This window comes from Gastrolobium bilobum, unplaced genomic scaffold (genome assembly GCF_033153095.1).
Source record: "Gastrolobium bilobum isolate Gb01-03AN ecotype WA unplaced genomic scaffold, APGP_CSIRO_Gbil_v1 utg23253, whole genome shotgun sequence".
Lineage (NCBI taxonomy): Eukaryota > Viridiplantae > Streptophyta > Magnoliopsida > Fabales > Fabaceae > Gastrolobium > Gastrolobium bilobum.
In genome coordinates, this window is record NW_026896935.1 from 202,128 (window position 1) to 269,085 (window position 66,958).

Genomic DNA, 66,958 nt, shown 5'->3' on the forward strand with positions numbered 1-66,958 from the left:
TCCCAGAGAGGTAGAGGGAGAATGAATTTTGGAAGAGGAGGAAGAACAAATACTTCAAGACTATGTACTCATTGTGGAAGATCTAATCACACAATAGAAACCTGTTTTGAGAAACATGGTTACCCACCTGGTTTCAAAACCAGATTTCCAAGAAAAGCTAATATGGCTTCTCATGATGATAATGATCCTTTCAGTTTTGAACCAGAGAATGAAACTGCAGAATTTGATGCTAACCAGTTTCAATTTACAAAAGAACAATATCAAAGTCTCCTTGGCTTGTTACAGAATCCAAAGCAAGAAGACATACATAAGTCTAATTTGGTTCAGGTTAATACAACTTCTTTAACTCCAGGTAATCCTCATCCACAATGGATCCTTGATACTGGTGCAACCGATCATATAGGTCACCAAAATTTTCTATTATCTTCCCTTCGAAATATTAAACCTGTTTCAGTCACACTACCTAATGGTACTCAGGTATTAGCCACTCAAATTGGCAGTGCTTACATTTCTCCCTTCCTCACATTGCACAATGTTCTTTTTGTTCCTAACTTTCATGTAAATCTTATATCTGTTGCCAAGTTAATCCATGATTCAAGTTGTCATGTGATTTTTCATTCACAAAGTTGTTCTATCTTGCAGAACAGTACCTTGAGGATGATTGGTTCAGCTAAATTGGATAGAGGACTCTACATTCTCAACTTCAATAAAAACTCGAATAAATATTGTTGTTCTGCTACTAATTCTGGCTCATCCAAGTTATGGCATCTTCGACTTGGCCATTGTTCTCAATCTGTTTTGTATAAAATGTCTACTGTTTTTCCTTTCATATCTTGTAAAACTGATTCTGAACCTTGTGACATATGTCACTATTCTAAACAAAAGAAATTGCCTTTTCCTTCTAGCAATTCAGAATCTTTACATCCTTTCAATATGATGCATGCTGATATATGGAGTCCATATGCAACCCAATCTATTCATGGACATCGTTATTTTCTAACATTGGTAGATGACTACTCACGTTTCACATGGGTAATACCAATGAAAGCCAAATCAGAAACAAGACAACACATACAAAACTTTGTGTCCCTTGTCCAAACACAATTCCACATCACCATTAAAATTTTTAGAACAGATAATGGCACTGAGTTTGCCATGACAGAATTTTTTAAAACTAAAGGGATACAACACCAAACTTCTTGTGTAGAATGTCCCCAACAAAATGGGATAGTTGAACGAAAACATCAACATATATTGAATGTTGCTAGAGCTCTCTTCTTTCAATCTAAAATTCCTAAGTCATATTGGACCTATTGCATCATTCATGCTGTACACATTATAAACAGATTGACCACTTCATCCTTACACCATAAAACACCTTATGAACTCTTATACAACACACCTCCCTCTTTTGATCATTTAAAGGTCTTTGGTACACTATGTTTCATTTCCACCCTTTTCACAGCATCGAACAAAATTTGACAATCGAGCTAAGAAATGTGTTTTCCTTGGTTACAAAGAAGGTACAAAAGGATACATTGTTCTTGACTTAAACACAAACGAAATCCTTACTTCCAGAAATGTTATTTTCTATGAAAATAATTTTCCATTCTCTCAAACCAACATTGATTTCAATCCTTCAGTTTCAGTAATGCCCTTATCAAATACTGATCTCAGCATTGACTCTATGCTGCCCACATATAATGAACCAACTGTTCCCCCTACTACTGCCTTAATTCCTTCAAATACAACTATTTCATCTACACCAAACCTTCGTAGATCAACCAGAATCAGAGCAGCACCTCAATATCTAGAAGAGTTTCATTACACTCTATCTAGTTTAGCTGACACCAAAGAATCTTCAGGTATGTCACCTTCTCCTTCTTATCCTTTATCCGATTTCCTATCCTACAATAACTGTTCTAAGCCTTATACTGTTTTCTGCAATAATCTTTTGATTGATACTGAGCCAAAGAACTATAAACAAGCTGTTGTTGTTCCTTGCTGGCAAAAGGCCATGGAAGCTGAATTACAAGCTTTAGACAGAAATCACACATGGGAGTTGGCTGAATTGCCTATGCATAAACAACCCATTGGTTGCAAATGGGTGTACAAAATTAAAAGAAAACCAGATGGTTCTGTTGATCGTTATAAAGCACGCTTGGTTGCAAAGGGTTACACTCAATGTGAAGGTGTTGACTATTTTCAAACCTTTTCACCGGTGGCCAAGATGACCACTGTTCGATTGCTCCTTGCTTTGGCAGTTGCTAGGAATTGGCATTTGGAACAACTTGATGTTGATAATGCTTTTCTTCATGGTGAACTACATGAAGAGGTTTTCATGAAGCTTCCTCCTGGTCTCTCTTGTAGCTCACCCACCATGGTTTGTCAACTCAAGAAATCTCTTTATGGATTAAAACAAGCTAGTAGGCAATGGAATGCCAAACTCACTAGTGCTCTCCAAGGTCTCGGTTATATTCAATCCATGGCTGACTACTCTCTGTTCACAAAGAAAATTGCCACTTCCTTTACATCCTTACTGGTGTATGTTGATGACCTTGTGCTGACTGGTGATAGCATGGACGAGATTATTCATGTCAAATCTTCCTTACATAATCAGTTTCGTATCAAAGACTTGGGCCAATTGAGATTTTTTCTTGGCTTGGAAGTAAGTCGATCTAAACATGGTCTAATATTAAATCAGCGCAAGTACACTTTGGAATTACTTGCTGATTCAGGTAATCTTGCTGCTAAACCAGCTTCGACTCCTCTCACTCCTTCGCACAAGCTCAGTCGTGATCAAGGGGATCTCTATTCTGACCCAGAAGGATATCGCAGGCTAGTTGGCAGATTGTTATATCTCACTACCACTAGACCTGACATCACTCACTCAGTACAACAGCTTACTCAATTTATGGCTTCACCTACCCAAGCCCATTACATAGTTGCTTGTCATGTTTTACGCTATCTCAAGACTTCTCCCAGCAAAGGTCTATTTTTTCCTGCAGATAATTCTCTTTCTCCTTCTGGTTTTGCTGACAGTGATTGGGCTTCTTGTCCAGACACTCGAAAATCCATCACCGGATTTTGCATCTTTCTTGGTTCATCTCTCATTTCCTGGCGATCGAAGAAGCAGAGCACGGTTTCACGTTCTTCCTCTGAAGCTGAATATCGTGCCCTTGCTGCCCTCACATGTGAACTTCAATGGCTGGCTTATCTATTTAATGATCTTCATATTCCCTTGCTTCACCCAATCCCAGTTTACTGTGACAATCAATCTGCAATACACCTTGCACAGAATCCCACCTTTCATGAAAGAAAACACATTGACATTGATTGTCACATAACAAGGGAGAAAATTACAAGTGGTCTTCTCAAACTACTGCCCATCGCCACTGCACATCAGCTTGCTGATGTTCTAACCAAGTCTTTACACCCAGCACCTTTCAGGGAGAATGTTTCCAAGTTGGGACTCATTGACATCCTACTCCCAACTTGAAGGGGGGTATTAGTGTATAGAGTCCACATCGGTTAATTAACTATAGCAGTTAATTTTATTTAGTTAGTTAACTATAGCAGTTAGTTAATTCCATGCTTAGTTAGTCTGTTATTACAGTTTAGTCTTGATACTGATATATACGTCAGTTACATTGTATTTTGAGATCACTTGATTCAATTCAATTTACTATGAGAATTTTCTTTTACAGCAAAAGCTTTCTGTTTCCTTTTGTAATAAAAATTACAAAAAAAAAAGCATAAGAAAATAATCACTTTTAATTCTTGTTTGTCTTCATGATATATTATTTCATTGTGTAATTTATATATTTGCGGTGTTAATGTGATCAATTATTTTGTCATAAAAATTACAAAAAATATATAATTAAATTTTAAACTTTGTTTTAATTCACGCAATGATTTATACTATTGATGTATGATCTTTCATCCTTAAGTATTATACATATTATATGGATATACGTATACCAATATTATCTTATATCCTGCACAATGTGAAATTATTTTCTAAATAAAAATATTTTATCCCAAGATTTTAAAAATAAAAATTATCTATCCAATAGATATTTTTTTAAATATTGTAGCAACGATTTACAATATTGATTGTATGGTTCATCATACTCAAGTATTGTAAGTTTCGTACGAATTTACGTGTAGCTATTGTGCTATCTTAAATTCTGAGCAATGATCGATTTCTTTTTAAAAATTAATAATTTTTCTCAAAATCATTTTCTTTTAAATTAAAATCAACCAATACAAAAATATTTTCTATAAAATGACGTAGCTTTGAGTTCCCTATTGTACAAAGGGATACGTCGAAACGAGACCCTTTCTGTCAAACACAAAAATAAATTTTCAAAAAATATTTTCATTTTCAATAATCATTCTTATTTAATTCTTTCGGATGAAATAAATATTTAAAATTTTATCAATAATTTGCATAATTAATATAAGGTAACTATTTTTTAAACAGACGGTGTAGGGTGCTAATACTTTCCCTACTCGTAATCGACTCTCGAATCCATGTTTTATTTCAAAGACCAATTTTCTTCAATAAAAGAATTTTTGCAATGTTTTCTCAAATAAATCTTCGTAGTGACTCTATTGTTTTTAATCTTTTTTTTCGCCGTCACGTTGTGATTAAGTTGTGACAAGTATAAAAAAAAATCTAGTAAAATTAGATTGATTTATCACATTAATACATATTAAACAAGTATAATTTTCCAACAAATTCTTGTCATGCGTTGAATAAGTAAACTGAGAAGAGATAAAACTTAGGACTTGAAATTTCTCATTTTGCATGAGAAGTTGGAGCTTTCTTAGTGAGAGAAAAAGAAGTGGAGCTCATCTTGAGAGTAGTAGCAGAATAGACTTCTCATGTTATATGAGAAAAAAGTTTTCCCCTAAAACTTATTATTATAAATAGAAGCCAACATTTAAAAATAAAAAATACGTCAACTTGACTTGAACCCAGATAACTCTAGGATTATGTAAGTCGGGTCATATCAACCCATGTTTTGACTTAGTCAGCTGATTTTATTAGTAACCATACCTATCGTTTTGGTGGGTTGAGCCAGGTTGGTTCAGGGATTGTAAACCATGTAGACAAAAAGCAAGAAAAAGTGGGGACCTAGCCAATTAAGCTGTAATTATTGTTTCTTAATATCTCTACAAATAATTAAAAAATTATAACCTGCTCTGTAAGGGATTTGTAGTTTGTACCAATCATCAATCGTAGTTTATACCAGAATTTTAAAATAAAAAGTCTAAACACCTACAACCATTGATAAATTATTAAACTATATAATAAGTGTCAGAGGAACTGTGGAAGTGTTAATTTAATTGCTGTACAAATTTAAGGGCTTAACTTCTCTTGATAGGAGAGAAGTTATCTTATGTTATGAGACGAATTAAGTGGATATCTCATGTTATGAGACGAATTAAGTGGAGCCCATCAATTTTTTTTAAAAGAAAAAAAAAGATAAGCATATTTTTTTTATGTGAGTGTAATATGAGAGATGAATCTTATATAACATAAGAGTGTAATTCCTCTAAATTTAAATATAATTTTAATGGCATAACAAATTGAGAATCAAGAAATGTTTTATATATTACAAAATTCAGATGTCAAATTTGTTGAATCAGAATACACATATTTAATCAAATTATGGTAGTTCAGTTGACGCATAAAAGCTAAACAGGTGGGGTGAGATCATGTGTTTGATCCTCTGTACCATTTTTGAGAGGAATTTAAAGCTTTAATCATAGACCCGGCCCGAACAGAATTATCTTCCTTAAAGAATACATGTCATTTATCAAAAAAAAATCGCATATTTAATTACGATGTTCAGATTGTTCATAAATGTCCGTATCGCATATAATCCATAAACGAGGTTGTTAAGTTTATAATAGAATTGGGTAAGCCGTAGTTTAAGTTGGGATTTGGGGGAGTAGAGATTCGAAGACTTAACTCGGATACACCACATGGGCTATAGAACATTAATGGGAGTGAGATCATAGAGTCAATTAAGCACAATAATGGGCTATAAGCACATGATTAAGCATATAACTCTACTCCACTGACATCAATTCCACACGCAAATAAGTTGTATAAAAAAATCTTATGATAACATAATAAAAATACATTTGGTAATGGATCGAACACATGTCTTCATCTCCACCTACTCAGTTCTCTGAGAGTAATTGAGCTACCATAATTTAATAATGGATCCAATATTTAATGTGCCTCTACCGGATAATATATCTATATCAGGCTACAATATTTATTTATACACTTGGAAGGTGCTATATATTGAGAAATAGATGCGTTAATTTACAATCACTAATTACAATTAAAGTTAAGCAGTTTGACAGCACAAAGAAATGGCTGGGACGAAGACTCTTTTGGATGCTTGTTTGCTACATAACAAAATTCATTTGAATCGGTTTCAAGGACGCCACACTCTTAGTCTGAGCCATTCCATTCAGGAACAGAGATTGGTGTATTCATGGAGTTGGAGTGGTAAGATGAAATTCAGAGTGAGGAAGAAGGGGAAGCAAATTGCACCAACCATGGCAACTCTCATTGAGGGTGATGAGTTGGCCATCTCTGAAAAATCCACTACCATGAAGCTGAAAGCACTTGTTACCGTGAGAAACAATAATAAGGCATTTCCAAATGAAATGGTGAACAACCTCCTCAGCATTTTCAGGCCTCAAAACCACACCAAAGGTGTTGTTCTGCAGCTTGTTAGCACTGAACTTGATCCCAGTAAGTGTCTCTATCTAATTCATCCATTTTATTTTTGTTTGTTACGAATCTTGAGATCACCGCCCCAAAAACTAGCTCAAAGGATGAAAATGTTCAAAACTTTATAAACCTTACATTAGTTGTATAGCTGTATAGGCAAGTGAGACTCGTAAGATTGTCAATTCATCGAATTACCTCAAAATGTTATAATTCGAAAAAAAATCTCTTTGAAAATATGCAATGGTATAACTGCGTACAAATATTGTCTTCGTCCCAGGTGGGGTTTAATGGGAGTGGTGGATCAAATTACTACATATTGTTTCAGCTTAATGTTTATTGTTCAACTTGTTGTGTTGTTAATATAAAATGAAAGGGAGCATGGAAGCAAAGTTGAGCAAGGAAACGGTGTTGGAGTTGTCCAAAGACCATGAAGTTGAAGCTGAGGGGAGAATCAGCACCTATAAAACTGAATTCTTCGTGGACTCAGATTTTGGGGTTCCTGGGGCTGTTACCGTCGTTAATGGCTATGACAGTGAGTTCTTCTTGGAAAGCATAAGCATTGTGCAAAATGTTCATTTTGCTTGCAAGTCTTGGGTTCAACCAAATAAGCGTGATCCACAGAAGAGAATTTTCTTCATTAACAAGGTAACATACAGGGCCGAAGAAAAACACCGTACACAAGGGGAGGGATCAATTTCTTCTTGAAATTTTTATGTTTATTTCTATCTTCACATGCATTGAATAGGTAGGATTCAATAATTATTCATGAAGAAAGAGATAAATATAAAAACTTTGCATGATCAGTTCATGTAAAATTTTAACATGAGTCTAGTAGGAACTAGATGATCCGAAGAATTTTTAATATAATAAATTTCGATTTACTCTGCTCAAATTAATTGAATATTTATTGGAAAAGTTTTTAAATAAATTCAGCCTATGACTATGTTAACCTTGGTGAATTGAATTGTCTAGAAGTGTTTGGTGCAGCAAAACATAATGGGATTAGGTGAAATTAAGATGGTGAATTATCTCTTATTTTATATTGGTGTTGATAGACAACTATGCTAATGAATAATAATAGACTAAAGCATCACATGCAGCACGCTAATTGTGTTTTTTTTTTATAATGTGTGTGAGATTAAGCTGGTGAATTATCTCTTATTTTATATTGGCGTTGATAGGCAATTATACTAAAGATTAATGATAGACAACTTTTAAATTTTAATCATTTTAAAAGTACATAATTATAAAGAATCAACTCAAGCTAAAAATTTAAATTTTTATTGCAAGGTATATATATATATATATATTATTTTTTAATATGCCTCCTCGAATCCTTTTTGGATTAAAACCTCAATAGTATGAAAATATTTTTAATAATCCTGCCCCAATGTACTTCTTTCATTGAGAGATTGGCACTTATATATATATATATATATATATATATATATATATATAATTACTCTCTTCTCTCTCCTCTCTCCTGATTAGTTATCACATTTTTATTGGTTTGGACCAATTAAATTTGATGCTCCTGGAGCACCAAAACTCTTCTCCAATAATACATATGTCTATATTTTTTATTTTTTTATTTTTTTCTATTTTTTTTCAATTTTTTTGTATCTTTTATTTGAGTTCATCTACCCGACCTTAATTAATTTAAGATAAAGTTGTTGTTGATGTTGATGTTGAAGAGAATGAGTTACAAGGATCAAACTTTAGATTTCTTTAATTATATAAGCTAGATATCATGTGAAGAATATTCAATGCAAAAGATAAAGTTGTTAGGTGAAGAAATATATATATAATTTTATATTTTTCGTAATAATGATATATTATAAAATTTACAATGTAAAAACTATAAAATTATCTAAACAAAAATTCAAGTAATAACACGATATTTATCTTTTTCTATGCAATAAACATTGGAAAATTGTCTTCCTGTCTCTTAAGTCAACAAATGAACGCGAAGATACATTTACATCCTTGTCACCTAATTATTTAAAGTCCAAGTATAGATAATATATCAGACACAGCTTCAAAGTTCCCCTGAATTAATTGTGGAAATTGAACAAAAGCCCATCTTATAACCGTGATGGAAAATGCTAGGTGAGTATTCTATATGAAATTTTTTACATATATAAACTATGGTGTATACTGTACACAACAGGCCTATCTAGCATGTGAGACACCAATTGGGCTGAAAGAACTGAGAGAAAGAGAGCTGAAGCACCTGAGAGGTGATGGCAGTGGACACAGGATATCTTCTGACAGAATCTATGACTACGATGCATACAATGATTTGGGTGATCCAGACAAAGGAGATGAGTTTGCAAGACCAACATTGGGTGGCCAACACAACCCTCATCCCACACGTTGTCGCACTGGACGTCCACCTACCAGAACTGGTCACTTTCATTTATCACTTTACTTATTACCTTTTGTTGTTTTCTCTAGGCCATGCACATTAAGATTGTGCATGAAAACTATTTTGTTATCCCACGTTGTTTTTGAAAAGAAATATTTTTTTTTTATTTCTATATCTTAGAATAATTTCTGAGAAAAAAAATGTGTTTGATAGCATGTTAGGAAATTCAAATATTAGTGATAAGTAATGAGTTATATATTGGTTGCATTAAGTAATAGAGGACAAGATGTCTTTGAATGTAAGTGGTTTAATATCTAAGAATGAACGTAAAACTTCTTATTTTTACATAACTATAAGTTGATACCGTTTTTGCCATCTGTACATGCAAACATGGACAGATACGAAGATGGAGTCACGGCCGAGTGGATCAGAGGCAATATACGTGCCTAGAGATGAAGAACTGGATGACATAAAGAGAGAAACTATTGATCAAGGAAAATTGATGGCAATGCTTCGTAATGTTGCGCCTGCTATAATAGATAACATCATGGGCAGTGAAAGGGTTTCAAACATTGATTACTTTTTTAAAGAGCCAGGGCTCTCTGAAGCTAAGTGTCAGCCTGGTCTAGGTGCAATTCTAGCCCAGTTACCACTGACACGGATTCTACTCAATTTGGGAGGTGCCATAGAACAGATAGAAGAATTTTTTAAATTTGATCCTCCGAAGATATTTTCAAGTAAGTGAAATCATAGTGTGACTATTACCAAATGAATTTTCTCCATGTTGAAGGGGGTGTGTGTGGTTTCATTTTAGAGAAACAAATTATTCAAATGAAGTGGAATGGTTTTCAGGAGAAAAATCACATTTCTTACTAGATGATGAATTTGGACGTGAAGTGCTTGCTGGGTCAAACCCTCTCAGCATTGAAAGGCTAAAGGTATATCCTTCACTTGTTTCATTTTGGTAATATGTAAAAAATAAATAAATAAAAAACACAGCTTTCTGTTCTTTCATTTTGTCAATTTTCCAATAGGTTTTCCCACCTGTGAGCAAACTGGATCCCTCTATATATGGGTCAGTAGAGTCAGCACTGAAAGAAGAACACATTATAGGCCACATTGAAGGGATGTCTATCCAACAGGTACAAAAAAAATTGGTCATCTTTCCTTAGGCTAAGTTCCGTGGAAGTGACAATTCATAAAATGTTGTCTGCTTTGAAATTTTAGGCATTAGAAGAGAACAAGTTGTTCATGCTGGACTATCACGATGTTTACCTTCCTTTCCTGGATCGGATTAATGCCCTTAAGGAGCGCAAAGCTTATGCAACCACCACAATTTTCTTCCTCACCAAAATGGGAACTTTGAAGCCCATTGCTATCCAGCTTGCTCTCCCAACAGGTGATCCAAATACTGCTTCCAAACGGGTTCTCACCCCTCCAGGAGACACCACCTCCAAATGGCTATGGCAACTTGGCAAAGCTCATGTTTGCTCTAATGATTCTGGCATTCATACACTTGTGCACCACTGGTATGAAATTTTATTTCCCTGTGAATATTAGTATTTTAGAAAATAAGTGATGCCATTACTCCATCCAAACATGTACCAAATATCTTTCATAATGTGTACAAATTACACAGGAGATTAGAAATCTTGTTATATATAAAGATTAGTAATTTATATGATGACATTGGCCTTTGATAATCAAACAGGTTACGAATTCATGCATGCATGGAACCATTAATAATTGCTGCTCATCGTCAATTGAGTGTGATGCATCCTATATTCAAGCTCCTGCATCCGCATATGCGATACACACTCAAGACAAATGCTATAGCCCGTGAGACACTCATCAATGCCGAAGGTACCATTGAGACAGACTACACTCCTGGGAAATACTGCATGCAAATTAGTTGTGCTGCCTATAAAGACTGGTGGCGATTTGACCTGGAAGGCCTTCCTGCTGATCTTATAAGAAGGTGAATAATATTGTGTCCATTGTGAATAATATTTTCTATCTTGCATTGCAATTCTATGTAGGACTTATTGTGCTGGCCTCATGAATCTTAAATAGACAATAGTAATTGGAGAACTAAAGACTATCCTAATCTGTTTCAATATCTTGCACATACATTATATCATGTAATAATGAACCTAATGTCATCTTGGTTCTTACATAGAGTAAAATTAGACAAACTTTATGCAGCTTTCTTTATTTAACATTATCCTCTGCAAAGTACCAAGACATGGATGATAAGATCTAATATTTCATTTTTTACAGAGGTTTAGCAGTTCCGGATGCAACCCAACCGCATGGCATTAGACTACTCATTGAAGACTATCCTTATGCAGCTGATGGACTCCTCATATGGTCCAGCATAGAGAAGTTGGTCCAGACCTATGTGAACCATTACTACAAAGGTTCAAATGCTATTTCTTCTGACAATGAACTCCAATCCTGGTACAAAGAAGTCATCAATCTCGGACACCCTGATCATAAAAATGCTAGCTGGTGGCCTAAACTTGCCACCCCTGAGGATCTCATCTCCATGCTTACCACTATTATCTGGACTGTATCTGCACAACATGCTGTCTTGAACTTTGGTCAATACCCCTATGGTGGGTATGTTCCAATCCGTCCACCATTAATGCGAAAACTGATTCCCAAGGAGGAGGATCCTGACTACTCAGATTTTGTCATGGATCCACAGAGATACTTCTTATCATCACTGCCAAGCTTATTTCAGGCAACAAGGTTCATGGCTGTGATCAACATAGGTTCTTCACACTCGCCTGATGAGGAATACATAGGAGACAGAAATGACATCTCTTCTTGGTACGGTGACCCAGAGATCATTGATGCATTCAGCCAATTTTCTATGGAGCTAAAAAATATTGAGATGGAGATTGAGAGAAGAAACGCTGATCCAAAACTTAGGAACAGATGTGGCTTTGGAGTTTTACCATATGAACTGCTTATACCAAGCTCAGGACGTGGGGCCACAGGACGAGGGGTTCCAAACAGTGTGACAGCCTAATAGTTGAATGTATGGACAGACCGGTAACTGAATCTATCTATGTTTTACTATTCCTCAGCCTAGGTGGATTAACATGGATTCAAGATTCGGTCCCCAATAAACACAAAAAATAAAATAAAATAAAAAACAAGGAACACTGCAGGCATGAAATCATTTGTACGTGTGTACCTAGTAGCATTAAGATTTGATTGTTATAAGTCAAATTCCTCCTCATTGGCGCTTTGCTGTCTCAGGAATAACACGATAGTTTGCAGCCACAGCTAGTCTTTCTGTCTCATGGCAAAAATGCCACTGTCAATTTCCACCTCTTAGAGCTCACGGGTTTGAATCTGAAAAATAATTTCTTTGTAAATATTACTGAGGTAAGACTGCATGTATAAAAATTGCTCTGATCCCTACGTTTGCTAATCGGATTTTAATGGGAAGTGGTTGATTATAATTCATATGACAAGAATTCTTCATCCCAAAGAACTAGTTAAACAACTAAATAATAGCATTAACAAGATCTCATTTGATCATATAATGACAAGATGACTCTAATGCATCAAATAAGGAATCTTGGCTACTCCCAACTCAGAATGTATATCAGGGTATCATATTAAAGATGCCCTAAGGGGAGAGGTTAATCATACTTCTCTCTCCAAGAGTAAACAAGAAAGAAAACCCATGAGAGGCCCAAGAGGGTGTCCCCAACTGTATGCCTGAGCCAATCCCAGGCGAAGAAGGCCTGAAAGTCCCTGTCCTTGACGAAGGAAACCATCAAGAGAAGGAAACCAATTGTGACAAGGAGCAACCCGGAGAAGGAATCGGAGTCTTGATGAGAAGCTGGTCGCGTGGGGTGGATCCAAGAAGCTTCGTCTCTGTTCGGACACCGTGCCCAAAAGTGGAAGCCTCCTTCATGTAGAACATCATTAGGGCCCCACTGCTCATGGCGATCACAGAGTGGAAGACGCAAATCACCAAGAATGCCGACGATGATCCCATTGTTTCGCATTTCACGGCCCTCACCTCACACCATTTGGGAAGAACAAAGGTGATTTATTTATTTATTTTTTTAAGGCAAAATTCGATGTTTGGAATGCTCTGACATGAGGAAGAGACAGAGTTTCTAAGTTAAGGATATGGTGGGACTAGAGCCGGCAAAACAAGCTCGGCTCGGCGGGTCAACTCGCTCAACCCGCCAAACGGGACTGGACGGGTTGAGTTTTTCAACCCATCTTAAAAGCGGGGCGGGCTCATTTTTTGGCGGGTTGATGGCGGACACAGACGAGCCGAGGTGGGTTAGTGTAAAATAGGTTCGGGCTGGCGGGCCAACCCGCCCAACCCGCCAAACGGGGCGAGGCGGGCTGAGTTTTTCAGTCCACTTTCAAAAGCGGGGTGGGGCGGGGTGGCTCATTTTTTGGCGGGTTGATGGCGGGGTGAGACGGAGCGGGACGAGCCGCCCACTCTGCCACCTCTAGGTGGGACCATGACAAGTAATATTTGTCCGAGGATCGGGGCACGCGTCTAATAAAGACAACCTGGGGTATTCTTATTTGTCTGGGACTGGGAGCATTAAAATAGCATGGAGATGATAAATTATATTAACAAAATTAAAAATAAAATAAAAAAATGAGCAAGGCTCTTTATCTTTAGCACTTACAACCCAAGATACAATAACGGAGAAGAAAAAAAAGATTTCGAGGGATTTCTGGGCACTTCGCTGGTTCCAATAAATAGTAGAAATTTAAAATTTAACCAATTTCTACTAGACACCCAGCATATGTAAAATGTGTAGCAACCCTTTGCCAAAACAAAAATCAGGTGTTGGAAGAGATGTAACACTTGTACACTTCCTGCGCAGGGCACAATAACCAAACCCTGTTGACAAATTGAAATGTAAAAAAATCTAGGGAGAAAGGGACGAGCAACAAACATATGCCTTCTTATAAAACTTAATATGAAAGCCAATAGAGGAATTAATAATTATCACACTTCCAATAGTTTTATTTATCTCAGACTCAAAAAATACATCAAAGCATCTATAATGTGAGTGTAGCAAAAGTTGCATTTTTCCGCCCGAAAATCTTAAATAAAAGCCAAAGAAATGGTATGCGGAAACATCTGGCAACAAAAAAGATAAATAAAGCCAACACAAAACCATAAGTTTCACTGTTGAAAGCATACAATATTTCCTGTGATTTTCTACTCCCTCAGGCATAAAACATGACCCCCAACCCTGATACTCAGAGCCAGCATATAAAAATCCAGTGTATCCAGAAACAACTCAAACTTGGTTCTCATGTAAGATACCGTATATATCAGGTTGCGGTTCAGGGAGAACAAACATCCTGTTCAAAGATCCAGCTGAAATATTATGGGTGACAGAGTTCAACCAATAGCTTTTTCACATGATTCTTCTGTACAGATGCATCTTTTGTAATTTCCACTTTGCTCGTGCATGGCATGTTCTTCTCTTAGTCACATCTTTTTAAGCTTTTCTCCTACTGATCCCAGTAGTTTCTTAGCTGAGACATATGCAAGAGAAGCTCATCTCTGCCTAGTCCAGTGACACTGCTGGTCATAATCCATGGGGGATGTTGCTTGTAGTTTTGTCTGATTAACTCTTGAAAATCCCTTATGTTCTCATCAGGCCGTTTACCCTTTGCCACCTTCATTTTATCGCATTTTGTGAAAACAAAAGTGATTGGTATCTGTAATTCACAAAAGTTTGATGGAATTTAGACTTGTTTCAGTACCTTAACAACATTACTTTAGGGACTCAATATAAAAAAGTATCATACATTATTACGTCCAAGCCAATTTGCACAATCCAAGTCAATCTTTTGAGGTGGAACACTTGCATCAATGAGAAGCAAGATGGCCACCAGAGTACTTCTGTTCAAAAAGTACCCTTTCGTGAATGAGGACCAATCCATTTTAGCAGCTTCAGGTGCTTTAGCAAAACTGCATAAAAACTCAAAAGTCAAAACATATGAGAAACAGCCTTTCATATGATGGGTTAACAATAACACCACCAATCACTAACCCTCAATTCTTTCCAATCCGAAAATGCGGGGGGGGGGGGGGGGGCGGGGGGGGGGGGGGGGGGGGGAGAATACAGGGAAGAACAGCATTGAAGAAAACAGATACAAATCCTGACAATTGGGCCATACAAGTAAACATAAACTGTTACTGAGCTCAAGAAACTTCAAAAACAATAAGGATACCAAGTTCAATTGTTTTAAAACAAAATATTCATACCCACTACCATATGTCCTGCATCAATCAGCTTTACCAAGAAAATAAGGAATCAAATGATAGGTTTCGATATTTTATAATAATTACATAGAGTTTGCAATTTTCAATATTGTTGATTTGCCCTCATTCCTCAATGCAATTGAATCACTTTAACAATCATAATTTTATATACTTTCAATACTCAATAGCAGTAGTTGATATAAAAATATTATAAATTTAAACATAAACCAGAACAAATTGGCATCATGTTGTGACTCACTCACCCATAACCAGGCAAGTCCACAAGGTACCAGGTTTTGTTCACCAAGAAGTGATTGATAAGCTGTGTCTTCCCTGCAAGTGACAAAAACACATTACACAAGCTCGAAGCATCTTATGAATTTTAAAATTAATTAAAAAAAAAAAAAAAAGACCTGGTTTTTTAGAAGTGAGTGCAATCTCTTTTTTGCGAACAAGGGAATTGATGAGTGAAGACTTGCCAACATTGGATCGACCCAAAATAGCGAATTCGGGTCGGTCATCCCTAGGGCAATCCTTAGCTCGACCACTACTCTTCACGAACTCAACCTCCTTTATTCGGGCATCGCCGGCGTAGGGTCCGACCACAATGTTGGATCCGGGTAGGATCATAGAGTCGTTAACCTCATCGGGTAAAACTCCCGGCGGAACGAATAGCAGGGTTTCCGATAAGGGGGAAGAAGCGTTCGTCGTTTTGGAAGCTGGGATTGAATGGGAAAGGGGCTTTCGAAAAGAGAGGAGAGAAGGTGTTGTGGTTTTGGGAGTGGACATAAAACGACGACGGATTTGGAGAGTCAGCGACACCATCACTCCACTTCTTAGCACCATTGTCATCCTCCTTCACTTAACTGCTAGTGCAAATGGATTGGGGATAACAGTGGCAAGAGGATTGGCTTTATTTGACGAAGTCGTCTTGTCCGGAGTAAGCATTCCGGAATTTTTTTCTGTTTTATTTTTATTTGAGGAAATACCATTTTTTGTTCCTCATCAAACTTTATGCCCGTTTTAGTACCTAGTAAATAAAAAAACCCATCGTTATTCTTAAAAAATTCAAAATGGATCCATTTAGTTGAAATTGTGGTCCTTCACAAAATAAAAAAAGACTCATATTAGTCCCTAAAATGACTAAAATGGATCCATTTTAAATTTTTTAGGAACCACGATAGGTCTTTTTATTTGCTAGGGACTAAAACGGATATCTTAAAATTTGCTGAGGACCAAAAAATGTATTTACTCTTTTTATTTTTAGTAAAATTAAAATACACAACCACAAAGGAGAAAAAAATTTACAATACTGCCCTAGTACCTACGTCGAAATATAATAACTTTGTGGACATGTTTCTTAAAAAGAGAGAAAAAAAATAATTTTGATATTATAAAGGAAAAGCAAATACAATGTTGTAGGAAAGTTCTTAGGTTATGTTATAGAAATAAAAATTGTGAAACCCACCTTTTTTTGTTTTACGAAAACAAGTATATGTTCCGCAATCTCTATCTATATAACACAACTTAATAACTTTTTTACAACATTATACTTTTTTTATTGGTAAACAAAAGGGCTAGAAAAACAAAAACAAAATAAAAATCCTACTGTATACCAACAGCACGCAAACTGCCCACAGCAACAAGATCAGCCAAATAAATCAGCTGAATACCAGTAGGAGGCTCTCCACAAGTAACATGTTGCACATTATCATCACTATTAAGAATAAAATTCGACATCCAATCTGCACAAACATTTCCTTTTATGTACGTGTGATTAATTTTAACAATCCAATCTCTACGAAGCCATGCTCGTATCCGAGAAATCAAATGACCCTCACGAGCTGCTACACCATGAGAGCTGAGCATACTGATTACACTTGTGGAATCACTTTCTAAGATAAGTTGTCAAACCCAACTCTCCAAGCCAATTCTAAACCTATAAGCACACCCTATAACTTTGCTTTGAAAGAACTACAAATTCCTAACTTGTGGGCGAAACCATTTAACCAATTGCCACGAGAATCCCGAATAACATCACCACAAGCAGCAGAATCTGGATTGCCTCTCGCAGCACCATCCGTATTCAGCTTTACAAACCCCTCCATTGGGAACTGCCAACAAATATTTATAACCATGGATCTCTTATTTATGCCAGTATCCTTTTCTCCCAAATAAGCTTCAGACACTTCATGAACCAGCTTTCGAATCAACTCTACTTTGTGGACAAAAGTAGGAGTTACATTACCATGTATAAAACTATTACGCCAATTCCACAATTTCCAACAAGTTACAAAAAAAGTAGTGAGACAGAGATCCGCTGCTGAAGACTCTCCCTCGACATCCATACACTTCTCAAGCCACAACTTTAAGTCCAGATTAAAGAACGAAACACACAGAAGATCAGGGAAAAGCGTATGCCATAAGTTCCTGACTTCATGGAAATCCCTTAGAACATGCAAAATAGATTCATTATGCATACTACAAACCGGGCTTGAATTATCCCCTCCATTCCAATAAGCAGAAATGCTTTTCGTAGGTAATCTACCATGAGCAACTCTCCACATAAATATTTTAATTTTTTGAGGACCCTTCCAACCCCATATTATCTTCCATATTCTTGACTCCTCAACCCCAATACCTCTAATACCACTGATACAACCATATAGGTTTTTAACCGATACAGTACCATCTCCCACAAGGCTCCAGAACCTATTATCAGGACCATCCATTCTGCAAGGGGCTAAAGTATTATAGAAAATATCAATTAAACCCCAGGTAAATATTTTCTTAACTCTTCATAATTCCACTCACCATAATCATTTATCCACTCAGCCACCGATTTATTTAAATCAATGTTATCCCCCCTTATATCCACAACATCTGCCAAAGCTTCTTGGGTTAATTGCCATTTGTCCTTCCAAAAGTTAATAGTTGTACAATCACCCAATTTCCAAATAAGCCGAACTTCCAATTCTTTCTAAAGTTTACACATATTTTTCCATAATCTCGAATCACCATTCCTAGCTATGAAGTTGCTATTTCAACGTCTTCCAGAACAATACCTGGCTTGAAGCACCTTTATCCAAAGCTGGTTTGAATTCTGATAAAATTCCCAAGGGCGTTTAGCTAGGAAGGCATCATTCATCACCTCCAACCTTTTCAGACCAAGACCTCCACTGTTCTTAGGCAATGTAAGGATATCCTAACTGATATCATGATACTTCCTATGGTTCTCCCTATACTCTTTTTTTCCTATAATTATATATTCTTCGAAATACTTAATTTATAATTTCATTTTGAACTACCGTCGTACCTAGTGCTCAGTACAACAGTAATACTAAAGATGCTATCCACTATGAAGAAGGGAAACTCTTTTTTTTTTTTTTGAGTTAACTCAACCTCAATTATTTCTTTGAAATGAATTAGCTCCCCTCAATATTTTCACAAACTTTAACTCTTTAAACTAACTCTTTAAACTAGCTACGAAACTAATCATTTTTTTTTTTCACTCAGCTCCTTTGCGCTACTAAAGACTTATTGTTAAATTGTATATAAATGTATTATTTTATGTAAATTGATGACGGAATTAATATTTCAGATGATGTAGACAAACATAAGGTACACAAAACATTGACTTCAATGCCAGGCTCAACAATGACGAGAGATAAAAATTCCACCAACAGAAACTAAAAGAGGAAACAGTGCTGGTCAGAGTATTTTGATAACTTTGTAAGAAGGAAGAGATCATGAATATATATCTTTCATGGAGAATAACTGAGAGGAAGCACACTTTTTTCTCTGATAATGGAGGGTTACCACGTGAGGAATTTAGTGGCAACCCATGTTATAATTATTGAGAATTTTACTATATGTACAACAAAAAAATTAACAAAAATGGACAATTGCACAAAATAAAAAAAGAATGAGAGCTTCTGTGCAAAAACAATACAACACACTCATCTTGCACGTTCTCCCTCCAGCTCTCCAACGAATGATTTTTCTGTAGGTGGAATTGAAATACATATTATATAATCACTCAAACAAAACTTTTAACTTGGTTCAATGTCTCTACTTCCGGCAACAACTTTGCGGTGGCGCCTAGAACCAGATTTCCTATCTTTTCCACGCTTTCCAGGGCCTTTTCTAATGGGTGAGATTACAACGTTTTCAGGTGATGTTTCAAGCACAGGCAATGGAGGTGGTGGAGCCGGCGGAGGAATGTTAGCAACTGCCCTTGGTGGAGCCAGGAGCAGCAATACAGACTTGTGGTATTTCTGTAAGCACAAAAAATAATAATTGGACAGTAAGGTAAAAAGTGACCATGAAATTATAGTTGGTTTGGATGAATAATGAATGTACCATCCAGAAAAAAGAAACAAGAACCATTGGAACAAGAGGTTTCCAGCAAAAACTCAACCTAGGTGGTTGCAGTACACTTTCCATAACACAAATACTTACAGTAGTGAACTAAAACAAATACAATTCTCATACAAAAAAGATGGAATTGGTCATTTTCCTGCCCAAGCAATGTAAAAAAATGAATGTCAATTTAAATAGTGAAATTAGGGATTGTTCATATCTAAGTACTGAGTTGAAAACATTAAGCGAAACAAAGAAAAAAGCAGTGAAGCTAAAAGAATAGATTTTTCTGAAAATACACAATTACAAGGGTAATCATCAACATGGAACCTGTTAAATTTTACATTTATGCTTTGAAAAGTGTGCACGCAGGTATGCATGTGTGTATCTTTATTGCATTCCTAATGTTAAACTGTTCAGAATCAGCATGTACCTTCTGGAAATAAATGCAATCATAACAGACAAGATAAAATGTTTACCTGAACTACAAAGTTGCGTCTTTCACAATCCAAGAACATGTTAAAATGAAAATCTACCCTGGCCAAAATTTTGTCCCTGACAGTTGAGAAACTAATCTGGTCCCTTGAAGTAAATCGGTCAACTTCATTGAACCAAAGACAAGTAAAGAGATTGCTAATAGGAACATGCTCTCGTACTATTACACATCCTTCAGGAACATCTGCAACTCAACCATGAAGTTTGAAGAAAATAAATAAATAAATAAGTGAGATAGGTGCATCTCATCCCAGATAGATACAGATAAGTTTCACCACCTACCACTTATAAGAGGAAGCTTGGCCTCTGTATATGGGGTCAGTCCCTCTTTCTTGTAAAACTCAATCTGAAAGTCAATAGAGTCATTATCATACTTTCTAGCAGCTTTATTTGCCTCGGCCTCAACAAATACATCAAAGCGTCTATAATGCTTTGATATTGCAAAAGTTGCATTCTTCCTCCACAAAAACCTAAATAAGGGTGAATAGTTTAGGTGCCAAAACACGTATTATGGCAAGATAAAGCAAAATAAAGCTTGCAAAAAGTCTGAAATAGCACAGGTATGAAATATTATCCCAAATGTATTACATTTTAGGACATAGATACTGCAAAAAATGCATTCTTCCGCCACATAGATACTGTTCCGGTGGCTTTTTCCGGCCACTCCAAGACAGAACAGCTCGCCTTCCTCCCCTCTTCTCCGATCTGGTCTTCATTCATTGTGGGTCTCGTCCGTTCAGAAGATATCAGTGATTCTTTGCTTTCCGGTCATTGTTTCAAGTGTTGTGCATTCTTATTTTTTGATATCAGTGATAACCCACTGTTCATCGTCATTGTTCATAGTGCTGGAATTTTCTATTTGAGTCTGTTTTATTTTTTTATTTGGTAATCTGTGTTTATTTGGTCCTTTTATTTGTTTCTGGTCATCTTTATTTAAGTTTTTGATGGAGGGCACATCCAAAAATAGTACTGGAGAGACTCCAGTACTACCCCATCCATTACACAATGAAACTGACTGGATCTGCTACTTACAAGACCTGGTCTACCTCAGTTAAGATCTGGTTTACTGGTCAGGGGCACGGTCCACATCTCACAACATATTATTTTATATTCAAGTTGGTATCAGAGCCTCACCGCCCCCCACTTTCTCTTGTGGTGTTTCTTAGCACAGGTAGGCTGGGCCTCTTGCATTGTCCACTCTTCAAGCCCAATGGGCTCTCGTGTGAGGGGGCATGTTGAGATATATAGTCTCACATTGGTTGTATATGCAACTAATGTGGAGTTTATAAAGCCTTGGGCACTCTCACCCTTTGAGCTAGCTTTTGGGGCGGTGTATCCCAAGGTTCTTTACAGTTTTCATAGAGAACTTCATATTTTCCTCTTTTTCTTCTTCTTTCTCTTTAAAAAAGAAAGGGCACAGAGATTGGATTGGTACATAAGGTGCGTCTAAGCCCATGCTACTGAAATTGTAGAGTCCTGAATGCAATGAACTACGGGACTTGTATTCTAAGGTTCTTCGGAGCTAAAACAACCTTTATGATTTCCCTCCATCTTTACCATAGTCTACAGGGGATAAATTGAAATTGGTACCAGGGTAGAGTTTAATCTAGTTGCTGATTTAAGTTATCCTCACTTGCCCCTGCTATACTCTGAAAAGACTAATTTATAATTGGTTAGTGATGGAACCAGAAAAATAACACTGAATTTGACTATAAATTGAAGAAAACATAAATGGAGACAAGCTCCTTACAAGCACTAATGGCAAAAAATAAACCCCTAAGACCTCAACTCCCCCTCAAAGCCAACATCCCTAGATTCCAAGAGTTCCCTAGAGATCCTCAAATTCCCCACTAAACCAATACACAATTCCTGCATGAAGAAACCACACCCTAAGCATCTATATATAACTAATTCCTAACTGATGGGCTTGGATATTTTATTTCCATCAATACTCCCCATCCAAAACTCACCTTGTCCTCAAGGTGAAGAAAGAGGATAGGTGATGTGATAGAACTTCCACCCAAATCCCATTGCTTGAAGCACCTTGACCACCTTGGTAGCTTTAATTCCATTTTCTTTCCATGAACCTCCATGCCTTCACTGCAGCATTTCTTTCCAAAATGAGCATTGCTCTTGAAGAGTAAATTTAAAATGATCATTGATCTTGGAAGAGTAAATTTATGCGTCTCTGGTTATTAAACTCCAGCAACATATACCTGAACCTTGATACTCTCCATACTCCAGCAGCGTTGGTTTTTTTGTTGGCCATCATGCCTCCACTTCCTTGGCTCATCGTTGCACTATTCCCTTGTTGGGTTCCTAAAAACCCAACCTCACTAGTATGGATACCAATTTGTGTTGGACGAATTGCGCCCAAACCGACTGGTTCTTTTTGTGCTTTTTTTGCTAGAAACATTGTGCCTGGTTTTTGTATTCTCCCCACCAATAGCCCTGTTGGGAAGTGCTGGACCAAGCAGGCCTGGTTTCAAGTTGCTACCGCGTTGGCCTCTCAAATCGGGCCCATTTAGACCAAACCCAGTGGCCATGCTAAGTCCACTTCTGTTGTCTTTATTTCCTAGTGTAGGTCAACCCAAATACCCACCTCCAGATCTAGACCCGGTTCTTGTACGTCCCTGGTCAAGCACATCCAACCAGCAGCACATCTTTGTCAGTGATCTTCTCCAGTGAGCAGCAAAGCCGATGGCCTGAGCTCCTTGTGTTGCCGCCCCTGCCACCGTGGTCGTTGCCACTGTTCGCGTGCAGTCTCCCTGCTGGTTCCATATATGTTCACACGTCGTCTCCGTGTATCAGATCTGACTTCGTCTTCTTCTTCAACCTCTGATCTTTCTTCTTCGTGCAATTCTTGTTCTTCTTCGCCTGTTGCTGGTTTTTTGTCTTTTACTTCGCTGATTTGTTTTTCTTCGTTTTTCTTCTTCAGCCTATTCTGTTTTTTTATTCCTCTTGTTTCGTTTTCCTTTGTCTCTTCTTCTACATCATTCTTTTTTTTCTTTCTACAACGTCATTGACATCCACTCCTACTTCGATTTTGTCCACTTCGATTCCTTTTTTTTCTTCATCGATTTTTTTAAAACCCTGTGACTTCATCTTCTCGTATTCAAGTCTCCATGTTTTCATCCACTCAATTGTTTCATCGAACACCTTCACAATTTTTTTCAAATTTTCCCTAAGCTCTAAATCACTAATCCCTCCCATGCTTTTTTTTAGATCTAGATCAGAAGTGCTATAATACCAAATTGAAGGAACCAGAAAAATAACACTGAATTTGACTGTAAATTGAAGAAACAATAAATGGAGACAAGCCCTAATGGCAGAAAATAAACCCCTAAGACCTCAACTCCCCCTCAAAGCCAACATACCTAGATTCCAAGAGTTCCCTAGAGATCCCCAAATTCCCCACTAAACCAAAAAACACAATTCCTGCATAAAGAAACCACACCCTAAGTATCTATATATAACTATTTCCTAACTAATGGGCTTGGATATTTTATTAAAGGCCCGTCAGTTAACAACCCACTCAGAAGCATAAAATAGGAGAAAGTCTACAGCTTTGAGTTCTGGCAAGGCAAAAAGGTCTTTGGTAAGAACATTCAGTCATTTTCTTCCTTAAAACTTTTAGTTTTAACTACAACCAAAAAGGGACTTTGAGGTCTGGATAGTTTAAGAGATCACCTAGTGTGAGAAAGAAATTCCATAGTTGGACTTCAAGACTTATTCTATGTTAAGCTATAAAAGCCAAAGAGAGATATTTATAGAGCAACAACAACATAATATGGGGATAAGAGGGAAAGCTGCTCCTCATATCTTGGCAAAGATCATACACTGGATTGTCAAGAAAAGTATATCATATACCATATAGAGCAATTGCGACACTGAAGGAAAACTACATGTATAACCACTCTTGTTGAAGCAAGAGACAAATACTGGGGAATATCAAACTCTCACATCATATTGTGCCATGGTAAATCTAGTGTGAAAACATACATTACGAGTGTCAATTTTTAACAGGCGGGACATCAATACTATCTCAAACAGAAGTAGATAGAAAAATAAACCACATTCCAAATTATGGATCAAATAAATGATAGGGCTGGAATGAGGATATTTATATCACTTTCACATATAAAATGAATACGTAGATACCAGATAGAGTCAAAGAGAATCAGAGAGATGTACCTTTCAAGTATTTGATATGGATCCACAACAAGCTCAAGCTTTCCATCAACCCATATAGAATAGCGAGCATTTGGAACCAATCGATGCAACAGAAGCTTTGGAATCTGTGGAAAAGGTAGTAAAATTAAAAGGTATATAAAAATAATACTTTATGAACTACAAAACAAATCAGTGCATCCGTGAAATTTTAGCCTTTTCAATTCATACAGAGGACCTAGCTAGCCAATACTAGTAGGTCTACTGATCTAAGTAACCCCCCCCCCCACAACCCAAACAAAAAAAGCCTACTTTTTCTGTGTATTGAAGATAAGTCAGTATGCCAATATTAATTCAAGGTAGTTTATAGAAAGATGAGACCATAACTAACAATATCAATTTTCCACAGCAATGATCAGAACAGATCACAAAGAACAACATAACTATCCCTTTTTTTAAAAAGAAAAAAAGTATCAGTAACAAAAATGGCTAACAACCCATAATGCTAATTTCTATTTCACAGCAATGATGGTGCTTGCCAAATATATAATCCTGACCTTTCCTGTCCGTCTTGCATCTGCGTAAGGAAGATTGCGAGCAACAATAATTCTCCACAAACCAATCTTCTTGCTGATTCCCAGCTTGCCAGAACTCAGCAGATATTTTTCTGTTTCTTCATCTACAAACATGAGGAAGCATACAGTCTTCCTCGCATAATCACTTATATTTTGTGGCTCATTTATCTCGTCAAAATTTCCTGAACAATATATTTAATTTATAATCAATAACTAGCTTAAACAAGTAAATAAATGCAGAAATCACATAATACAGACCAAATATGGCTGATGCAACAACCACTCCATTACACTGCTCCATTTCAAGAAGGTCAGCTTCATCCATGTCAAATCCAGTGTTGCGGCCAGGCTTAATTCCTCTTACAAATCTGATTGATGCACACATGCATCATTGGAGATACAGAATGGATTCAGATCAGTAAAAAGGTACAAGAATGGTCTAGTACTGGCACAGACAATTATAACCATAAAGAACATTCCTCGGTGATTATAGATATAGATATAAGACATAACCAAAAAGCAAAACGCACCCACAGTGCACACTCATTGATTCTCGTACATCAAAAGAATCATTTCTCTGCTTCAAGGTAGGATATCCACCAAACTCCGAACCACCAAATTCTCCATCTCTACTCAAATTTTCTTCATAGATATATGTTAAATTCTTAAGAACTGGAGAAGGTGAGGGCCATGTTGGCATCAATGCAATGGCTTCTTCAACAGGAAGGTAACATACAGGGCATGCTAAAACATAAAACAAACCAGAATATTCAGGAGAAACACCATATACATTAAATAGTCTAAAATATATCAATTTTGAATAACTAACTGATAAAGCAGGAATGATGGGAACTATTACAAATTATTCAAGTATCAAATAGTCTATAAGATATCCTAGGCAGCAAGACTGTAAACTAAAACTTACGACGTGGCCCAGTACGCTTTTTATCAGCTGGAGGGGGAGGGAGTGTGAAGCTATTACATGGATGCCCCGGAGGAAGATGATAGCCCAAAAAATAGCTAGGGGGTGGAGGTGGTAATGCCAAATTTGTAGTCAAGCCAATTGCATTAGCCATAGAGATCTCAGATGGAGAATCAATTATAGACATGCTTTCATTAACACTAATGCTCTGCACAGTGTTTACTTCCGGAGTATCTTCACCTGAAAGCAAGCCATATAACAAGCATCAAGTTATGTTCCAATTAATGAAGAAATCAAATGACAGATGTGAATCACACAACTCACAACATAGCATATTCTAGTAAGCCAAGTTGAGCATATTCACATTTAAATACTAATAAAAAAATTAAACAATTCTGAAATATGAGAAAAAGGGAAGAAAGAAAATAGAGGAACCTTTTCCAATATACAAAACCCAGACGAACACGGCAGCAGAGATGAGACATAGGAAGAGCATTCCGACCTTCTTGCGGCCAGCGAACTTGCAGATCCAAAGGAACAACCTCTCTTTCTCTTTCTCCTTCAGCATCTTTGAAGGCTTGCGAATAGACGACACACCGTTTTGTAGCTGTTTATCCAAAGACCCATAACTTGAAGAACGAATACCAAGACTCAATGAACCTCCACCTCCAGACATTATATCTCAACAAACCCTTCATATGATCCTCTCATTCCTCACCCTTCAATTTCTCTCACACCCCACTTCACCATTTCGAACAATGCACTCTCCAATGCCACACTCTCACTTCCAACTCAACAAATATTAAATCAAATTTGATTTCTCTTTCTGGGCATTCAACACCCAACAACAACAACAACAAAAGCAAAGGTTCAGAAATACAATAGTTGCGCCCAAATCAACTGAAATACGGTTATATTACACTGAAACTGAAACTGGGTCCCGAGAAAAACTCTCCCTTTCTTCCAAAAATGGGGAATGAATCTAGGGTTTCTGATTAGGGTTTTCTGAAAACCGAGACTCGGAAGAAATTCGGGATCACAAATTTCCAAGTACTATAACTTCTTTCTTTTTTGTTTAATTTTCTGCTGATCCGGAAGTGGTGATGACGATCTCAGAGAAAAAAATTTGATTGAATGTTTTTATGAGGAAAGATTATAAAATTAGGGAAAATAAATTAAAAATAGAACTATAGAAACGTGGAAAATCATGATAGGGTAGTCTGCACAATATTTGCCCCTTCTGACACTGATGCCTCATTCAGCGTGACATGGAAATAAGGTTACTAAGATGCTACCCAGCTCATAGCTTGACATCTGGTATCTAATAATTATGATTAATTGTTATCATCATAATTATTATCGTTAGTTCTATAGTTGTCAAGATCTCGATTTATCACTACGATTTTACGTTTTTACGATTTTTTTTATAAAAACGATTTTATCAATATTCTAGACGCTTTTACGTTTTTACGATTTCTTACGATTTTTTTACATTACGATTTTACGTTTACGATTTTTTAGCCCCTTCCGAATTTACTTAAAATCTCAATTTTACCAACTATGGTTAGTTGAATGGTTTTATAAAATTTGGAAACTTAATTAATTAAACCAAAAATCATCTAAAATCTTGTAATAATAGTTTTAAATTTACTTGTTGGTGTTTTACTTTTAAGGGTCAGTTTGTTGACAACCACTATGCTTTGCCTCCCACAATATCTATGGTTGATGATGGTTGTTTTTGGGTATTTAAATAAATTTTTTATTCTTCTGAAACCTTCTTTTTGTCTTTTAATTAACATAGAATTATTGCGTGGCTAATCTATGGGATTGCTGGTGTTGATGCACCCAGAATCGGATGGGAACATTGAATATTTTGTTATTATTACCAATACCCAGAAATGGAGAAGTAATTTCTTTCCTAATTTTCTGGGTTTCCAGGTATATAAATAAAAAAAATTATTTATCTCAAAAAAATAAGGCATATAACATATTAATAATAATCATGCACACCCTTATAATATGTTTTTATTTTTTTATGAATGTGACAAAATCGAAATGTAAATTTATAAAAAAAAATAATGTGAAACTAATTTTAATCAAATAATTAAACTGTAAAAATGTAAAATACATATAAGTAAATATTCATATGTACCCACCTATATTCATTTTCGATCCTCCTATGACCTATACGGCAAGTTACCAGTCATTAAATTTGGCTTCGGCGGCAAACAACTTAATTAATGTATTGAAAAAATTGACGTCAATAAGACATTTGAAAATTATATATCAACCATAACGAATGAAATTAATAAAATTTTGTGATTTTTTACTCGGAATACTTGAAATTTTTTGTTTTTTCTTTTATTTTTCCCTTTTAAGTAAAAGTTGTTTTACAATTTGAGACACAGATAGCAAAATTGATCGTCTTGCAAAATGACTTAAAGTAGATTGACAGCTTCATTTTTAAAGCCGTACACATTAGCTATCAAAAAAAAGCCGTACACATTAATAATGATATATAATAATAATTGTTCACTCTAAGATCAATTGCTATTAATTATTTATACAATTTTCAATTTTTTTAAAAAAATATTTCAACGAAAAGAATTTAATGTGTAAGGAATAGAAGACCCCACAGTCGTTGATTGTGAGATTAATTAATTTGTCCATTTATGATCTCTCATGGCCTCGTTTTAAAACATGCATCCATGGAAAAATGCATACGAGTAACTTGCTTCTACATGTGTTAAACAACCACGAGGATGACACCATTGTTTCAAATGGTATGAATGGCATTTCTTCAGGAAATTTCCTTTGTTTTTTATAGATATGAAACGTTGTATGAAGTCTTAATGCATTCAATTAATTCGGTTTCAAATTTGAATTTCTCAACTTGTTTTAAAAATTATGACTCTTAGGGCCGTTTGGTACACGGATTTTTTTCAGATTCCCGAGAAATTAAAATTTTAAAAATTTTAAATTTTTAGATATTATCGTAAACTGAAGGTAAAAATCATATTTTTAAAAATCAAAATTTTCGGACAAATAAAAATTTCTCCTGTACCAAACGCCCCCTTAAGAATCGAACTTGCGAGTCTCAAGAATCGAACTTTATTGTGCGATTTCCAATATCAACAACAACTCTGATTCAATGAAACTTGTTTTTCACTTATTCTTCTTCTTAGTGTGCTTGCTTTGTTTACACTATAAGATGGTATTAGTTGAAATTTGACCTTCCGATAGTTTCTTTGACTCACTATCTCCTTTTTTTCTTGTTGTTCGATTGGGTTTGTACCCACTTTCTTGTTCTAAATGGCTTATACACAGGATTCAACTTCTCTACAAGATTCAACTCCTTAGACGCGCGCAAAGTTAGAGGTTGATGATCCCACTAGTTTCTTCTTCTTCCACCATTTCGATAGCCCTGGATTGGTTCTCGTTTCTCAGCCGTTGTGTGACAATAATTATTACTCATGGAGCAGAGCCATGAAGATTGCACTTTCGATCAAGAACAAAATCGAGTTCATCGATGGAACCATTGTCAAACCTGATGGCGCAAATCATGTTCTTCTTCGATCCTAGACTCGAAATAATGACATGGTAATTTCTTGTATCTTGAATTTTGTCTCCAAGGACATTTTCGGAAGCTGTTGCGATCATGACAAGTATACCAATCGTACAAGTAATAATTATACAAGTGATAAAGTGATAAGTAGAGTTATCGTTCTCACGAGGATTGATCTAGCAAGCACTAAATTCATAATGCGATCAAAGCTGAATCAATCATAAGGTTTTGTGAATAATGATTTAAATATAAAAATGCAAACCATAACTAAAAACTAACTAACAAGAACAGGATCAAGAACACAAAATAAATAACGACTTGAAACTAATAATGCAAAACGTAGCAAAGTTGTCGAATTTCCTAATTTCATCCTAATGTATCTACCCTTTCCCTCAATCAATATTCAAACCCATGTTGTTGACAATTCATCACAAATTAATTAAAACTTAATTCCTTGGTATTTCAATTCTTTGACCTATTAAGAATCTTAATCCCTTAGTGATCTCGCTTAGGGCAAGAATTAAGGACGATGAACAAATAGTCATAGGTTTCATAAGTCTATCCCTAGATCAAACAAAACCTAGCAATAAATTAGATCAGAATCATACACCAACAGCCCTACTGTCATGCATAACTCAAGTATCCTTCTATGATTGATCAATTCACAAAAGAATTAAGAATGAAACACAGAATAATTGCATAACATTAAAGATTGAACATTTAATTGAAAGAAAAGAGTAAATAACAATCAAGAATTCATTGGTTCTATCTAACCCTAATGTAACAGCCTGTTACGTACCGGTAATGTTATCATTGCATATGGTATTAAGCGCAGTTACAATCACAGTAATTGAGTTAATTAAATTACGGGTAAACTTTTTCTTTTATTGCATCATTGTTTTAAACATTAAACATTTTCGTAATCAATTAAAAACAACACTGTCATTGTAAATGCGAGACATGCGGAAGCATAAAACATATTTCTTATAACCCCTCAAAGCAATATCATTAATTCTAGGTTGTAAAATGACATATTTTAAAAATTTGTACAGTGGAAATCGATTCCCAACTTCAAGGAATCGATTCCCAGCAGTTACAGTAACTGACAGTAGCTTAAATTTGGCTCCCCTGTTTTGAGGAATCGATTCCCAACATCACAGTGGTTGAATTTTACGTCTCTGCTTCAGGGAATCGATTCCTACACTGAAGGAAATCGATTCGTATACTACAGAATCATATTTTGACAGCTTTTTCTTTACAAAGAGGAACATGTAACTTACCCTTAACACCTTAATACCCAAAATACAACTTGTATAAGGACTAATGTAGGCTCTAGGCCTTTCCCTCATGCATAATCATTCATCAATGCATCAATTTACAATGTTCACCATTTCCTTTGCCATTTACACATCATATGGCTCATTTACAATACCAAGTCTCCAAATGCCTTAAAATATCATATGTGGTCATGGACAAGTCTCATGCTCACCAAAATACCAATATAAACAATAGACATGAAAAGTGAATCAATTACAAAAGACTTAGAATCTAATAATGAACACCCAACATCATGGCAATATCTACATGCAATATGTTCATGATCCAAGTCCCAAAATGCTAAAGACTATGTTATGTGCATCATATGTAATCCTCTAAAATGCTATGCTCTCCATATGCACATCATGCTCAAATCCTCCACTAAGCGGACCTCTTGCCCGATGGTCCTCCATGCTCAACATAACCTGAAATGATGTCCCCAAATGCGGGGTGAGATATACAAATATATCTCAGTAAACCAATGGTACTAGAGGATCACTCCACCTCATGGCTCACTCAATGTGCATACAATAAACATCATGTAAAATGCATAACATACAACATCACAAACAACTGGGCTCACATCCAAGAACATCCACATATGGATTCCGTTCAAAGACCCCATCATATAACTCTCGGGAAGCTTCCCGGTACCTCTCCTATGGATGAGACGACCCCATGACAAAACCCAACTGGAACTCCTCAAGAGACCTATCCAGCGAAAGTCTCACGTTTGGATCATCCTGGTACCGCTCCCAGAGTCGGCCCCACGGCAAAACCCGACCGGAATCCTCCAAAGGAATATCGCCAGCGAAAGTCCAAGCAACACATATCTACTGGCCAGAGATCACAAATATTTCACACAAACAAACAACAATGCATGAACATACATTTTCACACAATGTCAAAGAGCACCAAATCCAACCACAACCTTCCATTAGGTATGGCGGAACACACAAGGGGATAGAACTCAAGTTCCAATAGTTTACCTCAACTTCGCAAATGATGCTCCTCACGTAAGCTTCGAGCTTAGTCCACTTCTATTGGTTCCGTGAGAGACAACCTATATGATTAAAAACAATGACCATCAACCGATAAACACTAAATCAATTTCACAAGAATTATAACCAATTATAGCCACTTAGACCTAATGGCCCTCTCACAATTAATTCAACTATCTCAACCATTTTACTCATCAAACTTACTCACCAACCCAACAATTATGCACTTAAAACATCAACCATTGATTAAACCATAATTTCACATTGATTTTTCTCTCCAAACACTCTATGGTTCGAATTCTTCAAGGAAGTACCCTACAAGGTTTTCAATCCAATTCAACACTTACACATGTCTTACAATCCTATTATTAACCCATACCAATGCTCCACAACTCAATTATCCAATTCCATCATCATGCCAATTCATAAAGTCTTGAAATCTCACCACAAAATTGCCTAAAGTTAAAATTTTCAAATCACAATAATTTTTATTACATCAACCATCATCATTTATCATTCTAAGCATTTAATTCCAAAGGAGACATACCGTTTAATGTTCCTAACTACCACAACTCAACATACATCAACAATACCCTCACTCATTTTACGATCTCAATCAAAACTCCATGAGAGTGAGAAAACTTACCACCAATAGCTTCTTAGGGTCCAAGGGAATGGTCTCCAACCAATGAATCAACACAAGAATCCTCAATTTTTCCCCAAAACCCCCCAATTTTTGTGGCTGTATATGGAGGATTTCTCCTCACATAATGATCCCCACAAGGTGCACTCTACATGAAAGTCACTCACAAGATCAAGGGGAACAACTTTGTAGTTGAGAGTTTTTCCTAAAATGGCTAGAAATCAAAGTTTAAATTGAAAAGCTCAAGGACCCCAACCAATGGAGGTGTCTCGCGAGAGAAAGAAGAAGGGGGGAGAGAGAAAGATCAGATTTTGTGGTGCTTTTGACCCTCCAATCACTTAAGTGAGTCCTACACGTCAATTAACTTTCTTAAATCATTCATTTTAACCCACAAATTTATAACTTACGTATTTTTCTCGTTCACGTCATATTTTTACTTCCTAAAAATACTGATCATATTTTCGCACTTATCGGTACAATTATACCGCATTATTTTACACCGAAAAAATCATTATTCATCAAATTTTTCGAAACTTGCCTAACCACTCGATTTTTCGTCCTGAATCCATTTCTGACATTATTTTTGCCATTTGAGACCTTCTACTCAATTTTTTTGCCTAGGGATACGTGTTTGATAATTTACTATTTTGCCTTTTTTATGCAATTTGACCATAATTTCAAGATTTTCATTAATCATATCCCTTAATCCACATTTTCATATTTAATTATGCATTTACGAAATACGAGGTGTTATACCTAACTACAAGAAAATCTAGCCTGACATAGTCGAAAAAACTAAGACAATAGATGAAAAGAAACAAGAATCCATAAAGAAAACTTAGTCGTTGGTCTCCACGGTGAAGCTTTGACCATGCCTTCGTCTTCTCCTCCAAGAGTGGTGCCTTCTTTCTCCCCAAGTCGTGCAAAAGTGAATGCCAAAAACTCTAATTCGTGCAAACACATTCTTCAACATACAATCCCCTTCATACTTTCTTCCTTCTTTTTCTTTTTCAGCATTTTTATGATTTATTTTTCTCTCTCTATATATTTTTTCCTTTTCAACCCCAAAACTTTTCTTTTTCATTTTCTTTTTCTATCTTTATTTCTTCTATATTATTTTTTTCAATACTTTTATTCGCACAAAATTTAAAAAGCAACACAAAATTATTCACCATTTTCTACCTTTGTTTTTGCCTCAAGTCATTTGACCTTTTTCACCACTAAACAACACAAGAAGTAATGTTAATGCTTACACCTTGCCATGACAAATCTGCAATCCAATCTTATCTAAGGTAGAGATGTGTTTGCAGTGGCTAAACAAAATATCAAGTTATTCCGAAAAGAAAACAAACCTAGGTTCAAGGGGCTAAACAAAGGATAACATAATGGGTGACTATTTGGTCAAGTAGCTAAAAACAATAAACAATGTCTCAATCATTTCAACAGTGCATGTCATAAACCATCTCAAGGAGAAACAAAGCAAGCTCTAGAGTATTTTCAACAGTGAAGTGCACATCAAAAAGAAAATTTTCTGTTTAGGCTCAAAAACCTCACGGCTACGGGTGCATCAGTGCATGATTCAACTAACTATGCTTTCTCTCAATCACTCAAACTGTAATCATAATATTCCTACTAACTTTTAGACTTGTTTAAACAGTGCTCATGCACAAAATCAAAACAAGTATGCTAATCATCACACTAAGGATCAAAATCACTGATGACTAATCCCCTATCAACTCTTTTATTTTTGCACAATCTCAGCTCTTAATATAAAATCAACCAAGGAGAAAGAAAAAAATACAAAGAAAGGTCGATAAAAACTTCCCTGAAAATCTGCATTTAGCGCTCAACAGCTCTCATGAACTGCCACTATGTGGTGATGTGCTCTCATTTCCAGATTTAGGAATTTGATGTCCTCAGCAATAAGTTTAAGCGAACAAAAATTGAAAAGTAAGAACTGTGCATCAACAAAAGGGGCACATATTTTCAACAATGAACAATAGTAACATCCAAGTCAAACCTACTATAAGGTGGGTAATATTGTCAGACAAACATCACCATGGAGATCGGAAAATAAAATAAAAAGAAGGAAAAATAAAATAAAATTGGCATCCTCATCAGTCTCTGTCGTCCGGGTCCTCAAGAGATAAACAGACAAACCATAATATTCACAGATTTAACAATTTAGCATAACTCGGGCTATAATCAACGGCACAACAGTCAAACAATCTCAATAGCATGTATTCCCAGATTTATTCATGAAAATATCTCAATATCAATCAGCAATCGAATTCAAATCAATATGCAACATTCAGTAGTTGCAATGCATATATAAACCAACAAAGGATCCTACCTAACAAATCATAATCTGAATCAAATGCATAACAGATGTAGGCTTGTTAGTCAGTCATGTCTCAGACAAAAATCCAGGCGTGACAATAATGCATAAAGGTCATGGTATAAATCTTCCAGCCAACAATAGAGCGAAAAAATATTGAAATAAGTAGTTATAAAATCATAATCGTTGATTCAGTATTGTATGGTTGTGATCTTCCAACATGACCATGTCATTTTTTTTCACATGAGATGATCAATTTCCATAAAATTATAATATTGTTCAATATTTTAATAAATATTTAACCATTGAAATATTATGTTTTATATAATAAATTATGTTTCATAAAATAATGGAAAAAATATTAATATATTTATTAATTTATATATTTAAAATTTATAAATTTATGAATTAATTTAACATAAAATTAATAATATGTAAAATATGATTTGATGTTTCTCATGTTGTAGCAGATAAAATTATCTTCTACACAAATAAAAGTGTGTGGGGCCCATGTGAAGAGAATAGAGAGAAAAAAAGCATGGACCCCATATACTTTTATGTGTGTGTAGGAGTTAATTTTATCTCCTGAAACATTAGAGGCATTAAACACATATTTCATATGAAAAAATATGAAAGAAAAATAACTTAAAGATTATTGTCACATGGTAAGCTAAAAAGGAAAATTTTATTTTCAGTCACTGTGATTTTGTGATTTATCATTTAATCCCCAGTAGTTTTAAACTTATCACTTAGACTCACTGTGCTGAAATAATTCATCATTTAACCCATTATGGTTTCAAATTTTCACGTAGACCCCTTGTGGTTTAAAAAATAAATTTTTAAAATAAATTTTCTCTTTTTTTATTTTATATCCTCATGTAATGCATTTAGGGTTTAAAAAACATTTCAAGTTATTTATTCTGAAATTAATTTATAAATATCTTAATTTTTAACTATTTTAAAAATATATTTGAAATTAAAAAAAATATTATTTAAGATAAATTAAATATGTATTATCGAAATAAGATATTTACTTTCTTTAGATAATTTTATAACGATATCGGGTAAAAAATAGAAAAAATAAAATAATATTTGATTTGAATTTATTTTCTTGATAAAAATAGGTGAACTTTTTTAATTTTAATTTTTGTTTTTATTTTTTAAACCCTAAATGCATTAGTGAGGATATAAAATAAAAAAGAGAGAAAATTTATTTTAAATATTTATTTTTTAAATTTTTTGTTTTTTTAACCACATGGGGTCTAAGTGAATTTTTTCTATCCACAAGGTATCTAAGTGAAAATTTAAAATCACGAGGGGTTAAATGATAAATTATTTAAGCATAATGGGTCTAAGTGATATGTTTAAAATCACATAGGGTCAAATGATAAATCACAAAATCACAATAGGTGAAAATATAGTTTTCCAAAGTTAAAATGATAAAACATGTAAAATTTATAATTAATATAATTCATGAGGACAGAAATATAGCAAATATATGTATAAAAATTCAGATTTTATAACTTAAATTATTTTTTAAATAAAATTTTATAATGGCATCTTATTTGTGTATTTTGTTTGGTTTATGTAATATTAAAAGGAATAGGTTATTCTACTACTTACCTCTTTTCTGCCTACCACTCTTAAATACCATTAGATTAGAATCTCAATTACCTTTATCATTTCTTTCTCCTATTGAGATTATGATCTAATGGTGTTGAAGTGATAGGTAAAGTAGGTAGAAAAAGAGATAGTAGAATAACCTGTTGGGCTTCCTCTTTAATGCTAAGCCCAAAGCCCATAACGGTCTAAAAAACCCTAAAACCCTAAACCTATTTCTTCCTTATAAAGACATTAGTTGTGGGATGGAAGTAGGTTAGAAAAGAAAAGAAAAAATGTTGACTTGTGAGATTTGAAGGTTTTGAGTGAAAATCTCAAAGCTTTGATTTTAAGAGCACCTCTAGGGAGAAGCTTGAGTGTTATACCTCAGGGAAGTTTAAGAGAAAATCACCATTATAGGTGAGGTTTGAGCGTACCACCATTGTTGGTGATGCTTGATCTTTTGTAATCCATTATTTTCATAGTGAAAGTTTGATTCTGGACTAGTATCCCGTGAGTTTTTATACTTTTTCTTATTGGAGAAGATTTTCTCAAGTTAAAATCTGTTGTGTTCTTCTATCTCTCTCTCCTCTGTGTTTTTTGTTTTGCTGCTGCGTTGGCCGACCTGGTGATTTAGGTCGACCTATGATTGAAGAGCCGAGCTTCTAGCTCGACGTTTGACATCCGCAGAGGCTTCTTAGCTGAGTTTGAGGGAACCAAGTTACCAACAGTGGTAATAGAGACCGCGTTCGACGGATTCTAAGGGAGACGAGATTGAGACCAGTGGAATCTCATATGATAGAGATATGTTCAAGCTGACCGCGAAAAACTTCACTTACTGGAGACCGATGATGGAAGACCATTTGTACTTTAAAGATCTAAATGAGCCCATCATCCTTAAAGAAAAGCCTGAAGGCAAAACTGATAAGGAGTGAGAGATCCTGAGTCGGAAGGCGGTAGCCTCAATTAGGAAATATATTGACAAAAGTCTCTTTGAGCACGTGTCTGAGTTCACGAAGGCGTACGAGTTATGGACAAAGCTGGAGTCCATGATTCAGAAGAAGACTCCCAGGAATAAAGCGCATATGGTTGTCGACTTGTGAAGCTGGAGTACAAGGACGACATGAGCATGATTGAACACCTCAATACCTATAAAGGTATTATGAATCAGTTGTCTAAGGCCGAGATGAAAATTGATTATGAGATGCAAACTTTGTTGCTATTGAGCTCGCTGCTAGAAAACTGAGATACTTTAGTAGTGACACTGAGCAACTCAACTCTTGATGGATAGTTGAAGATGGATGTCATGACAGACAACCTTTTGAATAAGGAATCTAGGAGAATGGAACGAGGTGTAACCAGCACATCTGAGGCAAACGTGACCGAGAATATATAAAAGTCTGACGCCTTGGGTCATAGCAAGAGCCAGGGTCGTGATAAGTCCAGAGACTGGTCTATGCCAAAATATGAGTTCAAGTGCTTCTATTATGGGAAGCCCGGTCGCAAGAAAGACGAAAAGAACGACACTGTGAAGCCAGATCAAATCATTTAGAAGAAGAAAAAAGACAAGAGCACCACTGTTGTGGCTGCTAACTCGGATACCGAGATATTCCTCCTTGGTGAAGATAATTATTTAAATGTTCGATATGATGATTGAACTGGATTGTTGACTATGGTACCTCTTTCCACATTACTCTAAATAAAGATTTATTCTCCTCATACAGAGGTGGTGATTTTGGAGTCTTGAAGATGGAAAATCAGGTGACCAACAAGATTATTGGTGTTGGTAATGTGACCCTGACCACAGATGTCAGATGACGACTTATGTTGAAAGATGTAATACATGTTCTTGACATGCGATTGTACCTAATCTTAATAGACAAGCTTGATGATATCGGGTTAGTGAACTATTTCGGTAGTGGTAGATGAAAACTGGCCAAGGGAAACTTAGTTGTTTCCTTAGGTAACGACACCAAAAACTTGTTGCGATTATAACAAGTATACCGATCGTTTCAAGTAATAAAGTAGTGAATAAGATATTATTACCACGAGGATTAATGACACCAAGTATTATTCTCACTATTCCCTCTAATTTGAACAAATCAATTGGGTTGTTGATAATAATTTTTGAATTAAAATAAAATGAAAAGTAATTGTAAAAACTATCAAGAACATGCAAGAACGATTAAGGAATTATAATGAAGAACTGTAGCCAGGGTACACTTCACATTTGATCCCTCTTATTAATCTAAATTAATTCTTATAATCAATTATTTCAATTGTTCAAATAATTCATCTTCTTTAAATTAATTGGTTAAACCCTAATGTATTAGTCTATTTAACCCTTTAACCCAATTAGAATTCTAATGTCTTAGTAATCCCTCTTGAATTAAGCTTTAAGTTCAATGAATTAAGAAGTCTGCAATTCATACAAGCCTATGTCTAGATCATACACAAATTGTTATTTTACCCCGGTCAGAATTAAAATCCCAATATGTCTATTGTGAGCTCTAACCCTTAAAACCCTACAAGAGCGATCAATTCTAATAAGGATATAGAAATTTAATTAAAGGTAAAATAAAATTAATTGAAATAAAAGAATTATAAAAAACAATTTAAATATCAAAAGGGTTCACATCAGATCCATGACCCTAACTACAAAAGAAAATGAGCCAGACATAGCTAGTTTAAACAAAACAAAGAAATAAAAAGAAGAAGAAGAAGAATTCATGAAGAAGAAGAATCAATGTTGCTCAATCCCCTTCAAGCTTCTCTCTTTGAAAGCCTTCATCTCTCACTCTTGCCTCCTCTGAATGTACTTCTGTGTTTCCAAGAGTTGCCTTTTATAATGATGAAATTATATCTTTTAATTTTCCATAATATCTTCAATGGAATCTTCACTAGAATCTCCTATCATATCTTTGATCCAATCCTTCAAATCTTTCCTTTTTTATTTAATGGGAAAACTTTCCTTAAAAATATCCAAAGGAAGATTCATTAAGATCTTCAATGATTCAGAAATCCAAAGCAAATCCACTTGAGCTCTCCAATTTATCTCTTTATTGAGCTGAAAATTAGTACAAAATATAGGAATTTTTAAAAGAATATTTATTGAGAATAAAATAACAATTTAATTATAATTCTCATAGCTTTTAATTACTTTTAAATCAATTTCATGCTTATATTAACCTTTAATATATAATAAATTTGAGACTCATCAGTCGTGGTAGATGAAAACTGGCCAAGGAAAACTTAGTTGTTTCCCGAGGTAAGAAGAAAGGCTTCTTGTATGTAATATAGGGAAAGATCAATGGCAAAGAAGCCAACTCTGTCCAATATGGACTAGCCTGGAGCTATGGTATAAGCGCCTCGGCTACATGAGCAAAAAAGGGCTCCAAATTCAGAACAAGAAATGATTATTGACCGGGATGAAAGGCCAAACGCTGGAGAGCTGCACGCATTGTCTAGCTAGAAAGTAGCACCAGATTTCTTTTGTGAGACCGGATTAACCCAGACGACGCAGGTATATTCTTGACCTTGTCCATGCTGATATTTGCTCTATGTCGGAGAGATCCCTTGAAGGAGCTCAATATTTTGTTTTATTTATTGATGATCATTCCCGTAAAGTGTGGGTATATTTGTTGAAGTCTAAAGATCAGATACTTCAATCCTTTAAAGAATTCCATGTAATGGTGGAAAGGGAGACTGACAAGAAATTAAAAGTGGTCCGATCTAACTATTGGGGTGTGTATTGCGATCCATTTGATGCGTACTGTAAAGTGATTGGGATCCGACTTGAGAAGACGCCCCAAGACTTATCAGCTGAACGAACTTGCTGAAAGGATGAACTAGACTATTGAAAAAAGGTTTGAAGTATGATATCCAATGTTGGATTGTCGAAATCATTCTGGGGAGAAGCCGTCAAAACTGTTGTTGACTTAATCAATCTTTCACCATCATAGCCATTTGAAGGATAAATTCCAGAAGAAGTCTGGACAGGTCAGAAAGCGGCCTATGATCATTGAAGGTATTTGGATGCCGAGCTTTCGTGCATATCCCTAAAGATGAAAGGGCGAAGCTCGATGTAAAGATAAAAGAGTGCATTTACCTCAGTTCGCCTAGATATGTGTTCGGGTTCTGACTTTGGGATCTAATCAACAAGAAGAGAGTGAAAAGTCGAGATGTAGTCTTTCATGAGAACGAGACTATTCAAGACATCTCGAAGCCTAAAGTCCGGGTTACTGTCAGACGTAAAGAACTTATACATGTTGTCTGAGCTGAAGCAAGGGGAGAAAATCAAGAGAATGAAGAAAATGATGAGATTGACCAAGGTACTGAAAACTGAGATGCTAAGAACTAAGATGTTGAGATCCATGATGATTAGGTCCAAGATGAGCATGATGAGTCGGATCCTCAACCTGAAAAATAACCCAGACACTATACTCGAGTGAGACGACCTTCTATAAGGTACCCACTGATGAATACACCATTGTTGCTGAAGATGGTGAACCTTAGAGTTATGATGAGGCTGTGACGAGCTCAGATAAGAAAGAACGGGAAAAAGCAATGCAAGACGAGATGAAGTTTCTGCACGAAAATCATACTTATGAGTTGACTGAGCTGCCTGAAGAAAGACAAACTTTGAAGAATAAACTTGTTTACAAAATCAAGAATGAAAAGAATGACCAGAAGCCAAGACTCAAAGCCCGAATTATGGTGAAAGGCTGCAATCAGAAAAAAGAAGTATACTTTGAGGAGATATTCTCTTCTGTTGTGAAAATGACTTCGATCCAAACTGTGTTAGCCATGGCGGCTTCTGTGGACCTCGAATTAGAGAAAATGGATGTGAAGACGACATTTCTTCATGGTGACCTTGAAGAAGAGATATATATGGAGCAACCTGAGGGGTTCGGAGCTCCAGAATAAGAAGACTTGGTATACCGGTTAAAGAAGAGTATATATAGCTTGAAGCAATCACATCGGCAGTGGTATAAGAAGTTTGAATCTTCCATGACTGATTATCAGTTTGTGAAGACAGAGGCCGACCACTACGTATTTGTGAAGAGATATGAGGCTGAATTTTTTTTTATTTTGCTTTTATATGTTGACGACATGCTGATTGTATGTCAAGAAAAATCGAGAATAGCCGCCCCGAAGAAGGCGTTAAGCTCATCGTTCGCAATGAAGGACCTCGGCCCTGCAAAACAGATACTAAGAATCAAGATTATCCGACATAGACAAAAGAAGCTACTATGTCTGAGTCAAGAAAAATACATTGAAAAGATTCTGAAGAGATTCAGCATGCACAAAGCAAAACAGTAAGCACCCCCTTATTCGGACATATTAAGCTGAACCACAAGCAATGTCCGAGACCTGATGAAGAAAAAGACGAGATGTTGAAGATCCCGTACCAATCCACTGTCGGTAGCTTGATGTAAGCAATGGTTTATACGAAACTCGACTTGACATATGCTGTTGGAATATTAAGCCGGTATCTGTCAATCCCTGGCAAATAACAGTGGGAAGCAGTGAAGTGGATTTTCAAGCATCTCATAAGAACAATAAAGTGTTGCCTTTGATTCAGAGAAGGCAAAGTCGAGTTGCAACGCTACTCGGATGCTAATTTAGGGGGAGATTCTGACTCAAGGAAGTCGACAACAGGATATATGATGACAGTTTTAGAAGGATCTATCTCTTGGCAATCAAGAGTACAGAAGTGTGTGACATTTTTGACAACCGAGGCCGAGTATATAGCCGCGACTAAGGGAAGCAAAGAAATGCTATGGCTGAAGAAGTTTATCTCTGAACTCGGTCATGATCAAGACAAGTACGAGCTGGGATATGACAATGAAAGTGCAATTCATCTTATGAAGAATTTGACCTATCACTCCCGTACTAAGCACATTAATGTGAGGTATCATTAGATCCAGGATGTGGTGGACGATGGAGATTTTAAACTCGTTAAAGTGCATATCTGCCTGAATTGGTCCGACATAATGACGAAGCCAATACCAGCAAGGAAAATTTGAAGATTGCTGTGAAGGTGCTGGGTTACTGCTGAAGCCAACGCATTGAAGTCGGAAAGGGGAGATTTGTTGGGCTTTGTCCTTAATGCTAAGCCCATGAGGGTCTAAGAATCCTAAATGTCTTCCTTCCCCTATAAATACATTAGTTGTGGATAGAGGTAGGTTAGAGAAAGAAAAGAAAAAAGGTTGACTTATGAGATTTGAGGGTTTTGAGTGAAAAACTCAGCTTTGATTTTGAGAGCACCTTTAGGGAGAAGCTTGAGTGTTATACCTATTTAGGGAAGTTTGAGAGAAAACCACCATTATAGGTGAGGTTTGAGTGTACCACCATTGTTGGTGATGCTTGATCTTTTGTAACCCATTATTTTCATAGTTGAAATTTGATTCTGGACTAGTGTCCCATGAATTTTTTACTTCTTTTTATTGGAGAAGGTTTTCCACATTAAAATCTATTGTGTTCTTCTCTCTCTCCCCTCTCTGTGTTTTTTATTTTTTCGTTGCGCTGACCGACCTCTGATTGAAGAGTCGAGCTTCTAGCTCGACGTTTGATTTCCGCAAAAGCTTCTTAGCTGAGTTTGAAGGAACCGAGTTCCCAACATAACCTATTCCATATTAAAAATAAGTTGGATTTATATTTTATTATACAAATTATCTGGTTGTTCTAACTTAATTTTTGTGTAAAAATTGCAAATATATGTTTGATTTATATTTAATTTCTTTCTCAACAATTAATATGAACTGATTGATTAATTGTCAAGTTGTTATATTTTATCTTATTTTTCTTTGTTTGATTTATATGAATATTATTTTTTCACAAATTTAAATTGCATGTTTTTTAAGTACAGTAAAATGTATGTCTAATTTAATTTATTATTTATCATTAAAGATTAATATTATTTAATTTTATTGGTATATTATTTTTTATATTCAATAAAATTTTAATATAATTTTATTTGTAAATAATATAAAATTATATCCGTTTCAAGTATTTAAATGTATATAATTTAGAGTTTTGTTTGTAATTAGGTTTATTTTTTATTTGTTATATATATTTTTTATTAGAATCTTTTTAATATTTAAGGGAATAAGTGATAAAAGAATAGTAAAGAATGGTGTATAGTGAAAGTGAAATTTTCAGAGTTAAATAACCGTATTTGTTAAATGATAACCAACCTAAGGTCAGGTTGCAAGTTACCTAATGTTTTCTGACTCTTCGACCACTAAAAGCAATTAAATATACTTCAATGGGTTTTGAAGTTATTGCATCACCATCACAACCTTTTCTTTTGGTGAGCTCTTGCCTCCTTTCCGTGTCACTGGTTTGCATAATACATTTTACCATTGTCATAATTTAAAAACGAACCAACAGTTAGATTACATTGAATTAGTATAAATGGGTTAAAATTTTGTTGAACTAATTGCTTAACTGGTTAACAAACTAATCATAAAATTATTACTCAATTTTTTTCGTTTTCAAAAGAGTCTTCAATAAATCGGTTGGGAAAATCATTTCAATAATAATAATAATAATAATAATAATAATAATAAAAACAATTGAAATTGAATTGGGTGTCTCGCTAATTATTATTATTATTATTTTTTGTATAGCGGTGTCTCGCTAATTGATTCTTCAATTCAGTGTTAAAAACATTACCTTCTTCGATTCAGCCCATACATATTAGTAACAATTTGTACAAAGAGAATTTGTTAATGTGACGATTGTATGTGAACTATTGGCTGACGTGGTTGGTAAAGTTAACAGGTTATTTTTCTTTATTTTTTATTAATACTACGGCTTATTTGTCATAATGACATGCTGACTTTAGAATAGCCTTGTACTCATGTTTTTCACTAGTTTTTATTATTGTTTAGGGATTTACATTTATCATTTAACATGACACAAGAAAGTTTTCTACAACATAATATTTTGTGGCACTCACATTTTTTGAAGCAAAAAAAAAAAAAACTACGGCACGCAAAATGAATCTTTATAACATTACACAAATCTCTTTTCCTACCACATAACTCTTATAAAATCTATTGTTTATATATCTTCTCCTTCTTATAAGCCTCGTGCTTAATTTTTACAATTAATTAGACACAGAAGCAAATTATTTAAAATGTGTGGTCACTAAACAGATGAAGATTATATAGGAAAACTGTTAGAACAAAAACAAATGAAAATAGAGAATAAAACTGTTTTTAATGTTCAAAAGAAGATATGAGTGGAGGTGGATAAGGGTGTGTTTGGTACAAGTTATCTTGAAATATTGTTAGGCATCTGAAAGTAGGTAACTAGCCTGTCCATGTTTAATAGAGATTATCAAAAAATTTGCCTAACTAACTCATTTGCCCAACAATTGAACTTTGTATGTAAAATTGGATAAAAAATATGGTGCTTAAATCGTACTTCGACGGTGATATATGGATGATAACTAGCTAAGTGAAGAAGGTGAACATGAGATATGCCAAAACTACCCTTTATTTGTTGTGAAAAGTAGAACAAGATTTAAGTCGAAAATAAAAGCAACCCTGTAATTATTCTTTGCAGAAATGGGTGTGATGCTGAGTATTGAGGAAAAAAGGTTTTTGTAATTTGATGACAGGCAACGGTAGTTGTCGTTAGGGTTATTTTGTAATTTCAATTTTATTTTTCATCAATATTTTATCTTTAACCAAATATAGATTTAGAAAATTCTATTCAATTTTTTCGGTAATATTTTGCTCAATCAATTTTTTTTTAACTTTTCTACCTAACTCATTTTTTCTACAGATTTTTAATAATTATATTTTTTTGATAAAAAAAATTCACCTATATCAAACACCCGAGTTTCTTAAGTAGAGGCACATATTGCAATAAAATGTGTCTCGCCTGAAAATTTGTGGGGTTGACAGGATAGTCCAAGCAATAGCTACGAAATTTCATATTATTATTGAATGTCGTGTAGTATCTTTTAAATATTTTAAATCCCAAAGTCAAACCCATCTAGCACCAGTGGTCTAGTGGTAGAATAGTACCCTGCCACGGTACAGACCCGGGTTCGATTCCCGGCTGGTGCAATTTTTTCTTTTAATTTCTCCTTATTTTCACACTGCCCACACCATTTTTTCCTGGCTTTTATTCATTTTGGGTTGGGCCTCGGGCGAGGTTTCGCTTGTGCCTAAAATTTAAGTGGGCCAGGCTTGAACCTAGGATGATGTACCGTTATTTCATCAAAATATCCTTACCATCTTTATGGTTATTGCGGTCCGTAACGTTTCAAGGACTGAAATCCAATCAGTACGATTTTGTTTGGACAAATGACACTATGATAGCATCCATCTCAACTAGGGTTTAACTATGTCAAAATGGGACAAATGCCTGAATTTATGGCTCAGCTTTAGACCTATATTCGATGGAAACTAGAATAAACTAAAATCGAACTAGAACTCAGTATCAAGCATGGTAGTTAAAAATTAGTTTTAAAACTATGTTTTTATGATTTTTTATTACAATTTTATGTTTTATAATTTTTTATCCTCTTTTCGTTTTTAGGTAAAAACTCAATTTTAACTATCTCTCAAACCTATTTATTAAGAGGTCAATATGAGGATTAAATTTCTTCATAAATTTGGTGTAGGCTTTTAAACCACCTCAACTAGGGTTAGAGTTGTTCAAAATGTCCAAAAGAACTAAACCGATCTATAACCAAACTGCTCCACATTTCAAAAATTGGTTATTTTAAAAACCGGTTTCATATGAAACTGAAGTTTATTTTATAAATTGGTTATCTACGATTATCCATAACCAAACTGCTTTACAATTAAAGAACAAATAAGTATTATCTTTTATCATGCCTATTATATTAGTCAATTGACTCAAACTTCCATACAATAAACTAACCAAAAAAGCTCAAATGAATCAAGTAGAAAACATTTATTTTAAAAAAAAATTACACATAAATCGAAAAGTCGCATCCTAATAAAAGCACTTCTTATGTAACGTAACAACTTCCCCCCCCCCCCCAAAAAAAAACCACATACCTCCTGGCAAACTCATAACTTGACAAGGCAAAGGCTTTGAAATGACAAAGATGAAGTTAAAAAATCAGAACGAAAAGGGCAACAAAATTAATTAATTGGCTTAATGTCTCTGAGAGAGCGCCGTTAAAAGGACAACTCAGAAATGAATTTACTTATTTGTTCTTTTTTTTTGTGGGCTTATTTGTTCTTCAATTATAAATGAGTTTGGTTATGGATAACCAATTATATTTATGGTTTGGTAAATAATCAGTTTATAAAAATAACATACAGTTTCATATGAAACCGATTTTTAAAAATAATCAGTTTTTAAAATGTGGAGCAGCTTGGTTATGGATTGGACATTTTGAACATACAGTTCTTTTGGACATTTTGAACACCCCTACCCATACCTTCTTCCATTAGTTCAAATGAAACTCTTAGTAACATAAATTTTGAGAGAACGAAGAACAATTTTTTTTTTTATAATTTTAAAATAATTCAACTATTCTTCTACCAATCACTCTCAAAACAACGTGAAACAATTTCTATAAGAATCATTTCGTCCTGAGAGTTCCAAAACAATGAAGATTATTGCAAGAAATAGTTGATCAACTACCTATAATCGGGAGAAACAAACGACTACTTATAAAAATAGCACAATCCATCAAAAATCGATTTTGAATTTGTTAAAAAACTGATTTTGAACTTGATAACCGGTTTATGGTTCATAACCAGTTTTTATTTAAAATTGGTTTTGAATTACAACCGGTTTAAAACCAGTTTTAAATCAAAACCGGTTATAAACCATAAACCGGTTTAGAAAATTAAAAACTGGTTTTAAAAGAAGAAAACTGGTTCGGTTTGAAAACCAAACCTTTTAAAACCGGTTCGGTTCGATTTTTGTTAAAATCGATTATGAACCGCTCCATGCACACCCCTAACCTCAACCATGACTTTTACTTCTAGGTTTAAGTATTTAACTATTTAATTAAGTAAAAGAAATAGTAGAAAGGGAAAATAAAAATATCTCATACTAAATTGTAGTAGAAAAGATAAATTGATGTTTTTTCAAAATAATATTTAAGTAGACTTAAAATTATGATAATTAACTATAATAATTTTAGACTTACAAATTGTGAGCTAGGCCAAATTAAGTTAAGCCAAAATTGTTTTTTCCTTCTATTTTATTGGCTTAAGTAACATTGTTAAATTATTGGAATTAATGTTTCAAATTCCTCCCATTTTGATGCCTATGATAAAGAATCCCAATTGGCTTTGAAGTTGATCTGACCATAAGGAGTTGGGCTTGATCATATACGATTGAGCTTAATCCAAATTGATGTTGTGATTAGTTAATGCAATGAGATCTCCTGCTTTGTTGTGTATGATGATATCAGCGGGATAGGATCTCTACTATCGTTGTACTTTGATTTGATAGGAACATGAGGGGAGGATATCTGTAAGACACTCTAACGCTTAAGTCACTGTTTGCATGATAAGCTTAAGTATATTGAAAAAGGAGGATCGTACTTGAACTTAATCCTTTCCTTTTATAATATGCGGCATAACCTACTTGCTTGGGTCGTCTTGCTGCCTTTGTATGGCAGCATAATTGATATGTTTCCTTATTGGTGGAATTAAGGTGGCTTTCTCAATCTATCTTTCATGCGGGATGCCATTTGGTAGGCTATATTGCTTAGGCTTACAAGATGCTTGTCATTTTCATTCAATCAATGGTTATTGAGGAGGTATATGCTGCTGGAGATTCAGTTGTCTGGTGTAGGATTGCATGTACACATTTCTAACATGCTTCCTTCTAGGTTAAGTCTTTACTCTAGGCTTTATATTGAATTGTTGTTTATCTGAACTTTTCATGTCGTTTAATATAGGTCTGGATCAAAAGCATACTGTGCTTTTCTCAATTTAAATATTTAATTAACCATATGTTTTACTTCTTAAATTAGCACCTAATTCGCATTGTAGAAAAATATACATCTCAAACATGTTTGATACATCTTTACTATTGTCATATTTTGATATTCCAAATGTGAACATCTCATGCATTTGGAGAGGCTCTAAGGCCGATCTTTTGAATTGGAGCCTGAGGTCTTTTTATTAAATGAGCTTTTATAAGAGTTCAAGCCTGGTGCCAACAACGAATTTTAGACATGTAATCTCAGGCCTTCACAAGCCGAGCCAAAGGCCCCTAGTTCGTTTAGCACCTCTAATTTACACCCTTACTGTTATCGCACGAAGACTGCCATTTTCAGAATATATCATAAAGAGAAAGATATTTGCAGTCAAATCAAAGTTTTTCGCTCAATAAATAAGATGGTTTAATTTGATATGCAAATTCTTTTCTAAAAATTGTTAATATATGATGCTTTATCCATGATGCATGATTCAATTTTTGTGTTGGTTTCATTATGGGAATTTTGTACAATTAATAGCATAATAAATTTGTGTTAGAATTAAAGTAAATGATAAATTTTCTCCTAAAAATATCATTTACTAATAATTTAGTCCTAAATTTTATTTATGTATATGAATTAATTTTGAATTTATGACATTCATATCATGTTAATATTTTAGTAGCTCTGGTTGATCAAATTCTAGAAAATCAGAGAAAAGTAAGATGAGAGAGAAACAGAGCTTTTCATTCTCATAAGATGATTTTCAGATACAGACAAGACTCAAATATATACTAGTTTTTGTACATAAAAAAGGTTATAAAAAATTAACCAATCAGAACTAACCACTCTAATTAGAACTTATCACTCTAAAAAATCCCTACTGAATAACTTCAAGTAGCTGAAGTGGCTATTAACGTGGCATTTATTCTGTAGTGATTTGTTGCTTTTATGAGAGCCTTATTTGCAACTATATTAAAACCTATATCAGAAGACAAAATTGAAGATGCAACTATTGAGATATTGTTATTGCTTTCACTATTTTTAATATCGTGTATAACCCCCCCAAGTTGGATGCAAGTAATTTAGCATCAGAAAGGATTTCAAGAGCGTATTTTCTTTGGTTAAAATGAATGCCCTTATGTGACCGAGAGATCTCAAGCCTTACGGTGTAATGTAAGAAACTGAGGTCCTTAATATAAAACTGATCATGAAGAAATGATTTGATACGTTGAATCTCAGTAGAAGAGTTCACATATAGTATTATGTCATCAATATAAATGAGTAACACAGTAAAGGAATCAACATGTTCAAGTGTGAACATCAAGTGATCTGCCAGAGCTTGTAAATATCCTAACGACAAAGAGTCGATGAAAGTTTGCTATACCACTGATGACTAGCTTGTCGAAGGCCATATAAAGACTTATTTAATTTGCAAACTTGATTAGGCTTTACATCTTCGAGACCTGGAGGTGGCACCATGTGAACTTCCTCGGACAAATCTCCACGAAGGAACGTGTTATCAATGTTGATTTGTTCAAGCAGCCAACCTTTGGCAGCAGCTAAAGCAAACAAGACTCAAATGGACGTTAGTTTTTCCACAGGGGAGGAGGTGTCAAAAAAATCTACACCTTCGAGCTGAGTAAAGCCTTTTGCTACAAGCCTTGCCTTATAATGTTTAATGTCGCCATTGGATTTGTACTTGATTTTATATACCTATTTGCAACTAATGGGTGTTTTTCTAAAAGGAAGTTCAACAATCGTCCAAGTGTTATTGAGGACCAAAGTCGAGAGCTTAGCTTTCATGGCACGTTGCCAATGTTCATGTTTAATAGCTTGAGTGAAAAAACATGATTAATCATTTTTGGAAACAATTAGAAAAAATATTTTGTTTGTTGTTTGAATCAGAGAAGGGGGAACACCATATAGCTTCTCATATGATGTTTTTTTTATCAAGCACATGATTACAAAATCGGTTGATTAAATGAACTGCATGTGTGATGGTATAATACCAAATAGTACTTGGAACTTGGGCTTAGAAGGACAATGCTCATGCGACATTCATAATATGTTGATGCTTGCGTTCAATAGTGCAATTCTGTTGTGGAGTCTTTACACAAGTTTGCTGATGTAGAATACCTTCTTGAGAGAAAAAGTCATGCATCATAAACTTATGCCTATTATATGATCAAAGTGTTTTAAAAGTTACACTAAATTGATTTTTAACAAACGCGACAAAGTTTTGTAAGTGCTGTCTCATTTCTGCCTTGTGTGCATAAGTAAAACCCAAGTAAAACGTGAGAAATTATCAACCAAAGTGAGAAAATATTTTTGCCTGTGTATTGAAAGAATTGATTGTGGTCCCCAAATAACAACATGCAATAAATCGAAAGCTTTTTTAGATTTTGTGATGTTAAAATTAAATGGAAGTTTGTGCTTCTTAGCAAATTGACAAATGTCACAAGGAGAAATGTGACCATATGGTATAAAGGAAAATTGCATTGACATAGTATCTATAACATCTTTCGAAACGTGACCTAATCTTTGATGCCAAAGTACCGATGCATCATTATTTTTTATGGCATCACAAGTAGAGGTAGGTGTATCACAAGTTTTCTCTTGTATAACATCTTTCAATAACAAGCCTAATCGTAGGCTTGTTATTGCTAGTCATCAGGTATAGTCCATCTCTTCTTTCAGCAAAACCAATCATCATCAGGTAAATTGGTTGTTTCTCTTGTATAAGACAAAGAGAATTAATGAATGTGATGATATAAGGATGGGAACTCAAAAGCTTAATAACATAGAGCAAGTTAATGCAAAACTCTAAAATAAAAAGGACATTCGTGAGTGTGAAATTTGAGGAGAGAACTACAGTTCCAAATATAGAGGCATGTACCAATGAACCATTAGGTAAGGCTATGAGAATTGACTTAATTCTGTGTAAACTTGAAAACTAAGATAAAATGTAAGTGATATGGTCAGTAACACCAGTATCAATCACTCATTCAACATTTTCAGCACTCATAATACCTGATTTTTCAGTGAATGGGTGAGCTATATGAGTAGCATTGATTGAATGCTGCACTTGTGGAGTGTTCGTCACAATAGACTTTTGCAGTAAATTAAGTATTTGCTGATATTGGTCTTGAATAGCATTTAGTGATGGTTGTTGTATTAATGAGCCTTCTTGTTGCTCTAAATCAATCTCCGTATATGCAGCAACAACATTATTAATACAATTTTTCTTATAACCAGGGGTAAATCCATGTAAAAGAAGCAAGTTTCAATGGTGTGATTCGACCTATTACAGTGAGTATAAAACTTTGTGTTGCCTGATCTACTACCAATATTGCGTCCACATCCTCTATAGCTTCGTCCTCCATTGAAATGGCCACCTCTTCGATTGCCATATTGATCTAACAATTAACGCTTGAGGATTATTAGAGAAGCTTAAGTTGCTCTCAAATTGGAATTGACGTTTCTGTTGCTCTACCAAAGAAAATACTTTCGTCATATTTGACAAAGGCTCAACAAGCATGAGTTGAGACTGCACTTGAGCAAATTGCTCGATCAAACCTTTCAAAATCTGATAGTTTGATCCTTATCATAATACATATGCATTTGTTCCGCCGCTCCACAAACACAAGGAACAACAGGTGTGGGAAGTGGCTTCAAATCTCCAATTCGTCCCACATAGTTTTCAATTGTGTGAAGTATTCATACACAAATTTATCTCCTTGGCAAAGCTTGTATATATCTTCCTGAAGATCAGAAACGTGGAATATGTCTGATTGTGAAAAATAATCACACAAATCTTGCCAAGCATCAATGGCATTTTCTATCCATAGAACCGATTACGCAATGGTTTGTATTGCAGCGTTCCCAAGCTTCAAATTTTGGATCATCTGTAGCTGGAGTAACAACGATTCCATTGATAAATCTAAGTTTATTCTTGGATTGAAGTGCCATGGACATCGCACAAGCACAAGAATGATAGTTGCAGCCATTCAACGCAGGAGTGACCAAGACTTGTGGTGGACTTTCATTTGGGTGCAATAAAAACGAATGCGCAAGTTTAGTTAAGAATTCTGGTAACGATGGTTGATTCACCATAGTTCGCTGAAGCAGATAGAGCTTGAAAGCTTTGATACCATCTAGAAAATCATAGAAAAGTGAGATGAGAGAGAAACATAACTTTTCATTCTCAAAAGATGATCAATTTTCATACACAGCCACGAATCAAATATATACTAGCTTTTGTACATAAAAAAGGCTACAACAAGTTAACAACTCTAATCAGAACTAACCACCCTAACAAAATTCCTAACTGAATAATTTCAAGTAGCCGACGTGGCATTTAGTTTGTTGTGATTCGTAAATCTTATGAGAGTTTTATTTGCAACTATATCAGAAGCTATATCATAAGATAAATTGAAGCTGTTGAGACGTTGTTATTGCTTTCACTATTTTTAATATCGTGTAATAATAATTACCCCATATACACAAATAAATGTACATATAATTTTTATTTTTTTTAAAGATCAAATCACACATATTTATTCGATCGAATTATTATGAATTTGTTATCGTAAATATTGAACGAAGCACATGCACAAACACATGCTACACTTTCCTAGATCTTCAATGTATAGACATACAATTAATCAATTGGTCAGTACCTGAATCTTGTTTGTTTTCACCCATACTTGGACTTTCTTTTCATATGCACCACAGAAATACTAACCCGCACTAAATCACACACAGCACACAAAAACACCCCATGAAAACCCGAAGTTGAAAAGCCAGAGTGCACATGAATGCTTATCTTATCTGTTTGGTGGCATTTGTTCTCTGCTATCAATAGATCTATCTTCCTGCAGGGTACCGACACAGATACACCAAGAGAGAGATTCCAGAGTATAATATAATACATTAAAATTTTTGTAGCTATTTACTACATGAAAGGAAACATACGAATATACAACTTTTGGCACATATTATTGACCCATGCATGTGTCGTCAATCATCGCACAGTTGTGTGTGTATTTACTCCATCATTAAAAAATATTGGATGAATGAAAAATAATTTTTATAATTCAACTACTATGTTTTTCTGATGACTTTCATAACTTGATATAGAATCTCAGCGCTAAAACACTTGGTCATTGAACTTTATTGTACACTTAAAACCAAATCGGACAATATTTTCTAGTATATATGTTGAATCATGATAAGGTTACAGAAATCAGATTTAGACGTAGCAACGATATCCCATTTTTCCAAAAGATCACCATTTATTATTTTTGGTTTTTTTAGAAGGAGTTTGTGTTTGGGGTGAAAGAATTACGTAGAAAGAATAGAAACTTCTGTCCACGGGCTTGGGTTTGATTATAAACCCTTATTAAACTTAGGGATCTTCCTTGACTAGCTTGGCATGATATGTGTTTTCCCTTAATTTAAACTTTTGTATACTATAAATTATAGTTCTTAGTAACCCTTCTTTTTTTAGTTACGTTGTTTTTTGAATTAGGAAAGAGAAACCATAATTGATTGACTTAGAAATAAGTTTCTAATTAACTAGAGTCTTAATCAAATCATTAATTAAATTAAGAGAATTTACTTATAATTAAGTGAAATGCATGATGGATGAAAAGGGGGAACGTACACTCAAAACTCTTTGCTCGTGCATTAGTAATATCGGATTTGCTTTTGAATTCTTTAAATTCTTGTTAATTGCTTTCCATAATATTTTTTAAATAAGTTTTTCGAGAATTGGTTGATAGCTATTACCTTGTCTTCCACGTGTGTAAGATTTTTTAATCTTAATGTGTGTTAAGATTAAAAAGTATAAATTCAGTCTATCCACTCTTTATATATTAGTTGTATGACATGTACACTTACGGATTTCTATCAGAATCTAATTATATTCTCGCAGTGAATTATACTTAAAGCATTTGTTTTTGGACAATTATCATAAGCATGTCTGAACACGCAATTTGTTAATGAGTTTCCAGATATAGTTAAAACCGAAATATGATTTTTTACTATGTCATATCTACATTATATCTTATCTCTTTTGGAAGTTAACATATTCTATTGAATTTCTACTCAGGAATATAAAGGGGAAAAAAGGAAAATACTTATCTTTGTAAAGTACAATCGTTTTAGTTAAAATGATTATTTTTATTTAATATTTAAATTAAAAAATATCACTTTCTCTTATTACAATTTATATTGTGTAAGTATTTCTGTAACCATACAACAATGTAGTTTTGATTAAAATAACATAATTTTATATCTTTTAAAAGAATAAATACTAATCGATCCAAAAAAAAAAACTGATAAGTGTCCAAGACACTATGTTTTTATGGTTAAAAAGAGTTCAAATAATTATTAAAATAATTAAAAATATAGTGTTAAAACAACAAAACAGTAAAACAAAGTGAATTGTCAACAAATGGATAAGATTCTAAATATTTGTTGTTTCAGGTTGTTTGGACTAGAATAACAAAGTACCAATATGATAAGACGAGACAACAGTGGAATCCGCGGAGCAATGGGAAAACCAGAAATTAAATAATAAATAAAATAAAAAATTGTAACGCTAGCTCCACTGCTCGCTAAAGCGAGCAAGTGGGCGAGCAGCTAACAAAGTTACTAGCTAGAGCGAGCAAATGGGTGAGCAACTCGCTAAGGTCTTGGCACAAGCGACCGATGGAGCGACCAGCAAAAAGTGCTCGCTGAGCAGCTCGCTTCAACGAGCTCCTCAGCGAGCGGATCCAGGAAATTAAAGCCCATATTTTCTCTTTAAATGCAACGCGAAGGAAGCCCTGATGATCATATTCTGGAACGCGAAGAAAGACGAAGTCAGAGACAAAGACAAAGGCAGGAGTGAAGAGGAATGATGGAGCGTTGCAGAGGAGAAGGAATGAATCCAATCTGCATCATTGATCGTCTTCCTTAATCAAGTTTATCATGAACTTTATTTATTTTACAGTTTATTTCAATTCTGCATTTATAATTATGTCTAGCTAATTTACTTTATGTAGTTAGGGCGAGAACCAATGGGTTCTTAAACGCTATTTGCCTTTCTTATAATTTATATTCATGATTTAAAGTTATGCAATCAATCTGTTATTTATGCTTAGTTTTATTTATGACTTGATCACTCGTAAATAAACATATGAGTCGTGCATGACAATAGGGATGTTGGTGTATGATTCTGATTGGTTGATTGCTGGAATTTGTATGATCTAGGGATAGACTTATGAATTCTATAACCGTACGTTCTTGCGTTAATGCTTACTTTATGAAAAAGTACTAAGGGATTAGGCTTTTGAGTGGAGTAAAGGATTGGATTACCAAGGGATTGAGATTTAATCGAATATAGAAAGAACTGTTAATAACTGAATCTTGAATGGGATTATAAGAATAGGTAAACTAGTTTGGAAACCATTGGGGAAGTTAAATCCTAGCTACGCCTTTTTATTAAAATCTTAAAACCAATTTTTAGCTTTAATTAATTCTGAATTAAATTTCTAAAATATTAAAAACCAAAAATAAGTTTATAAATTCTGCTTTTAATATAATCAGAATATCCTCAAGAAAACCTTGAATGATCGATCCAACTTTGATTAAATAAATAAATTATTGCTTGGTCATCAGTCCTCGTGGGATCGATAACTCTACTTTATTACTTATACGACTGGTGCACTTGCCGAGTTCGTCAACAAAAACCCATGCATATTCTCAATATACATGCATATTTGTATTTTTCTGCCAGCCAGCCACATAGATATATATACATACATTGTATACGAAGCATTTCCTTCAGAAAGCCACTAGAATTGGTTTAATAATAAGGTGTTTGGATATGTTATATTAAGTTATGTGTTGAATTATTTTGTATAAAAAAACAAAACAAAAGTATTCGCTTTAGAATTTAGATAAAACTTTACGAAAGTAATTTCGTTTCGCAAATGGAATTTTATAGATGTCAGAGTATCGAATTACAATTAAAATACCCCAATAACACATGTCAATTAAGCAGAAAAAGAAAGAGAAGAAAAGAAAAACAAGTAGTACATAATTTATTTTATTATATATTAACGTAAATGGTTGGAACTGGTCCACGCTAACCTAACAGCGACCGAGCAACTAGCAGCTACTTGTCAATGTTTAAGTTTGGACACACATAATAACATGTATGTCATATACACAGTTATGCACATTCAGCCATCAACGTTTGAAGTGGTCCAATTTTCATTGTAATTGAACAAAAAACACAACTGCAGCTTATTCAATGTACATTCTCAAATGGGTATAGAAGGTGTAGATAATGAACAATTTTCTACGCAACCCGAGTTACGTGAACCGTATATTATATAGATTATATTATATTTGTCATCCTTTATGTTACGATTAATTGGAGACTCGTATATATACTGATGTTTGAATTTCATTTAGGTTATGAAATTTGGATAAGAGTAGGAGAGACAACAAACACTGACCAACGTGGCCCATCTACAGTTGAGGGCGATGTAGATCTTAATCGTGTACGTGTGGGGGCAAAGAAACAAGGTCTAACAACATGTAGAACGTTCAAGTTCAACATCCGTTTTTTTAAATAATATTTTTTATAATATGGTTCTATACGGATAGATGCTGATTTTATTTATTTACTCGTGCAATCACATAGGAAAGGAAGGGATTAAACCCTAGACCAGGCTTTAATTAGTATTATGTAAAATAACTTATTTGACCTAAAAGTTTGAGTTATTAGATGAAGGTACATTAATGAATCTTGAATATTATTTTTAATTTTAGTAGGTTAATTACGATCATAATACTCCTTAAATAAATAAAAGGTAAATACACCATTACTTACTTTGTATAAAAATTCAATTTAGAGAAGTTTGTCCAATGTGATTTTTTTTTAATACAAGCTACTCAAATTCCTCACCACTAGACTGATTTTAATGGTTTCCGATGTGAAATGTTTGCTTTTGAGTTTTTCCAATTTGATTTCTAAAGTTTTCATGTGGACTTGAGTAGGTTCATCTAATCTCTTATTTACTGTCTGAATCTAAAATTTTATTTAAATCTCTAATTATCTCATATATAGCGCCCGAATCATGCTAACAAATCTATTTTCTGACTATATAATACGATACAGAATTTGATATTAAATATGTACCAAAGAAATTGATATTGAATAAATGGAAATTTTATATTAACATCATTGACTCAGCCCAGCAAACTCCAGAAACTTCAAGATCGATAAGGTGAAAAAAAATCTTCAACTGTTAAATTGGGAGATTAATTTTTAAATTGGTTATAACAACCCTACCTCGTGATCCTACAAGATCCTACCATTTTTCACAAACTGCATCACGTTTCCACCCTAATGAAACCGATTACAATTATGATTTTGACAACCAAACATGGTTATCTCAATCGCACAAGGAATGAAATCAAACATGCCAAAAAAAAAAACAAAAAAAAAAAAACAAGGAAAACATGGCAGTATAGAAGAAGGTTTGTGTTCAAATCAACCTCCGATTGGGCACGTTCATTCAATTTTGTCCTTTTCGCAATGACGCGGCTCAGCATCACTATAGTTGTTACCCCGCTAATTCAAATTATCCAATTATTGCATCCTTAACAAAATTAGATAGAAGCCCTCCACTCTGCCTCAATTTTTTTATTTTTTTATTTAAACCAAATCCAAAACAATTGGCAAGACGCCGCGTATTGATAGTTTTATTCATATCCTGAAATAAATAAAAAATTCGAAATCCATGTGCTTTATTCTTACTAATTACTATAATGAAGTTATCGCGATAATAGTTAGTACTTTTAATTTGTTTTATTATTGTCTCTTGATAAGTTATTAAAATTATAAGATTTACTCCTTTAAGTCTTTTTTTCGTCTTCTTCATAATGTATATATTTTGTTTTACATGAACCTTCTGACACGTGGTAATTAATTGCACCTAGTTTCTTTAATTCTTAGATAATTTTCTATAACACATAACAGAGTAAAATAAGTAGGTATATATAATTTTCTAGGGATTATCATGAATAATTAGGAGAAAACTAAATGTTAATTAATAATGATTTTATAAAGAATCAACTCAAGATCTTAATTTATTAGGTAAAAGTTATATATTAATAATTTTATATTTTTTCAACACGTTCTCTCATACCATAGTCATTGTACATACCCGTTTATCTGTTTTAAGAAATTTCACAATATGTAATTATGAAAAAAGTATTTATGCTTTTGTTATAGAAATTTTTTTCTGTCACACTCACATAAAAGTGAGTAAGTTCAATTATATCCCATTAACTTATGTGATCACTTTTATATGAGTGTAACAATTTTTTTTTTCTGCAGTGAAAACAGAAATATTAAATCCTTTAATTATTTATTAATAATTGAATTGAAGGTATTAAAGAGTACTGACCACTTAATCACTTACATGAAAATTATTTGAACTTTTTAAGTTCAAACATTAAGTTATATTTTTATAACAGATTAAACATTTATAGCAAGCATTGAGATCATAATCCTGAATTATCGTAATTAAGAAATGAACGTTAGGACAAAGCGACAAGCAAGCCCCACCACAGGTCTAATGAGATAAGCTAAAAGAATGAGCTTGCAACGTTGGTTGTGTATCACAATCGATCCATCACCGCTGTTTACAAAAGATTAGGATGGTTTGGTATAGTGAGTTGGATGAAATTATTGCAATCAACTGACGTGGATCCATGCTGTATGATCCAAGTTTCACCTCCAGAAAACTACATCAATACCCTTATCTATCACAATCATCTAATAGGGCCCTTCCACTTATGCTAGCTAGCTTCCAGAATTCACCCTTCACATGTGCGCGGCGATTAGAGATTGACCCACCACTCTGTTTTCGTATAAAAACCCTTTCATTCCCCATTCACATTACATTATCCACACCATTAGATAGAGTTAAACAACAAAGACCACGTTGTTCTTAACTCAATGGGTGCAACCTATATGGCTCGAGGAGGAGGAGGAGGAGGAGTTACAAGATTCTTGCCTGGTTTCCGAAGAGATATTGGGTGCGAAAGGCTTAACTTTGCATCCTATGCTGAGCAACCTGACACGAGTTATGGTGATGTAGAGTTTGAGTTTCTTGGTGATGGTGAGATGTCATTAGCTAAAAGCGAAAGTAGCAATGAGTTTAACTTAAATGAAATGGAGTTAGAAGAAGATGATGGTGAGAGCGTTAAGAATAGTAGCATTAATGATAATAGAAGCTTTTGGGACAACCAACACCAGGTTTTGCAGGTAATTTAATTTGATTCTTTCTTTGTTTTGTTCACTAGAATCTTAAAAGCAATTGAGTTGCAACTTATTCATTCTCATCTCATATATGTTTCAATGAAATTCCAACTTGAGATCTGTAAAATTAAAATACTCAACATATAAGAAGTATGGACACGGAACTCTACCAGACATTAAAATTTAAAATATCTTATTATTAGAATTTAAACTATTAATTTGACATTTGACAACATCCTTTTTTATTTTATTTTATTTGAAAAGAAAAGGATGAGATTTATATAAGAACATATGTTTGATTACAAATGAATTTATTAAGGAAAAATGAGAAAAGAAAATTGTACAACACAATGTTTTTATTGAAAAAATATACAATGCTACGGAAGTACCTACGATGGACCAATAGGAGTAGGACAACTAGATTAAAAAAAATATTAAAAAAAGAAAAAAAAATTATAATATTATATTATAATTATATACTTTTCTAAATACACAATATACTTGATGCGACCTTGGTAATAAAAATGCTATAGTCTTTGTTTTCTTCCTTGATTAGCAAGCTAGGATAGCTTTGATTTTATCATTTCTCTTTTGTCCGAAAAGCTTAGCTGGCTTTTGAGCTTTTTTAAATGTGTTTGTTTTAACCAAATTGGTTTTTTATTTAGTGCAGACCAACCTATGCAGAACTAGTTCTGCGGAGTTAAGGATAAGGAATGCCACCAAAGAAGCGGTTCAAGACATACAAAGCGCAGAAGAAACCGTGTGCAGTTGCAGTGTTAGACAGGTGTCTTGTCGAAACTGCGCGATGAGAGAAGTCTCTAGGCGACTTCAGAAGGCTGGTTATAACAGCGCCATTTGCAAAACAAAATGGAGAAGCTCCCCAAGTGTTCCATCAGGTAAATATGGAATAGATCAACATAGTTCAATGAAAGAAACAATATTATGCATATATATATATATATTTTTTCTTGACATTTTTGAAACTTTTCCTATGTGTTTTCTTTCTTTAAAAAAAGTGACCTTCTTGGTGGATATAAGATAAGATAGAAATTGTTGTTACAACGTTATTTCATCTATTTTTTAACCTAAAAAGTCCCTTTCAAATCATTAGGCTATTTTAACTTTCTCTTATCGCTAATTTAATAACAAATAATTAGGATCATTAGCTATATTAATTAATAATTATTAGGCCCTAGTTAGCATCACTTAAATTTTAAGTTGAAAAAACAAAATATAATAAAATAAATTAAAAGTGTGTTCTATCCTGAATTTTCAAGAGCAACTTTTTCTCTGTATTAAAAATTTTAGGGTACTAGGGACAAACAATTTTAAAAATCATTCTCTCACTACGTAATAGCTTCAAATTTCTACATAAGCACACATAACGATTAAAAAATTAATATCAAAAGCTAACTATTATATATATATATATGGTAACTGTGCAGGGGAGCATGCTTTTCTGGATGTGATAGAAAGTACAAGCAAAAAAGAAGGAGATGTTAGGGTGATCATAGAACTGAACTTCCGAGCAGAGTTTGAGATGGCAAGGGCAAGCGAGGACTATAACAAGCTTGTCCGAAGGTTACCAGAGATATTTGTGGGAAAAGTAGAGAGATTAAGCAACCTAATCAAGATCTTGTGCATGGCAACCAAAAGGTGCACGAAGGAAAACAAAATGCACATGGGGCCATGGAGGAAGCATAAGTACATGCAAGCTAAGTGGCTAGGTCCATGCAAAAGGAATACTTCAACAACTTCCCTTTCAATGGGATATTCTAAGGAGATGCCAAAGCCGAAGCCAAAGGCATCTCTGTTAACAGTAGATCTGCTTGAGAAGCTTCCCAATATGCACTCTACGGCTGTTAAAGTTGTGTAGTTTTAAATAATACAGAGAAACTCACGAAATTATGGTAACTTAGTTGATGTTAAGGAATTGAGCAAGTGCGGATGAAAATATGTGTTCGATCCTCCTTAATATTATTTTTGAGAGGAATTCAAAGCTTTAAACTCGAGATCTATCTCAAATCTCGCAAAACGATCAACTAATTGGAATATCTCCAAAAAATAAAAAATAGAGAAACCCAATTTTTCTTTTATATCTTTCTTCTTATTTTAAACTCAATCTTTCCTACCTGACAAAGTTGCTCCAAATATCATTACGCAAGTAAGTAAAAGTAGTTTGTGGCAATTCGACGGCAGCTTAGTTGGCAATTGATCCAAGTTTTGTTTTGATTAGGGGTTTAAATCTTGGTAAAAACAAATTTTTGAAATTTTTTGGAGCTAAAAGAAAATTACCTTACTCTCAGGGACTTTAATCTTACTCTTCCTCCGATGATAATAGTAATACATATTCTGTTTCAATGAAAAACTAGTCTTAAAGATCGTATTCCTAGAAGGATACTGAAAAAAAATGTGTGAGGTACCTCCATTATCTAAAAAGAAAAAAACAAAAGTTCGTGGCAATAATTGGCCACTTCAAAGCTGCTCTGAATTTTCGAGATCCATTTGGCATATGCCTATTTTTGTTTATTGATATGTTGCTTTACGTACGTATATACTCGACTTGGGTGACACAATTAAAGGGTTAAAATCCTACTGTGTTAATCACGGCAAGAAATATTGATATGTCTACCTAACATCTTTTGTTTTGTTTTTTTGTTTTCCTTGGCCGGCTTGTTAAATTTAATCTAATGAGCTTATGTTGTGATTATCCATTGATAAAATAATCTAAAATTAGACCCATAAAAAATGAGGTTCAATAATTAAAAGAGAGAGCGATGAGTGAGAGAGAGAAAGGTGATCATGGGAAGAATCCTGGCAAATCAAGTGAAGAACTTGACATTCTTCAAAGAATTAATAAGACGAATAAAGGTGAGGGAGATCAGTTTTCAAATGATGTATCTATGATACCTAGACATGAAGGTTGGATTGAAGATGAGAATGGCCAACGTTCAACCTGGAGGGAAATTCTGATGCGTCATAATGGAGAAGATGATGAATGGGAAGGAGAGGCGTCTGCTGAGGAAGACTTAGATGGGGAGGAACCTGCTGAGGAAGAGGATGTCAACCATGGAGGAATTAAGATGTGGGAGGAAGATGATGGGCGTACTTATTTTAGTTGCACCAAAAGAGCAAGGAAGAGAATGAGGAAACCTTGGGAGAAAGCTCTGATTGTTAAACTCCTTGGGAAGAAAATTGGAGTGGAGTTTATGAAGAAAAAAAATAAATGTCTTATGGGCTAGAAAAGGCAAAATCAATGTCACTGATATTGGTAATGACTTTTTCGTAGTCCAGTTTAGTGAGAAGGATGATCTCAATTTTGCTTTGAACGGTGGTCCATGGATTGTTTTGGGTCATTATTTATCGTTGAGGAAGTGGGAACCAACTTTCAGACCTAATAGTGCTGGAATTGCTAAGATTGCTGCTTGGATTCGGCTACCAGATATTCCCATTGAATTCTATGATGAAGCTTTTTTTAGAAGGATTGGAAACTGGTTAGGCAAGATGATCAAGGTAGACAGCAATACAAATGCTCATGTAAGAGGACGGTTTGCAAGAATATGTGTGGAACTGGACCTATCTCAGCCATTAAAGGGTGATTATGTGCTGGAAGGATTTACCAAACAAATTGAGTATGAAGGATTAGGGCTCATTTGTTTTGGTTGTGGGAAATATGGACATAGCACCGAGAATTGTTCAGCTGCTCCAAAGCAACGCAGTTCATCCGATATTCATAATGACGATCAAATTCATCAAGAGGAACCTGGCAACTCAGAATTCCATCGAAGCAAAGGACTGGGACCTTGGATGGTTGTTAATCGTCAACGCAGGAGCCCACATCCTCCTCAAACGGCCGGTGCAGTCCAGCCAGGCGCTGGTTCAAAAACGTTACAAAGGAATAATGATAAGGGAGTTATGACCAACGATAATCATGGTGATAAGAGAGTTATGACCAGCGATAATCATGGTAATCATGGTAATAAGGGAGTTATGACCAGCGATAATCATGGAGATAATCATGGTGATAAGAGAGTTATGACCAGCGATAATCATGGTAATAAGGGAGTTATGACCAGCGATAATCATGGAGATAATCATGGTGATAAGGAGGAAATTACGCAATCACGGTTTGCAATCTTAACAGCTGGACCTATTAATGAGGAGGATCATAATCAAATAATTAATTATGTTACTCCTCATATGGGGGCCCCTCAGTTTGAAATTCCTCAGAAAATATGGACTAAATCCAAAAAGTCCAAAGATACCCCTAGGACTAAATTAACGGTTCCTACTATGCATGCGGCTCCTTCTTCAAGCACGGGTAAGAGGTGTCCAGTCCAGAGTGAAAATCGTGAAGATCATACTCCTGTTCCACCATCTCCATCAATTGCTACTCCCATGGCGGTTAGTCCTATGCAAGCAAATCAACATGATCAGGAAAATAGGATGAAAGCAGATAGCACTTTGAACCAGAATCAAGAGCAGTTATATGGCACATTTCATAAAATTGGTCCTGATATATCAGTTGACAACAGCAGCGACATCCAAAATCCTGAAACCTCAACCATCTCTACGTGCATGGAGGTGGACAGAGTTCACCAGAAAGATATTTTAAGAATGAAGGATGCAAGAGCCTTGGAGTCTTGCGTTCAACATAGTTTTTAATGAATTTATTCTTCTGGAACTGTAGGGGAGCAGTGAAACCCCAGTTTCAAAAATCGCTTTTTCTGTTTACTAGGAAATATAAGCCTAGTATTGTAGTGATTCTAGAACCTCGGTGTAGTGGTCAAAAAGCTTCTGACATTATCCAAAAATCTGGGTTTAAGCATGCTTTTGTTCAAGAGGCAGAAGGTTACTCAGGGGGTATTTGGATCCTCTGGAATGATGAGACTGGTCTCGTTGAAATTGTTAATCACACAAAACAGTTTGTTCATTTTAAAGTTCAGAATTTTCATGTTCCTTCCTTTTCTTGCACGGCAGTTTATGCGAGTCCTAGGGAAGAAAATAGAAAGGAGCTATGGGATGATCTGCTAAACATTAGTCTCCATTGCAATGGGCCGTGGTTGGTGGCTGGGGATTTTAATGAAATAGCAAATCGGGATGAGAAGAAAGGCGGCTGTAGAGTTAACTTAAACAGATGTTCCAATTTTGCAAATGTTCTTCATAATTGCAAGCTGCTGGATCTTGGAGGATCAGGTCCTTGGTTTACATGGAAGGGTCCGAAGTTTCTTCATCTTAATCGTGTTTTTAAGAGGCTGGACCGAGCCTGTGCTAATACAAGTTGGAAGACTACCTTTACTGATGCTGGCGTTAAGGTACTTCCACGGATTTATTCTGATCATAGTCCCATTTTGGTCTACTTGACTAACTTGGACACAGGTTGGAAAAATCGTCCCTTTCGCTTTGAGATTGCTTGGATGGAGCATTATAACTTTACTCAGTTTCTGGCTAGGAGCTGGAATGTTGTGAAAGACACTAGAACGAATCTGCATGATCTGACTCCAAATTTAAAAAGATGGAACAAGGTAGTCTTTGGCAACATTTTCAACAGGAAGACTAACCTATTGCATAGTATTGCAGAAATTCAGAATCATGTTGATTATCATACCAACTCATCTCTCCAATCTAGAGAAAAGGAGGTTAGGAAGGACCTTGATGCGGTTCTCATACAAGAAGAGATCTTATGGTTTCAAAAAGCCAGGGTGAAATGGATAAATGACGGGGATAGAAACACCAAATTCTATCACATTAAAACAGCTACTCGAAGAAGTTCGAATAGGATTCTTGAGTTAAAAAATTCTGATGGGATTTGGGTGAAGGAAGCTAGACAACTTCATCAATTGGTAACAGATTTCTATAGCAACTTGTTTAGTGAGGAAGTCCTTAATCGTGATTGGGTGAAAACAAAGACTACTTGGCCCCTTCTGCACGATGATCTGCTATCTAATCTGACTCGTAATCTTTCGGATGACGAAATTTCAAAAGCTGTTTTTAGTATCAATGGGTTAAAAGCTCCAGGGGAAGATGGTTTTCCAGCTGCCTTTTTTCATAAGAATTGGAGTCTTATTAAGACTAATGTTATTAAGGATGTTAACATGATGTTTCAGAATCCCAATCTGATTCACCTTGTGAACTCGACTCTTCTGGTCCTCATTCCAAAAGTAAAGAGACCTGAAAGTGCTAAGCAGCTCAGACCAATCTCTTTGTGCAATATCATTTATAAAATCCTTAGTAAAATTTTGGTTAACAGAATGAAGCCCCTAATGGAAGAGATGGTGTCTCCCTTCCAAGCTAGTTTTGTTCCTAAACGACATATCCAGGACAACATCATCATCACCCAAGAGCTGATCCATTCAATGCGTAGAATGAGAGGAAGAAAATGTTTCATGGCAATTAAAATCGACTTGGAAAAGGCTTATGATATGTTAAATTGGGAGTTTGTTCGTAAAGTTTTGGATGAAATTCAAATCCCATACTGGTTCACAAATATTATCATGAATTGTATCAACTCTGATAAGGTCTCAGTGCTTTGGAATGGAGCCATTGCAGGTGACTTCCTTCCTGCAAGAGGAGTTCGTCAGGGTGATCCTTTATCTCCTACATTTTTGTTCTAGCCATGGAAAAATTGTCTCATCTCATTCAAGATGCGGTTGACAATAAGAGATGGAAGCCAATCTCCGTGGGATCAAAAGGTCCTAAGATAGCCCATCTGATGTTTGCTGATGATTTGATGCTGTTTGCAGAAGCTTCTCTAGATCAAATCACAGTTATAGTGGATTGCTTGGAGACTTTTAGTTCAATGTCTGGCCTAAAGATTAGTATTCCGAAATCTAGTATTTTTTTCTCAAAAAATACAGATGCTCACATTGCAGATGATATCACAAATGTGTGTGGCTTCAAGCAAACTCACAATATAGGGAGATATCTTGGGTCCATGATGAAACATGGTCGAGTAACCAAAGACCATTATGCTGATGTTGTTGCAAGAATTAGGCACAAGTTGTCTGGTTGGAGTAACCAGGTCTTATCTTTTGCCGGTCGAATTACACTTTCCAACTCCGTTATTTCAGCAACTCCTATATTTCAAATGCAACACAGTCTGCTTCCTGTAGCCATTTGTGATGAAATAGAGAAGTTGCAGCGTGCCTTTATTTGGGGTGATAAAAATGGTCAAAGGAGATCTCATCTGGTTGCATGAGATAATATTTGCAAGCCTAAGAGCATGGGTGGCTTAGGGGTGATTAACCTTCGTGTCCAAAATATGGCTTTCTTTCACAAGCTTGCATGGACGATACT

General features: G+C 34.8%; 4 protein-coding genes, 1 non-coding gene and 1 pseudogene across 5 annotated transcripts; 3 read left to right on the top strand and 3 right to left on the bottom strand.

The window, feature by feature from the left end:
• The first annotated feature begins 6,396 nt into the window (after positions 1–6,396).
• LOC133302842 (linoleate 13S-lipoxygenase 3-1, chloroplastic-like) lies at positions 6,397–12,318 on the top strand. Its single transcript, XM_061502662.1, has 9 exons — positions 6,397–6,784; positions 7,137–7,408; positions 8,934–9,171; positions 9,530–9,868; positions 9,984–10,069; positions 10,166–10,273; positions 10,359–10,660; positions 10,843–11,109; positions 11,412–12,318. The coding sequence occupies exons 1-9, from the start codon at positions 6,397–6,399 to the stop codon at positions 12,166–12,168; spliced, it is 2,757 nt and encodes a 918-aa protein (XP_061358646.1). The 3' UTR covers positions 12,169–12,318.
• Positions 12,319–12,790: 472 nt separating this feature from the next.
• On the bottom strand, positions 12,791–13,152 carry LOC133302856 (uncharacterized; annotated as a pseudogene).
• Positions 13,153–14,142: 990 nt separating this feature from the next.
• LOC133302846 (GTP-binding protein At2g22870) lies at positions 14,143–16,348 on the bottom strand. Its single transcript, XM_061502665.1, has 4 exons — positions 15,822–16,348; positions 15,672–15,741; positions 14,952–15,114; positions 14,143–14,861 (listed from the first exon to the last, which is right to left on the bottom strand). The coding sequence occupies exons 1-4, from the start codon at positions 16,258–16,260 to the stop codon at positions 14,652–14,654; spliced, it is 882 nt and encodes a 293-aa protein (XP_061358649.1). The 5' UTR covers positions 16,261–16,348; the 3' UTR covers positions 14,143–14,651.
• A 2,856-nt stretch (positions 16,349–19,204) lies between these two features.
• LOC133302845 (probable hexosyltransferase MUCI70) lies at positions 19,205–27,052 on the bottom strand. Its single transcript, XM_061502664.1, has 9 exons — positions 26,368–27,052; positions 25,936–26,172; positions 25,541–25,754; positions 25,269–25,378; positions 24,993–25,192; positions 24,460–24,563; positions 20,548–20,735; positions 20,250–20,449; positions 19,205–19,685 (listed from the first exon to the last, which is right to left on the bottom strand). Exons 1-9 carry the CDS (start codon positions 26,606–26,608, stop codon positions 19,461–19,463), a joined length of 1,719 nt encoding a protein of 572 aa, XP_061358648.1. The 5' UTR covers positions 26,609–27,052; the 3' UTR covers positions 19,205–19,460.
• An 18,358-nt stretch (positions 27,053–45,410) lies between these two features.
• On the top strand, positions 45,411–45,481 carry TRNAG-GCC (transfer RNA glycine (anticodon GCC)). Its single transcript has one exon. It is a non-coding gene; the product is annotated as a tRNA-Gly (tRNA).
• Positions 45,482–59,318: 13,837 nt separating this feature from the next.
• On the top strand, positions 59,319–61,739 carry LOC133302855 (uncharacterized). The gene is made up of 3 exons (XM_061502674.1): positions 59,319–59,668; positions 60,333–60,558; positions 61,108–61,739. Exons 1-3 carry the CDS (start codon positions 59,360–59,362, stop codon positions 61,536–61,538), a joined length of 966 nt encoding a protein of 321 aa, XP_061358658.1. The 5' UTR covers positions 59,319–59,359; the 3' UTR covers positions 61,539–61,739.
• Positions 61,740–66,958: the final 5,219 nt, after the last annotated feature.

Bases quoted from the DNA above. Each gene is read 5' to 3' on its own strand.
- LOC133302842 (XM_061502662.1), top strand. From the start codon at position 6,397: ATGGCTGGGACGAAGACTCTTTTGGATGCTTGTTTGCTACATAACAAA. The intron at 10,070-10,165 runs GTATATCCTTCA...ATTTTCCAATAG, and splicing joins TCAGCATTGAAAGGCTAAAG to GTTTTCCCACCTGTGAGCAA. The intron at 10,661-10,842 runs GTATGAAATTTT...ATAATCAAACAG, and splicing joins CATACACTTGTGCACCACTG to GTTACGAATTCATGCATGCA.
- LOC133302846 (XM_061502665.1), bottom strand. From the start codon at position 16,260: ATGACAATGGTGCTAAGAAGTGGAGTGATGGTGTCGCTGACTCTCCAA. The intron at 15,742-15,821 runs GTCTTTTTTTTT...TGTCACTTGCAG, and splicing joins ACTCACTTCTAAAAAACCAG to GGAAGACACAGCTTATCAAT. The intron at 14,862-14,951 runs GTATGATACTTT...TGTGAATTACAG, and splicing joins ATTGGCTTGGACGTAATAAT to ATACCAATCACTTTTGTTTT.
- LOC133302845 (XM_061502664.1), bottom strand. From the start codon at position 26,608: ATGTCTGGAGGTGGAGGTTCATTGAGTCTTGGTATTCGTTCTTCAAGT. The intron at 25,379-25,540 runs GTGCGTTTTGCT...TGCATCAATCAG, and splicing joins TCAATGAGTGTGCACTGTGG to ATTTGTAAGAGGAATTAAGC. The intron at 20,450-20,547 runs GTAGGTGGTGAA...GTTGAGTTGCAG, and splicing joins CAAGCTTCCTCTTATAAGTG to ATGTTCCTGAAGGATGTGTA.
- LOC133302855 (XM_061502674.1), top strand. From the start codon at position 59,360: ATGGGTGCAACCTATATGGCTCGAGGAGGAGGAGGAGGAGGAGTTACA. The intron at 59,669-60,332 runs GTAATTTAATTT...TATTTAGTGCAG, and splicing joins ACCAACACCAGGTTTTGCAG to ACCAACCTATGCAGAACTAG. The intron at 60,559-61,107 runs GTAAATATGGAA...GTAACTGTGCAG, and splicing joins CTCCCCAAGTGTTCCATCAG to GGGAGCATGCTTTTCTGGAT.